General features: G+C 39.5%; 1 protein-coding gene and 1 pseudogene across 7 annotated transcripts; both read left to right on the top strand.

Annotated features, from left to right (window-relative positions):
* The first annotated feature begins 296 nt into the window (after positions 1-296).
* FCRL2 (Fc receptor like 2) lies at positions 297-35,602 on the top strand. Of its 7 annotated transcripts, none has more exons than XM_063624926.1 (13): positions 297-530; positions 5,836-5,856; positions 11,272-11,529; positions 11,788-12,072; positions 13,253-13,540; positions 14,444-14,722; positions 14,982-15,098; positions 20,863-20,991; positions 31,683-31,710; positions 32,389-32,474; positions 32,731-32,796; positions 34,431-34,459; positions 34,556-35,602. In XM_063624926.1, exons 1-13 carry the CDS (start codon positions 473-475, stop codon positions 34,592-34,594), a joined length of 1,683 nt encoding a protein of 560 aa, XP_063480996.1. In that variant the 5' UTR covers positions 297-472; the 3' UTR covers positions 34,595-35,602. The 7 variants fall into 7 exon arrangements, with proteins under 7 accessions (XP_063480996.1, XP_063480997.1, XP_063480999.1 ...); XM_063624928.1 differs by lacking the exon at positions 297-530 and adding an exon at positions 4,503-4,592; XM_063624927.1 differs by lacking the exon at positions 5,836-5,856 and having other exon boundaries at positions 384-530.
* Positions 35,603-48,465: 12,863 nt separating this feature from the next.
* LOC134734874 (voltage-dependent anion-selective channel protein 2-like) lies at positions 48,466-51,430 on the top strand (annotated as a pseudogene).
* The last annotated feature ends 9,518 nt before the right edge of the window (positions 51,431-60,948 follow it).

Genomic DNA, 60,948 nt, shown 5'->3' with positions numbered 1-60,948 from the left:
GAATGCATGGCTTCATGCATACATGAATTAATTACTGAATGAATAATGATTCTGCTTGGGAATCATATCTTTATGAACTGTGAAAAAGTTATTAGCAGAGTGTGTTAGAAGAGTGAACAACAACAACAACAAAAAGACAATTGGTAAAACAAGACAGAAAGCCATCAGTGTAATCTGGATCTTGGTTCTTGCTTTTTTCTTCTACTACAACTGATGCTCACCAGCCTGCCAGAAAGACACCCACAGGAAGCTGCTGTGGGTGATTCTACTAATGGTTGGTGTAGTTGACAACCCATGGTTCACAGCTCCCCTTGGCCTGAAAAGTCATAACCCATCCACCTTCTGGAAAACCCACACATATACAATTAAAACAGGAAGTAGAAAGCTTTGAACTGAATTTGACCTCTAGACATCCCTCCCCACCTGTTGTTCTCAGGGAACCCAGGCCACTTGCCAGGAGGTATTTTCACACATGGAGAGAAGACTGCTCCCCACCACAGATGCTGCTCTGATGTCTTCTATGAGCCTCCGTAAGTCTTTCTGCGTCTCTGCCTCCCCTCAGACACCAAGGCTGGGTTCCCCTCCACTTCCACTGTAGGAATAGTAATACCTTCTTTAGTAAGGATTTACCATAGCTTCTATTGCTACTAAAGGAACTGATAATCTTCATGATGAAGGAAAAAAATCGAACTTTGTTGAACTCCAGTTCCCTAGAAATACACTATCTAAAACTTCAACTTACTCTTGGCCTTTTCTGATTCTCTGGGCTTTCACTATCTTCATATCTTCCATGGAGGTAATGACCACTAGCTTCCAAGCATTTATACCCAGTCCGAATTCTCTTTCATGCTATTTGGTCCATGCAGATCCCGGACTTCTAGATATAATAAATTTCATTGTAAAAAATCTTCTGGGCAGAAGGGCCTGGCTCTGTCTAAATTACACTGGAGAGTGTCTGCATAGACAATATTTGGTCTAGCCAGTTCTGTCCCAGAAGTTCTTCAACAAACAACATCACCTCCATAGAACTCGGAAAGTATCTAGTTACTATCTTGGACAGGAAATTATCAGGGAAAGTGCCACTCAACAAAGACATATCATACTGCTCAAGGTAATTATAGTAATTATTAAAACTGCTGCTACCACTACTGCCATAACAATGATGATGACCATGACTATGACTACTTCCACTGCCATTTATGCAGCAATTACTATGACAAGTAATTTATATATATTACGACATTTAGTTCTCTCATAGTGACCTTGGAACCCCAAGCTCAAAAGATGATATCTAGGGATCTTGGAAGTTAACTTGTTTCATTTTTTTATTTTCCCACTCTAAGTGTCCTAGTAATCAAATTCATCAAGTAGGAGGTGTGATTTGTTTTATTCTGACATATTTTATGAAGACTCTATTTGTCTCTGTCTCAGTTCTGGCATGCCCCAACTTGGCACTGTACTTTGTATTCCATTCAAGACATTGAACATGGTTCACAGAGATGACTCTTGCTCTGCATCTGGCAGAATAGGCTTCAGTATGTTACCACCTGTGGAATCTCCATGTTAAGGGTTTACCTGGTTGATCCAAGAGGCATTTATATATATGTCTAATGCTGCTTCTTTCTGATACCTGTGACTCCATCCTGTTGGTGGCAAAATATCCTTTATCCTTGCACAAAAAGTATTGTTATCTCTCACTTTGATCAAATCTACCAACACATAATTTTATTTCTGCCACTATTGCTTTAATTTTTAAGTTACTTCCCCCGCCCCCCACCAAGTATCTATTAAGCCTCTTAATCTCTGGTCACAGTGCCTACTGTGCATTCAAGTTTAGCTATGCTTCCAGGATATGCCTATTCACGTGTAAATTACTGCCATCTGTCAAATACAGAGTAGCACCCACATGAAACATGTTAGCCATCTTAGAGGATTTGTTGCCACCTCTGTGGCCCACCCACCTCATTATTGCTGCTTTCCATCTGCACCTTTTATACCAACTGTGAATTTTACCTCATACCATTTGGTAACACCTTAAGAAATATTGATTCTTAACTGAAGAGGCCACATTTCCATAGAGGATATATAGAAATCAGTGAAAGGATACGGATTATTTTGAAAAATCTCCTTGATGTCTATGAAAAGCTTGTACCTACCACCAATCCACCACCATCTTTTTCATGATCCTCTCTGTACTCCTTTCCTTAATTCCCTCCCATCCACAAAATTTCTATAGCTTCCAGGTTGGTCAGAATGGGAAGGAATTATAGGCCACCTAGAAACCCATTCAGTAGGCAAGACTTGATGATACGATCAGTGACTAGCTTTTGTCCTGGGAAAGAGTAACTTACACTTTCAAACACATACAAACCATTTGTCTATGCAGAAAGTTAAAGTAGTATTGTTTTCAACACTTTAAGATGAGAGAGGCCATAAAACCTAGTTTTTTTAATGAATATTTAAAAAGTACATAAATAGCATATGTTTATTGTAAGAATACTAGAATACACAGATAAGCAAAATGAGGAAAATAAAAATCAGCTTTAATTAGATTTTTTGGATATAATTACAGTAACTCTGTGGTGCTAATTGTCTCAGACACTTTTTATTGGAGAGCAGGGGATGATGTGCAGCAGATAAAGTGCACTCTGTGGCCACTTTTTTCTTTTCTTTTTTTTTTCTTTTTTTTTTTGAGATGGAGTCTCGCTCTGTCACCCAGGCTGGAGTGCAGTGGCATGATCTCGGCTCACTGCAAGCTCTGCCTCCCAGGTTTGCACCATTCTGCTGCCTCAGCCTCCCGAGTAGCTGGGACTACAGACGCCTGCCACCACGCCAGGCTAATTTCTTGTATTTTTAGTAGAGATGGGGTTTCACCGTGTTAGCCAGGATGGTCTCGATCTCCTGACCTCGTGATCTGCCTGCCTCAGCCTCCCAAAGTGCTGGGATTACAGGCGTGAGCCACCACACCCGGCCCACTTTTTTCTTAATCATATATCCTAGATACCTTATCTTGCTATTAAATATTATTCCACAGAATTATTTTAACGGCTGTTTGGTTTTCCACAGCATTTGACACATAACTTATTTTTAACACACATCTCTCCTTGTGATATATTTTTAGTATTTTCTTTTTACATTATTATAAGCAAGGCTTTAATGACCATCACATATAAATATTAGCATTTCTCTAAGTAAAACTATGATAAGAGTGAGAATAAAATGTTAAGTATCCAATTGTTAAAAATTCAATGTTAAGTATTCAGGTAAATGTTAAGTACCTGAACAAGTAACATTGAGTCTATGAATATTTTCAGTCAGTCCCTCATTTATAAGCACCTGTGATTTTTTGGTTTAGAGTTTCATCCTGCGTAAGGTTCATTTATGAGACAACATCCACCGGGACTACATCTAATCAAAGTGAGCGTGATAATAGGCGTTCACATAACACATGCTTTGCTTTGTGTGAGATAACCGTATTAGGATCAGCCTGAGGTACAAAAAGCAATGCAGATTAGAAATAGGCAATGTTTTGATTACAAATTAGAAAGATGGCAATGTTTTCAGCAATATGGTGCAAGTGTTTTGAAGTTTAGTAAAATCTCGTTCTAGAAAGTCAGTGAATGACTAAGAAAAGTTTTACTTAAGAAATATGAGCTATTGAAACAATGGCCTTATTATTTTAAGAACCTTGAGAAGCAATATATCAAGATAGTAGGGCACAATGTTTAAGAGCCAGACTGTGGAACTGGGCTGCCTGGGTTTGAATCCCAGATCTGTTACTACTAGAAATTGACTAAGCTGATCTTGGTCATTTTACTGGCTGCTATGGTCTGAATGTTTGTGTCCTGGCAAAATTCTTATGTTGATACTTAATCCTCAATGCAATAGTAATAAAAGGTACCCACCTTTTATTACATGACCCTTTAGGGGTCATGAGGGTGGAACTCTTATGAAAAGGATTAGTCTCCTTGTAAAAGAGGCTTGAGGGAGCTTGTTTGCCCCTTCCATCATGTGAAGACACATAGAGGACACCATCTGTGAGAAACAGGCCCTCATCAGACACTGAATCTACTGGTGCCTTGATCTTAAACTTCCCAGCCTCTTGAACTATGAGTGATAAAGTCATGTTGTTTATAAATTTCTCAGTCTAAGGTATTCTTTATAGCAGCCCCAATGGACTGAGACACTTACCTTTGCTAGTGCCTCAATTTCCTCAATCATGTGAAAGGGGATAGTGCCTTCAGAAACTTGCTGAAGGTAATAAATAAACTGTAAGCACGAGGCACTTAGAACTGTGTCTGACTCATTGCAACTCATATGTAAATGCTAGGTATCATCATGAGTGTCAAGACACAAAATTTCTCTGGCATTGAGAGGATCAGATATAATTGTTTTAGCCCTTCCAGGACAAAGATAATGGTTAAACACTGTGGCACTATTCTACTTCCTTTTTTGCTAATTATACAAAACCTATTCTGAAAAGCACGTTTCACCGCCTGCTCAGAGGCTCCAGTTGGTGGCCAAGAGTACATCTCTTTTCAAATAGCTGGACTAGGTCCTCATGCTGCTGTGGTCATTGCTGGTCATCTTTGGTGAGTTCAATACTTTGACTGAGAAGTGAGGTGGCAGCCGAATGTGGTCTACTGCTCCCGAAAGGTCGGAGGTTTTATCGGAGCCCAGGGACTGGTGGGGATGCTCAGGTCCTGCCTGCAGCTTGGGCTTCAGAGGCAGATGCAAAGAAGTAGGCTGGGGACAGTGAATTTGCAGCACATCCATTAAGCATTAAGCACAATGCTTAACATTCAAGGTGGACCACTTTACCATTTGCTGGTCATGAATTGCTATTTTGATGTCTTAGATCTCACTGAGTAGTATAATGTTCTCATAGTAAAATGTTCATAATATTAGCATTTAGCACTGCCCTTCTCCTCCATGAACACTGATTATTCAATTGTTATCTATAAGATTTGGGTTCAGCAGATGCATTGAGACCCTTTGCTAATATTCCTCTGTTTAATTGTGGACAACGAGGGAGATGACAGCTGCTGCTAGAAAATAAGATTCCTGGGTGAGTGTGGTGGCTTATACCTGTAATTCTAGAACTTTGGGAGCCCAAGGCAGGTGGATCACCTGAGGTCAGGAGTTCGAGACCACCCCGGCCAACATGGTGAAACCTCGTCTCTACTAAAAATACAAAAATTAGCCAGGCGTGGTGGTGGGCACGAGTAATTCCAGCTACTTGGGAAGCTGAGGCAGGAGAATTGCTTGAACCCGAGAGGTGGAGGTTGTGGTGAGCCAAGATCATGCCATTGTACTCCAGCTTGGGTGAGAGAGTAAATAAGATCCCTTTCTCTATGCTGTGTAGGCACTAAATAAATATTTGTTATTGGAATAAAAGGGCTGTAATGTGAAATATGGCCATAGGAGACTGATTTATTGATTTCTTGGAACTCTCACAATGTATGTTTCCTGATGAGCCCTTTGTGATCATGTTGTCATGTCGGTCTACCACTTGAAAAGTTTGAGTGTGAGATACAGTGGTGGGGATGGTGGAAGGAAAATGAAATCAAGAAGAGTCACTAAATATCCAATGTGGGTATTTTCGACAATCCCTTTAGTCAAGCGTTGGGTTTGCAACTTGCCTTGTGACTACAATGAATGACAGTTAGATGTGTGCTCGAGGGAGATTGAATTGTTAGTAATGAGAGATTAGGGAAATAGAAAAGAAAGGAAAAATGGAAAGAAGTTTTTGAGCAATTTACCAGAGCAATATAAATTTATAAATTATGAGGGTGAATGCTGTGTACTAATTTCTGGCTTTTGATCTCCTCACAGCTGCAGTCACTGAATGGGCAGGTGAGTCCTCCTTGTCTTTGTTGTTCTTGGTCTCTGGCATATCAGTCACCCAGCTACCCCAGGATTCTATAGAGGTGTCTCTCGGAAGCCTGTGAAGATGTCTTAATATTACTGCCCTCTAGGCTGACATGTTCTGAGGTCACGCAGCCTGTTTCCAACACCGCTTGCACGTTTGGGTGACCAGGTGCCACCTAGCCTTCTCAAGACCCCACATGCTTGCCTCTTCTTTAAAAGCCTGGCTTTAAGAAGGGCAGTAACATCTGAAAGAAGGCATGCAGATTGAAGAGAAGAACAATTTGGAGAGAATTGTTTTCCTGCCCATAGGACTGCAATGCCTCATTATTGTCTGGCTGAATGCTGAATGTTTTCACAGCTCTGAAAACAGTTATTTATAGAAGAATGTATCAGAACTACAAACTTCTGCAGGGTCAGAATAAACATGTGTCCTCATTGCTTCTCTAGCTCTAGCTCAGGAGTCAGCAAGCTTTTCCTGTAAAAGGCAAGAGAGTAAATAGGCTAAGCTTTTCAGGTGTATGCCATAACTACTCAATGCCATTGCTGTGGTAGCAGGGAAACAACCAAAGACCATATGTAAATGAATGAGGATGGCTGTGTTCCAATAACATTTTATTTACCAAAACAGTGTTGGCCAGCTCACAGGCCAGAATTTGCCAACCCGCACTCTAGATTTAGTATTTAGTTTTGATTTTTTAAAAATGCATGTATTACTGTTCTAATCATAAAGAGTGAAATAAAGCTAATTTTATTTCACTCTTTCTGAGTTAAATCTGTGCTCAGTGAAGGAAGTCAATGGGAAAAATATTTTATTCTATATACAGAATCTTCACATAAGCCAAGACAAAATCTAAAGAAAGGGAGAATTGTTTCCTTGCCCATTGAATGCTGGCTACCAAGTGGAAGGGGCTCTTTGGGCTCTAAGTAACAGTGTGGGGAAAAGCAGATCCCGCTCTCACCTTGAATGGAAGAAGAGTGTCCAGGGAGACATTCAGGGGTCCTACCTGGAACTTGCTCAGGAGCAAGTCTGGTCTCTTGCATTCATTTTGTCCCACATAAGGTCCCGGAGTCCCACCCTGTGATACCCATCACTCCACCGTCTGTCTGGATGGAAATTAGAGGAAACCTCGATCAATACTCAGGAGGTTTCTGACCATTAGTGGAATCATGCCAAGACAGCAGGCTCCCTGAAGTGAATCACCTACGACCATTCAGAGAACAGGGCAACAGCCACTTCATTCTCTTTCTTTTCCTTTAGCAAGAGTTTCTCAGAAAACTGAGATGTTCTTCAGAAGTTTGAGATCTTTTCTTTTTAAAAAGAGTAAGAGAGAACTTAGTTCAGCATGATGTACTGGAAAGAACAGGACTTATATAGCCAGAAAGACCAAATTGAAATCATGGCTTTGCTATATACCTGCTATGTAGGCTGGGCAGTCACTTGGCCTCTGAACCCCAGTCTTGTCTCTGGGGAAAAGTTTCTGGCCTGTTGAGAATTACAGTCCCCTGCAAGGTTTGAAAATGCTATTCAGCAGGGCAGCTGAAAAGGTCTTTCTGTCCCCATCCATTGCCTCAACGCAGTCTTCTACCACATTTCCTCTTTTCAGCCCCACCCATACACTGCACTCACCACCTGGGACCTTGCCCTTGCAAAGCTTTGAGAAATACCATTTGCTTTTAGTTTTTGCTGTTGCTCTGGTAAAGATATTTTTCACTGAAATTCTTGTGAAAAAACATTATTCAGTCCTGTACATCTTGCCCTGAGTTAAATCTTTGTGCTTCTATTTATTTGCTTTGCCTAAGAATTTCTTGTTCACAACCTAACATTCTCCCTGCCCTCTACCACTGTCCCTCCACTGCAGTTCTCCTCTGTACTCTCTGGGGGTCAGCACGATTCTACTGGGCACCTCTGTAGGTAGAGCCACTCTCAGCCAGTTGCTGGAGGATTTGGAACGCCCTGAGGATGCAAAAGTCAGCTTTGTGACTTGTTGCCCTCCCCTTCTAGGGCCTCTGACTCCTTGCACTCTGCTAATGGTGCACACAGATTAGAACTCTTGAGGTTGCACCACAATGACAGCCAGCGTAGAGCCAGCACACTTCTGCTGAGGCCTCCGAACTGCAGGTGGTTGGCATTGGAGCCATCACAGCCATGCTAGAAGCAAGTGGATACAAACTGTCACACAAACCCATTACGACTCTTTGGGGTTCCCCGATATGAAACTATGGACTAACTTATGTCTACCCTATAGGTAGGACATCACTCTCAGAGGGTTTGACTTCAAGTCACCTTCATTTATTCAGTATTCCCGAGTCCACCCCATCTCACAGACCTGAAACCCATTATTTTGGTTGCTCTTGAAGTGCAGTTATGATGACCTCTTATTCCTCCTCAGCCATCATTAGCTTCTGCAACAAAGACATCCCCCATTAAGGCTGTGAGATTTGTGGCTCACTGAGTGGTCCATAAATGCCGGCACCATTGTGTGCTTCTCTCACAGAATCCTTAAGACAGCCGATGAGAGGCAAATGCTCTTTGTTGTTCCATTTCTCAGATGAGAAACTGTAACTGAACTCAGGTCCAGCTGCTCACTGCTTGCAAAGTCCAATTAACAAGAGAGAGATCTGGTAGAAAGAAAGTGACTTTTTAATTCCAAAACTTAGCTGAGGGGAAGTAGTACAGGCTTCCGCCTTGAGGGTACCACTTCTACTTCTGGGGCAGAAGGCAAGGCCTTTTAAAGGGGGACTTGGTGTGAACAGCATGCAGGGGAGGGAGTGAGGTGGTGCAAGTCTACATGACTTGCTTTGGATGTCATCTGTCAAGTGATTTGGCTGGCACCAGTGTGGGCAGAACTAGGTTGTAAATTGAGGCAATCTTCTGGTGAGAGAGAGTTCTAGAGGCATCTGGTTTGCTTCGAGTTTCTGTCTCTGGAACCTCTTAAGTAAACACATAGCTAGATATGCTTTCAGTGCAAGGAGTGGATGATGGAGAGAAGGTAAAAATTATAATTGCATGAAAAAGGTGAGGGATAGCATTAGGAGATACACCTAATGCTAAATGACGAGTTAATGGGTGCAGCACACCAACATGGCACATGGATACATATGTAACAAACCTGCACATTGTGCACATGTACCCTAAAACTTAAAGTACAATGAAAAAAAAAGAAAAAGGTAAAAATACTTCTTTTTTTCTTAGAAAAATAGGATACTTGGTTACAAAACCAAGGTCCAAAGAGTAAAGTGCTTTGTCCAGTATCACACAGCTAATAATAGTAGACTTGGATTCAAAACAGTGTGATCTGGCTCTTCATCGCTAGGTTAAACGTTGTGAGAACTGAAATCAATCAGTATCTCCTAGTGGTGACAATGACTCTCTCTGGCCGCATCTTCACTTCCAGGCCTCCGAGCTTTAGCGTCTCTCCAAGCAGATTCCTCTCGGAGCTGCAAGCCGGCTCCCCCTGCTGCTCCCACTTGCTGGTCTGCTGTTATGGACTCAGGATCATCCACTCCTCACTGCTCTCCATCCATGGGCTTGCTCTTGGGGCAGTCTGCCCCTTACCAAGCAGTTTGAGGATATGAATAATTCCTAACGACCAACTCAAAGTCTTACTTTGTCATTGGCAGCCAGAGCCAGCGAGGCTGCCTGTCATGCCGTTTCCAACAGTGTCTCTAATCATGACTCCTCTTCCTATCCCCAGTGGTGTTCTCTACAGGAATCTTTCCTGTTTGTGGAGGAAGACTGTATCAGTGGTTTAAAAATTGGCTTGATTCCAAGTCCCACGGTGGAGTTTCCATGAGATCTAGTATCCATTTGCAAAGGAGGCCACAAGTCTTGAATTAAGTTAATTGTTTCTCCTTATTAACTAATTAACTGTTAACTCCTAATTAAGTTAACTGTTTCTCCAACCAATCTTTTCTGCCCTTCTAATTATATATATATAAATATATATAAAAAATATTTAATTTATAAATAAATATATAAATAAAAAATAAACATATATATAATAAATCTATAAATATATATATGAAATACATATATAAAATCAGATTGTTCCCCAGTGTCCAACAAGTAATTCTGGTTCTGCTGAAATAGCCAGTAGCAAACCATACGTTTTGCCAAAAATTATACTTCCAAACGCCACAGATTTCCTGTGGCTTTTTGGCTGTAGCTCTGCAGTAGTATTTTATGAGTCATCATATCTCTTATTTCATTGACTTCTGCTTCCTTCTACTACACATCTGACAGTCATGATACAATTGAATAGTGATAGGAAAGATTTTTATTTGAGATATAACTTAATTCCTTACTTTGTGGTCAGAATCCTCTACTATAATCATAAAATATGAAGATGTCATAGACACAAAACATAGTCTGGTACCATAAATAAATGAAGTGACAGGGTCAAAATTAGAGAACCTGTGACCAATTTAAGGAAAGCAACCTCTGGGGAGGACATTTGTCTTTGGCAATAGCTTTTTTCTTTATATGATCAGTCTCTGGGAACTGAGCCTTGGATTAAAAATAATCTCTACTTCACTAAATGGATGAGAAAAATTTTCTGAAGGCATTCAAGTAGAAAATTCAAGTAGATAATTAAAGATACTGGATCTTATTCCAGTAACTGGCATATTCCCAATAATCTACGCCACTTGATGGTTTTATCTGATGAGGCAAGGAGAGGGGATGGGACCTGAATTTATAACACAGTATAGAGCTCTGAGGGCTGGATGAAGGCATGGGGGATGAAAAAATAAAGTGCCCACTAAGGACAATGGTTTCCCTGTGTGGTGTCACCGATGGAGAAAGCTGAAGATGAGGTGTTTATCAGAACACTCCTTCATGAACATTGAAAAACCATGTTTACCTTGACACCTCTGCAATAGACTGAATGTTTGTATCTCCCTCAAATTCATATGTTGAAACCCTAATCCCAATGTGATGGTATTTGTAGGTGGAGCCTTTGGGAGGTAATAAGGTCATGATGGTGGAACCCTCATGAATAGGACTAACGCTTTTATAAGAAGAGGCCAGAGAGTTAGCTGATTAGTTTTCCACCATGTGATGGTAGAGCGAAAAGTTGGCAGTCTGCAGCCTAGAAGATGGCCGTCATCACAACCTGACAATGCTGCACCCTGACCTCAGACTTTCAATCTCCAGAATTGTGAGAAATAAATCTCTGTTATTGATAAGCCACTCAGTTTATCAAATTTTGTGATAGCAGCACAAGCTAAGATATCCCCTCAGGAAACACGGGATGAAACTCTCAGTAATTAAGGCATGGAGTGGAACCTCAATCTTGTCTAAAGAAGTAGAGGCTATGCCTGAGACCACCTCACTGCCAATGGAGTCTGTCTGAGTTCTCTGCAGAAATGGCAAATCCGGTTTCCCTCCTTCTCTTGCAGATTCGCTGAAGCTTGTGGCGCCCTCTTCTGTCTTCGAAGGAGACAGCATAGTTCTGAAATGCCAGGGAGAACAGAACTGGACAATTCAGAAGATGGCTTACCACAAGGATAACAAAGAGTTATCTGTTTTCAAAAAATTCTCAGATTTCCTTATCCAAAGTGCAGTTTTAAGTGACAGTGGTAACTATTTCTGTAGTACCAAAGGACAACTGTTTTTCTGGGATGAAAGTTCAAATATAGTAAAGATAAAAGTCCAAGGTAAAACCCTCACTTCTGTGGGATGGGCTGGGTAAGAGACCATGGCAGCAAGGCAGGGTGGGTACTGGGTAGGGGAAAGCTGCTCATGGGCTAAATATAGACGGGAGTGCTTGTGGTTTGACCATCAAAGGAGCCATGATGGGTGAGAGGTGTCTAGCTCTGAATGTCCTGTTTGCTGGGGTTGCTTCTTACCAGAGGCTTTTCAGCAGGAATCTTAGCTGTCACTGCTTTGGGGACTATTGTGATCCTTCTCTCTAGAGCTCTTTCAACATCCTGTGCTGACTGCCAGCTCCTTCCAGCCCATCGAAGGGGGTCCAGTGAGCCTGAAATGTGAGACCCGGCGCTCTCCACAGAGGTTGGATGTTCAACTCCAGTTCTGCTTCTTCAGAGAAAACCAGGTCCTGGGGTCAGGCTGGAGCAGCTCTCCGGAGCTCCAGATTTCTGCCATGTGGAGCGAAGACACAGGGTCTTACTGGTGTGAGGCAGAAACGGTGACTCACAGGATCAGAAAACAGAGCCTCCAATCCCAGATTCACGTGCAGAGCAAGTATCATTGAGGCTGAGCCTGGAGAAAAAAGATAGGAGTGCTATAGCTTCAGCTTGGAGTACTAGTCTGTTTCTTTGTTCAACTCCTGTCCTTGAGGAAAGTGAAAATTAAGCTAGAAAAACCCTCGAGGTTGCGGCGGGGCACGGTGGCTCACGCCTGTAATTCCAGGACTTTGGGAGGCTGAGACGGGCGGATCATGAGGTCAGGAGATTGAGACCATCCTGGCTAACACGGTGAAATCCTGTCTCTACTAAAAATACAAAAAATTAGCCGGGCGTGGTGGTGGGTGCCTGTAGTCCCAGCTACTCGGGAGGCTGAGGCAGAAGAAAGGCGTGAACCTGGGAGGTGGAGCTTGCAGTGAGCTGAGATCACGCCACTGCACTCCAGCCTGGGCGACAGGGCGAGACTCCGTCTCAAAAAAAAAAAAAAAAAAAAAAAAGAAAAAAAAATGAAAAACCCTCCAGATTGCTCCTGGCTTCCTACTTCATAAGAATCAGAAATGCACTAAGCCCCTTATAATCTTTTTTTTGTTGTTAGTTAAGTAATATTCATTGATCAAGACTTCATTGATCACTGACTGTATGCCTTGGCATTCAGTAGTGGGTGGGACACTTCAAAAGGCAAACCACCTGCTGTCTAATGGCTCTCCAAATGTCTCCATATGATGAGATTGCAACACAAATTAACTTATTAGAAGGCAATGTAGCATCAGGAAAAGCAGATGTGAATGAACAGAGTGGTCAGAGGAGAAGTTGTATTTGGTTGAACCTTGAAATTAAGAATGATAGAGGAATTATTATTGGGACCGTTGTTAGGAATAATGACTTTTCCACTGCAAGACTGGAGATATCAGTGCCCCTCTATATTCTGTGCAAAAGGTGTCTGTCACTCATTCAAAAAATTGAACAGTTTCCTGTCTCATGGAGTGGATGATCCATCACAAATTCTTTAAATATTACTACCCATGAAATTGGCCAGGGTTAGGGCATTCGAATGTCTTTATCCACATTCCTGAATGATAATTGTTATAGATTCCCTACCTCCATAGGAATGCTTATAATGGATTATCCATACAATCTCCACACTCCCACATTTTGCATTAGAGAATGGAATCAGTCAAACCCTGTTCCCAGAGTTTCCCTTAGAGTTCTCACCTGTTATCTTATATCCATCTAGGAATCCCTGTCTCTAACGTAAGCTTGGAGATCCGGGCCCCCTGGGGACAGGTGACTGAAGGACAAAAACTGATCCTGCTCTGCTCAGTGGCTGGGGGTACAGGAAATGTCACATTCTCCTGGTACAGAGAGGCCACAGGAACCAGTATGGGAAAGAAAACCCAGCGTTCCCTGTCCGCAGAGCTGGAGATCCCAGCTGTGAAAGAGAGTGATGCCGGCAAATATTACTGTAGAGCTGACAACGGCCATGTGCCTATCCAGAGCAAGGTGGTGAATATCCCTGTGAGAAGTGAGTGACACTCTCATTCATATCTTCCAGAAAGTCCTAAACCAAGGTCATGATACACAGGAGTCCTGAGGAAATTTCAGGAGGCCCCAGGGATTAGTGCTGTGGAGAACCAAAAGCAATTTGAAAATGGGTTACCCTCGCAGGTTAGATTGCCGAACGGTTTCTTTTTGTGGAAGGAAACATAAAGAGGGCTGTAATTGATTATGAAGCATAAGCATTCTTGCAATCCTATGATAGGATAATAAAACATCTATTACATGAAACCTTTGGGCTCTGGGCCAGGCAGTGTCATGGATCTAAAAGGTTCATAGTGGTAACAGCCTGCTTCATTTTATGTCATCTCCTTCAAAGTGATTAGAGTGTTTCTAGCTTGCCGAAATTGCACCCAAAGGGAGACATTTGGAGCCATGTTATTGGTGATTTACTGGTGTGGAAAATTACCTGGTGTTGTAGCCAAGTAGCCTTTTCCGTTCTAACCCAGTCCTACAGTCCTGAACTGGGCTGAATAAACATACCTAAATATATGCTTAGAAATGCTCCTATGTATCAGTTTTCCCAGGAACAACTATAATATTATAGAAATCTTAAAATTATTTCCTAATAAAAAACTATGGGATACAAAAGAAAAAAAGAAATACGAAGGGGGCTGGATGGGCACAGGAAAACAATCAGATGAGAACAACAGATGACCGTGTCCGTAGGCAGCACCCAGAACTGATATTCCCCTCAAACGTCTAAATATATTGTTGAGAAAATTATTTCTAACTGTTCTAGTGGGAATGTGGGAATGGAAAGTATGCAACAGCCATGGGTCCAGGCCCTTTGCTGAGCCTGCAGGGTGGGAGTTTGTGAATCTATTGCAGCATCACAAATCTTTTCTGATAGCCCCTCTGTGTCTGTCAGTTCCAGTGTCTCGCCCTGTCCTCACCCTCAGGTCTCCTGGGGCCCAGGCTGTGGTGGGGGACCTGCTGGAGCTTCACTGTGAGGCCCTGAGAGGCTCTCCTCCAATCCTGTACCGATTTTATCATGAGGATGTCACCCTGGGGAACAGCTCGGCCCCCTCTGGAGGAGGGGCCTCCTTCAACCTCTCTTTGACTGCAGAACATTCTGGAAACTACTCCTGTGAGGCCAACAACGGCCTGGGGGCCCAGTGCAGTGAGGCAGTGCCGGTCTCCATCTCAGGTGGGTGGGTGTTACCTGGATACAGGGTTTGATGACAATGGCTGTGTCTCACCAGCCTGGAGATGTCTGCTGTGTGTGAAGAGGGGGAAGGTGATCTCAGTGTCCAGTTGCTTCTCTTCTCCCCACACTAACCTGAAGAGTACAGACTACACTTCAATGATCTCTTACATGAATTTGTATTTACCATCCCTATATAGCATTTATAAGAAGGGCCCAAGTCTTTCACCTCTGGGGCTGAAGCACTGCTTTCTTTCCTTAGGACCTGATGGCTATAGAAGAGACCTCATGACAGCCGGAGTTCTCTGGGGACTGTTTGGTGTCCTTGGTTTCATTGGTGTTGCTTTGCTGTTGTATGCCTTGTTCCACAAGATATCAGGTTGTATCTACTATTTGGATTCTCCATATTTTGCTATGACCTTTCCACTACTGATATAGATTGAAATTACAAAAAAAGAAGAGAGAAAAGAAAACCCTCCAAAATCCAATAATTTCTTTTTATGCTTCATAATTCTGCAAGGCTCTGTGCAATGCTCAGTGTGGTCATACTGCTAATTATACAATATGTCACTGTTCCCTGTGCATAGTCACTTGAGATTAAATTATTTACACATTCTTTCCATGCTTGACTTTTAAACTAAAAAGTCTAATTCTTAATTGCCATTTAGTAATTTTCAATAGATATAATTAGTTTATGTACAACGGAGCAAAATGTAGTAAGGAGCTAGATTTAAAGGAACACAAACAATTTTTTTTTCTTTTTGAGACAGAGTCTCACTCTGTTGCCCAGGCTGGAGTGCAGTGGCATGATCTCGGCTCACTGCAAGCTCTGCCTCCTGGGTTCACGCCATTCTCCTGCCTCAGCCTCCCGAGCAGCTGGGACTACAGGCGCCCACCACCACGCCCAGCTAATTTTTTGTATTTTTAGTAGAGACGGGATTTCACCGTGCTAGCCAGGATGGTCTTGATCTCCTGACCTCTTGATCCGCCCGTCTTGGCCTCCCAAAGTGCTGGGATTACAGGCGTGAGCCACAGCGCCTGGCCAGGAACACAAACAATTTAATGTGCTCTTTTTTCTTTTTATTTATCTATTTCTTTTTAGCCACCTTCTTTATGAAAAGAGCGATGACTCCTTGAATTCTTGGATCCATGACAGAGACCATAAGAAGCCATCTTCACCCACATGTCTGGCCGTTGATGCTGGCTATAATTTGCAGTTTCAGCTGAGAGTCAACTAGAGCACATATACGCAGCCTCTCAACATGGCCTGGATTTCCTCACAGCATGATGACCTTAAAGTAGTCAGACTTTTAACATGTTGATTCAGGCTCCAAAAAGCAAGTGTGATAATGAAGCTGCAATACATTTAATCAATGAATTTCAAAAAGTATGATGTTGTGTCACTTCTACGACAATTTTATTACGTCCTGGTGCTTCACACTTGCCTAGGTATCAGTGGAGAGGGCACAGACTTCACCTCTAAATGGGAGAACTGTCAAAGAATTTTAAGCCATATTTTTTAAATTTCCACATATAACACCATGAGTTTCAATCTGCTATGTCTCCAAACCCCACAACACTGTCAAAAGCACAAGCTTCTTGGCTGTCCTCTCCGGAATCAGCAAATGCTCCATGGAACAAGTGATTTCAGAAGTTAGGTTTTTCTCCCTGAGCCCCTCCCCATGTTTTGTTGAAGATTTTTGTGTCTATGGTCATCAGGGATATTGGCCAGTAGTTTTCTTTTTTGGTTGTATTCATGTCTGATTTTGGTATCAGGGTAATTCTATCCTTGTAGAATGGGTTAGAGAGAATTGCCTTCTCTTCAATTTTTTGGAATGGTTTGAAGAGGGTTGGTATTAATTCTTTATACATTTGGTAGAATTTGACAGTAAATCCATCCAGTCCTCGGCTTTTCTTTGTTAGGAAGCTGATTGTTAATGGTTCAATCTTGTCGCTCATTATTGGTTTATTCCGGTTTTCTATTTCTGCCTGATTCAATCTGGGTAAATTGTATGTTTCCAGGAATTTATCCATCTCCTGTAGATTTTCCTGTTTATTTGTAATAATCTCTGATGATCTTTTTTATTTGATATCAGTTGTAATGTCTGCTTTTTCATTTCTGATTATATTTATTTGGGTCTTCTTTTCTTGGTTAGTCTAGCTAGCAGTTTATCAATTTTGCTTATCTTTTCAAAGGACCAGCTTTTGTTTTATTGATCCTTTGTATTTTTTTTAGTCTCTATTTAATTTAATTGCGCTCTGACTGTTATAATTTCTTTCCTTTTGCTAATTTTTAAGTTAGTTTGCTCTTGGTTTTCTAGTTCCTTGAGGTGCTTCATTAGATTGCTCATTTAAATTCTTTCTACTTTTTTGACGTAGGTGTTTATTGCTATAAACTTTCCTCTTAGCACTACTTTTGCTGTATCCCACAGGTTTTAGTACGTTACGTTTCAATTTTCACTTGTTTCAAATATTTTTGATTTCCACCTTAATTTCTTCATTGACCCAATGGTTGTTTAGGAGCATGTTGTTTAATTTCCACTTATTTGTACAGTTTTCAAAATTTATCTTGGTATTGATTTCTTGCTTCATTTCCTTGTGGTCTGAGAAGATATTTGATATGATTTTGATTTTAATAATTTGTTGAGACTTGTTTTGTGGCCTAACATATGGTCTATTCTGGAGAATGTTCCATGTACAAGTGAGAGAAATGTGTATTCTGTAGCTGTTGAACAAAATGTTCTGTAAATGCCTGTTAAGGCTATTTGGTTTAAAGTACAGTTTAATTTCAGTGTTTCTTTGTTGATTTACTATTCAGATGATCTGTCTAATGCTGAGAGTGAAGTGTTGAATTACCCCACTATTATTGTATCAAAGTCTGTCTCTATTTTTTGTTTAAGCAATATTTACTGTATGAATTTGGGTGCTCAAGTGTGGGGTACATATATATCCTCTATATTCTCTTGCTGGATTGATCCCTTTATTTTTGTCTTTTTTTTTTTTACCGTTATTTATTTATTTATTATTTTGAGGCGGAGTCTTACTCTGTCACCAGGCTGGAGTGCAGTGGCGCAATCTCTGCTCACTGCAACCTCCGCCTCCTGGGTTCAAGTGATTCTCCTGCCTCAGCCTCCCAAGTAGCTGGGACTACAGGCGCGTGCCACCACACCCAGCTATTTTTTGCTTTTTTTTTTTTTTAGACAGAGTCTCGCACTATCGCCCAGGCTAGAGTGCAGTGGCAAGATATCGGCTCACTGCGAGTTCAGCCTCCCGAGATCACGCCATTCTCCTGCCTCAGCCTCCCGAGTAGCTGGGATTATAGGTGCCTGCCACCCTGCCCAGCTAATTTTTTGTATTTTCAGTAGAGACGGGGTTTCACCATGTTGGCCAGGATGTTCTCAGTCTCTTGACTTCCTGATCTGCCCACCTTGGCCTCCCAAAGTGCTGGGATTACAGGCATGAGCCACCGTGCCCAGCCTACTGTTTTTGACTTAGTCTGTTTTATCTGATATGAGTATAGCTACTGCTCATTTTTAGTTTCTGTTTGTGTGAACTATCTTTTTCCATCCTTTTACTTTCAGTCTATATATGTCTTTACAGGTAAAGTACGTTTCTTATAGGTAACACAGAGTTGGGTCACATTTTTAATATCCATTCAGCCAGTCTATAAATATATATTTTCTTTGTTTGTTTTTGAGATGGAGTTTTCACTCTTGTCACCCAGGCTGGAGCACAACGGTGTGTTCTCAACTCCCTGCAAATTCCACCTCTCAGGTTCAAAAGATTCTCCTGCCTCAGCCTCCTGAGTAGCTGGCATTACAGGCACCCACCCCTATGCCTGGCTAATTTATTTGTATTTTTAGTAGAGTTGGGGTTTCACCATGTTGGCCAGGCTAGTCTCGAACTCCTGACCTCATATGATCCTCCTGCCCCAGCCTCCCAAAGTGCTGGGATTACAGGCATGAGCCACGGCACCCCGTCTATATATTTTAAGTAAAGAATTTAATCAATTTACATTCAAGGTTATTATTGATATGTGAAGTTTTCTTCCTGTCATATTGTTAATTGTTGTCTGGTTGTTTTGTGTATTCCTTGTTGTTTTTTCTCTTAGTGTGTATTTTCTACATCTAACAATCTTGGGGAATTTAAGTGGTTTGCAATGCTTACTCAGCCAGTACCTGACGACCAAGCCTCAAACCTAACTTTGTTGCACCTCCTGGCTTTACCTATGCATTTTCATGATGGTAAGTATTGTCCTTTCGCTTTCAGGTTTAGGACTCCCTTGAGTATTTCTTACAGGGCTGGGATAGTGGTGACGAACTTCATCAGCTTTTGCTTATCTGGGAAAGATTTTATTTCTCCTTATTTATGAAGGATATTTTGCTGGATTTAATTTCCTTCACTGGCACTTTATTTATTTTAGCACTTTGAATATTTCATATCGTTCTCTCTTGGCCTGGAAGGTTGGAGTGTATTCTTTGTTTTGTTTTGTTTTGTTTTGTTTTTCTTTATAGGTGACTAGAGGCTTTTCCCTTGCCATTGAAAAAATTCTGTCTTTGTATTTGACTTTAGACTGTTTTATTATAATGTGCCATGGAAAAGACCTTTTTGCATTGTATGTGCTTGGGGATCTCAGAGGTTTTCTATCTGGATGTCCAAATCTCTTGCTAGACTTTGGAAGTTTTCATCTATTATTTTATTAAATAAGTTTTCTAACCTTTTCATTCTGTCTTTGCCATCTGGGACCCCAATAATTTGAATACTTTTCCAAAAGTATTCAAAAATGTGGCAATTCTTGGTCCTCCAAGTGACTTAATCACATACCCGAAGTGGCTATGCTGGGCCAGGCAGGTGAAAGGGTTCTCAGGCCCCTGGGCAGCCAGCATGGTTTGGGCAATGGCAGTGGCTGTGGCAGGTCCACCCTCTGAGTCCCAAACAGTGGATACTGGTGTTGGTAGTGGCTGTGATAGGCTGGGCAGGTCAGACTCCAGACCTGCAGATGGTGCATGCGGGTAGGTATCAGTTGTGGTGATAGTGGCAGAATTGGTAAGCCCAACCTCAGGTCCCCTGGAGGAGTGTTAGGTGCCATCATGGTGGACTGGGCTGGGCAAGTCCCTGGCCCCCAGGCTGTGTGCTCTGGCATGGTCAGGGGAAGGGCAAAACCAGGCTGGGTGGGCTTATCCTCACGCTCTCTGATCCTCTCTACTCTCTTTTCTCAGCAGTTCTTCACTATCTTATTACCACTTCAATGTTTATAAACAGACTTTAAAACTCTTTTGCCCAGCCTTTCTAGTTGTCCTTAGTAGAAGATGGTTCAAATGCATTCGTTAACCATTACTGGAAGTTTGAAGGCATCTACCTTTTACAACCAACATATTCCTTAAGCTGCCGTGTCTTTTGGCATTTTCAGCATGACTATATGTTTTTGTAACATATTATTTCTAATTTGTCAAGAATTTAGACAAATCAGAGTGATTTGTCATACTGAGCCCTATTAATATTTCACAAGTCAAAAAAAATTACCAATGACCCAATTATTGTGTCAACCACATATGGCAGGTTTACATATATTATCTGTAATTATCAAAAGTTATTTTTAAGTGTGCCTTTTTGGGGAGACAAGGTCTTGTAAAATGCTTTCTTACGCTTATCTACTACAACAGGTGAAATAAATTTTGGAACTCATTAATTTTCTTCCACATAGTAAACATTTAAGCCAGTATTTTATTTTTTACTTCCAACGTTTATTTTAGGTTCAAGAGGTACATGTGCAGGTTTGTTACATAGGTAAATTGGTTGTCTTGCAGGTTTGGTGTACAGATAATTTTGTCACCCAGGTAATCAGCATGATACCAAATAGGCAGCCCTTTCTTTCTTCCTTCCCTCCTTCCTTCCTTCATTCCTTCCTTGCTTCCTTCTTTCTTTCCTTCTTTCTTTCTTTCTTTCTTTCTTTCTCTCTCTCTCTCTCTTTCTTTCTTATTGATGAAGTCTCTGTCTCCCAGGTTGGAGTGCAGTGAACAATCTTGGCTCACTGCACCCGCCACCTCCTGGGTTCAAGCGATTTTCTTGCCTCAGCCTCCTGGGTACCTGAGGTTACAGGTACCTGCCATGATGCCCAGCTAATTTTTGTATTTTTCTCCTAGAAGAGATAGCCTTTCACCATGTTGACCAGGCTAGTCTTGAACTCCTGGCCTCAAGTAATCCACCCACCTCGGCCTCGCAAAGTGCTGGCATTACAGGAGTGAGTGAGCCACCACGCCTGGCCCCAATAGGTAGCTTTTCAATATTCACTCTCTTCCCTCCCTCCACCCTCAAATAGGTCCCAGTGTCTGTTGTACTCTTCTTTGTTTCATATGTACTCAACGTTTAGCTCTCACATGTCAGCAAGAACATGTGATATTTGGTTTTCTGTTCCTGTGTTAATTCACTTAGGATAATGGTCTCCAGCTCCATCCATGTTGCTGCAAAGGACGTAATCTCATTTTTTATAGCTGCATAGTATTCCATAGTGTATATGTAACACATTTTCTTTATCTGGTATACTGTTGATGGGCATCTAGGTTGATTCCATGTCTTTACTATTGTGAATAGTGCTTCAATGAACATATGCATGCATGTGTCTTTACAGTAGAACGATTTATATTCCTTTGGGAATATACCCAGTAATGGACCCCTTGCTTGGCCAAATGGTAGTTTTATTTTAAGTTCTTTGAGAAATCTCCAGACTGTTTTCCACAGAGGCAGAACTAATTTACATTGCCACCAACAATGTGTTAAGTGTTCCCTTTTCTCTGCAACCTCACCAGAATCTCATTTTTTGACTTTTCAATAGCCATTCAGACTGGTGTGAGATGGTATCTCATTGGGGTTTTGATTTACAATTTCCCTAATGATTAGTGATAATGAACATTTTTTCATATGATTTTTGGCTGCATATATGTCTTTTTTGGAGAAGTGTCTGTTCATGTCCTTTACCCATTTTTAAATAGGGTTGTTTGGTTTTCGCTTATTGATTTGTTTGAGTTCCTAGTAGATTCTAGGTATTAAACATTTGTTGGATGCACAGTTTGCAAATATTTTGTTCCATTCTATAGATTGTTATTTACTTTGTTAGTTTCTTTTGTTGTGAAGAAGCTCTTTAGTTTAATTAGGTCCCATTTGTCAATTTTTTTGTTTTTATTGCAATTGTTTTTGGAGCTTTCATCATGAAGTCTTTTCTTTGGCCAATATCCAGAATGGTATTTCCTAGATTTTCTTTTAGAGTTTTGTATTAGTCTGTTCTCACAATGCTATAAAGAAATACCCAAGACTGGGTAATTTACAAAGGAAAGAGGTTTAATTGACTCACAGTTCCATATGACTGGGAAGGCCTCAGGAAACTTACAATCATGACAGAAGAGGAAGCAAACATGTCCTTCTTCACAGGGTAGCAGGAGAGAGAAGTGCCAAGGAAAGGGGGTAAAAAACATCAGATCTTATGAGAACTAACTAACTATCACAAGAACAGCATGGGAGTAACCAGCCCCATGATTCAATTACCTCCCACCGGGTCCCTCCTGCAACACGTTGGGATTATGGGAACTACAATTCAAGATGAGATTTGGGTGGGGACACAACCAAACCATATCAGATCTTTATAGTTTTAGGTTTTACATTTAAGAATTTGATCCATCTTGAGTTGATTTTTGTATATGGTGAAAGGTAGTGGTCCAGTTTCAATATTCTGCATGTGGTTAGTCAGTTATCCCATCAGCATTTATTAAATAGGGAGTCCTTTCCCCATTGCTTGTGTTTATCAGCTTTGTAGAAGATCAGATGGTTGTAGATATATGGCTTTATTTTTGTGTTCTCTAATCCATTTCATTGGTCTGCATGTCAGTTTTTGTAGCAGTACCATGCCATTTTAGTTACTGTAGTCTTGTGATACAGTTTAAAGTTGTTTAGTGTTATCCCTCTAGCTTTTTTATTTTTATTTTTTGCTTGGGACTGTTTTGGCTATTTGGGCTCTTTTTTGGTTCCAAATGAATTTTAGATTTTTTTTTCTAATTTTGTAAACAATGTCATTGGTAGTTTTCTAGGAATAGCCTTGAATCTGTAAATAGCTTTGAAGAGTGTGGCCATTTTAACAACATTGATTCTTCCTATCCATGAGCATGGAATGTTTTTTCATTTGTTTGTGTCATCTCTGATTTCTTTCAGCAGTGTTTTGTAATTCTTGCTATGGAGTTCTTTCACCTTGTTGGTTCGTTGTATTCCTAGGTGTTTTTTCCCTTTTGTGCAAGCCAGTATTCTCAAGTTCAATGGAAGTTTTATTTTTTAAACAGATGATCTAAGTAAGTCTTGTATTACACTTCTTCACCCCTCTCTGCTACTTTATTCCCAAAATATCTTTCCCAGTTCCTCATTCTTTTATAGAGCCTCCTGACTCATCACTGCTCTATCAGGGGTGAAATGGCCACCCTCTGTTTGGGTAACCAACTCTGCTCTGTTTCCTCACCTACAAAACGAGAAAGTTACCTCAGATCTACGCCATGATACACGAAGCCCATCTTCAACTGTTTTATACTTACAAAAGACAATAGTTGTTCTTTCCCGTGAAGACAGTGTAGGGTGTCTGTGTTGGTCTTCTTGAGATAGCACAACAAAATGCCACAGATTGGGTGGCTTAAAGAACAAAAACTAATTTTTTTTTTTTTGAGACGCAGTCTCACTCTGTCATCCAGGCTAGAGTGCAGTGGCACCATCTAGGCTCACTGCAAGCTCTGCCTCCTGGGTTCACGCCATACTCCTGCCTCAGCCTCCCCAGTAGCTGGGACTACAGGCATCCGCCACCACGCCTGGCTAATTTTTTGTGTTTTTAGTAGAGATGGGGTTTCACCGTGTTAGTTAGGATGGTCTCGATCTCCTGACCTCGTGATTCACCTGCCTTGGCTTCCCAAAGTGCTGGGATTACAGGTGTGAGCCACTGCACCCGGCCCCCAAAATTAATTTTCTTACAATTCTAAAGGCTGGGAAGTGTAAGGTTAAGATGCCAGCAAGATAAGTTTCATTCTGAGGCCTCTTCTCTTAGCTTGCAGGCAGCTACCGTCTTGCTATGTGCTCACACGAATTATTCTTGTGTACATGCAGAGAGAAAGAGCAAATTCTCTGTTGTTCCTTCTTTTTTTTTTAATTATACTTTAAGTTCTGGGGTACATGTGCAGAACATGCAGGTTTGTTACATATGTATACACGTTCCATGGTGGTTTGCTGTACCCTTAAACCCATCCCTTCTTATAAAAACACTAATCCTATTGTATCAGGGCTCACTCTTATGATCTCACTTAAAATTAATTACTTCTATAAAGGTTCCATTTCCAACTATAATCACATTTGGCATTAGTACTTCAATATGTGGAATTTGGGCAGGACACAAACATTCAGTTTATAAATGTGCCCAAGCAAGGACAAGTACTAATATAAGCCTCCTAATTTGTCACTGTTGTTATTGATCAAAAAGTCCCATTGATCAAAAAGTAAGTCATATGGTCATAACCAAATGCAAGTGGTAGAGAGATAGTGTCTACCTCTTTGCTGACAAATGACAGAGTCACATTGCAAGACAATGCATACAAGAAGATAGGAACAAATTGGGAGCCTTTACTGCATGGATCTACCACATGGTTTTTGACCTGCACTTCCACTCTTGTAACTTTAAAAAAATTTAATTGATTTTTAATTGACAGATAAAAATTGCATGTATTTATGTACAGTATGATGTTTTCAAATAAGTATACATTGTGGAATTGCTAGATTGAACTAATTAACATATGTATTGCCTCACATACTATCTTCCTATTACTTTTTAGTTTACAAGCACACAACCACACAAAATTATTTTTTACTAAATTTGTTTCCAAAATTAGGCTGCTTCAGAAGTTTTCAATCTCAGGTCATGGCTTTGACCTTCAGATATCCAATCTTTTTTTTTTTTTTTTCAGACAAAGTGTCACTCTGCTACTCAGGCCAGAGTGCAGTGGTATGATCATGGCTCACTGCAGCCTTGATGTCCCAAGCTCAGGTGATCCTCTTGCCTCAATTTCCCAAGTAGATGGGACCACAGGCATGCATCACCATGCCTTGCTAACTTTTTAATTACTTCTGGAGATGACTTTATATGTTGCCGAGGCTAGTCTTGAACTCCTGGGCTCAAGCGTGATGCATGCCTGTGGTATTACATGCCTCAAGCACTGGTATTACAGGCATGAGTCACCATGCCTGGCCAGATATCCCAAACTGGCAATTTATTTCATGGTGAGTTTCACTTAAGACAATTCTTTCTTTCAAGTAGATGACTTAATTGGGACCACCTCAATTTATCAAAAGATGATCTAATAACTAAAGAAAGTCAGCGTCTTGATCCCTTTCCTTCCATGAAGGTCCTCAGACCCCTACATAAATTAACCATACCCTAAATCATTCACTTTTGAGCTTTGCACAGCATAGAAATATAAGGGCAAGGCAGTGGCTGTTGCCTAATGAAAGCAATGCTTTCTTTCATTGGCTAATCTCTTATCATGAGGACCACGATACCTCTATGTCAACCTAAAATAAACTATTAACATAGTCCCTTTCAGAGTGGCCCAATATCTTTTATTTTTTCTTTAAAATAAATAACTGAATAAATATGTTACAAATACATCTGGTAAAACATTCAAACAATATCAAAGAATATGACAGTAAAAAGTAATCCTTTCTCTCACACCTGTTCCTGGACCTCTTGGTTCCCTTCCTCAGAGGCTCCCACTCTTAGCAATATCTCATTTATTTTTCCAGAGATATTTTAGACTTACATGATGTCATTGTATACATACATATTCTTTATTTTCACACAAATAATAACATACTGTGTGCTACACTTCACTTTTCTATGAATATTATTTGAGAACTGTTTGATATAAATATGTATAGAACTGTAACATCTTTTTAATGGAGGCAAAGCATTCTATTCATGGATTTGCAATAGTTATCTTAATGTTAATGATTACCTATTGATGGAGATTTAGATGATCTCAAGTTGTTTTCCATGACACACAATGCTACAATAATTTTTCTTTTAGATGTCATTTCTTACATGTACAGTATGCCTGTGGAATTAATTCTTATAAATAAAATTTCTATATTCAAATTAGATACCTTTCTAATTTGATAGATATTGTCAGGGTTACTCATAGTTGTACAGAATTATACTCCCGTAAGGACATGTCATACACATGCTTGTTTATGACACACCAGCCACACAAAGTATTGTAAGTTTTGATTTTTTTGCCTGTTTCTCAATTGAGAAACATTACTGCCCTGTAGTTTTGATTTATGTTTCTGTTTATGGTGAGCTCTTTGTTCACATAGTTTCATCGTTTTACGTTGGGTTTTTTGTCTCATTCTTAGTGATTTGTAGATGATCTGTTTATACTAAATATATTAGCTCTTTGTCTGAGGTATGAATAGTGAAAAGGGTCCCCAATCTGCAGTTTGCATTGCCTTTCATATTGAAATTCTTACTATAAAAATAATTATTTTTATGTGGTCTAACTTATCAGTATCTTCTTTTATGGGTTCTAGGTTTGGTAACCTATTTTGGAAGGTCTTCCCCATTCTTAGATGATAAAAATGTTCTTCTTTTTTTTCTTTCTTTTTTTTTTTTTTTTTTCGGGACAGGTTCTCGCTCTGTCACCTAGGCTAGAGTGCAGTGGTACAATCTCGGATCACTGCAACCTCAACCTGCTGGACTCAAGTGATACTCCTACCTCAGCCTCCTGAGTAGCTGAGACCACAGGCATGCACCACCTTGACTGGCTAGTTTTTGTATTTTTTATATATATGGGATTTCTCCATGTTGCCCAGGCTGGTCTCGCACTCTTGAGCTCAAGTGATCTACCAGTCTTGGCCTCTCTAATTACTGGGATTACAGGTGTGAGCTACTGTGCCAGGCCCATATTTTCTTCTAGAATTGTATTACTTTATATTTATGCTTAAATTTTTGATCCATCTGTTACCGGAAAGGGGTCTGAATCCAGACCCCAAGAGAGGGTTCTTGAATCCCAAGTAAGAAAGAATTCAGGGCGAGTCCATACAGTACAGTGAAAGCAAGTTTATTAAGAAAGTAAAGGAATGAAAGAACGGCTATTCCATAGGCAGAGTAGCACCAAGAGTTGCTTGTTGCCCATTTTTGTGGTTATTTCTTGATGATATGCTAAACAAAGGGTGGATTATTCATGCCTCCCCTTTTTAGACCATATTGGATAACTTCCTGATATTGCCATGGCATTTGTAAACCATCATGCCACTGGTGGGAGTGTAGCAGTGAGGGCATCTAGAGGTCACTCTTGTTTCTATCTTGGTTTTGGTGGGTTTCTGCTGGCTTCTTTACTGCAACCAATTTGATCAGCAAGGTCTTTATGAACTGTATCTTGTGCCGACCTCCTATTTCATCCTGTGACTTAGAATGCCTAACTGTCTGGGAATGGGGCCCAGTAGGTTTCAGCCTCATTTTACCCAACTCCTACTCAAGATGGAGTTGCTCTGGTTCAACTACCTGTGACACATCCAGAAATCTTTTTGAATAGGTACTGAACTAGAATCTAATCTTTTTTTTCAGATAGCTATTTCATTATTTCTATGTGCTTTATTTAATTATCTTTTTAAAGTACAGTGATGCCTTTATAATATCCTATGGCATTGTGATATAAGAAGAAATTATTTAATATATTTGGTCTTTGTCCCTAGTTCCTGACCCCTGAGCTCCCAAAACTCTAAGAATTCCTTGAGTGTTGAGTGTCTTTGGTATGCTAATGAGATGACTCTCAACAGAGGGGCTCCTGGATAGCTTCAATATGAGAGCTGGTTTTCAGAAACACCAACCTTTTGATTAGAGGGTTGGAACTTCGAACCCCACCCCTGGACCTCTGAGGACAGGAGAGGGACTGAAGATTCATCTAACCATCAATTGCCAATGATTTAATCAATCATACCTATGTAATGGGACTGCTATAAAAATCCTAAACAATGGGATTTGGCGAGCTTGCCAGTTGGTGAATACATCAATGTACTGGGAGGGTAGAGCACCCCATTCCCTTGGGAACAGAAACTCCAGTGTTCAGTACACTTCCAGACATTGTCTTACCTAAACTTTTTCATTTGGTTGTATATTTGTATCTTTTATAACATCCTTTGTAATAACCCAGTAAGAGTAACTGAAGTGTTTCTTCAAGTTCTATATAGCAAATTATTGAAACTGAGGAAAGAGTCCTGGGAATCCCCAATTTATAGTCATTTGCTCAGAAGGATATGAGGCCCATGACATATTATTGGCATCTGGAGTTGGGGGCAGTTTTGCAGGACACACTCCTTTACCTGTGGGGTCTGCACTAACTCTGAGTAGTGTCAGAACTGAGTTTAATTGTAATTAGTGTCCTAAGAGTTGGAAAATTGACTGGTATGGGGAAGAAAAACCCCACACACACATGGCGACAGAAATGTTATGGATAAAAGCAGTTCAGCTATACTAAATATCTGATACTATTCAGATCTATCTTTGATGCCTTATGCTGTTTGTGTGTATGTCAGTATGTGCATACGTGTGTTTGTGTGTGTGACTTGTATGCCTTTGCTTTATAACAATACTTTTTTTCTTCCATCAAGATTGTTCCCATCATGACTATGTTATTCTTACAGAACTTTTCTGGATATTATTGCTTATTTATTTTCCCCACAAACAATATAACCAGTGTCTCTCAAGAAAGTATTTTTGTTAGGTTTCTCTTAAATTTTGAGATTAATTACGGAAGAATTGACAGCTTTATAATGAGAAATGTTTCTATCCAAGAGTATGTCTACTTTTGGTAAATTTTGAGTCATAGTATTTTAGAGTTTTACTTATATAGGCTTTCACCATTTCTTGCTAAGTTTACTCCTGAGATATTGATTAATTTTTGCTATGATAACTGATTTATTGAACAAGGGTACTCTTAGAGTGCAACCATAAAATTTAATTTTTTATCTTCCTCTTCCTACTGCCCATTCACACTCAGTCTTAGAGGATCGTATTTTCCCTGACTCTGGCTGAAATCGCAGGCAGGCCCATAGTCTATCCACTTACTCCTTGTATTAGTCGGTTGCTAATAAAGACATACCTGAGAAAGGGCAGGTTACAAAAGAAAGAGGTTTAATTGGACTTATAGTTGCACATGGCTAGGGAAACCTCACAGTCATGGCAGAAAACCAGGAGGAGCAAGTCACATCTTATGTGGATGGCGGCAGGCAAAGAGATAAGCTTGTGCAGGGAAACTGCTCTTTTTAAAACCGTCAGCTCTTGTGAGTCTTATTCACTATCACGAGAACAGCACGGGAAGGACTTGCTCCCATGATTCAGTTACCTCCCACTGGGTACTTCCCACAACATGTGGGAATTCCAGATGAGATTTGGGTTGGGACACAGCCACACCATATCACTCCTATATAATTTTAGGCAAACAACAACAAAAACATAGTTTCTCCAAAGAGTGCTTGTTCATTAAGCAGCTTTCTGAATCTCAAAGTTAAAGCACTCACCTCCCACCCACTCAGCTTAGACCCTCTTCAGGCCAGCCTTCCGCAATATGGAAACGGTTCTGGCCAGATGTTTCTCTTTCCTTGACTTGCTTCTGTTTTTGAAGCCTGCATGGTTGGCATTGATTTCCTCTGGCTCCAAAAAAGCTGACTCTCCAGGTTTGCTGGGTTGAGAAAATCGGCTCCTATTTTGGGGGTGTGTTTCTGGATTCTCCAGAGCCCCCAACTATGAACACTACCTACCTCCATCTTGTGATGCAGGTGTTTTGTTTTTCTCCAGCTGAGCACTTAACATCTCTCTTCGGTTTCTAAGAATCTAAAGCCTTCTTCCTCTTCCCCTCCACCCTTATTTTGGAACCCTATACCTCTTCAGGAAGTCCCCTTGGCCAGATTTTTAAATGGCTTCAAGCTATGCCTCTCTTTCACAGGGCTCAGATCCATCCACAAGAAACACTTGCACACCATTGCACCCACCTGTAAATATGCAGCTCTTGCCTCAGACAGATGACCATATCTCCCCTGAAATGAATGTTCCTTTATCTGCTTTTCAAGGCTCCATAAGATTCCTCAGGCATGTGTCCACACAGGGCACTCCTCCCCACACCAAGCTGGCCTTAATATTGTCCTCCGATTGACTATAGGTTCCTCGTCTCCCTTTTCTTAGAGCACTTACTTTAGAAAACTTGCAATTGTAAATTCTTTCTCTGCCTCTTTGAGATATAAATCTTCTCTTAGCCTCTTGCCAGTTTTACAACCCAGAAATGTCTATCTCTAAGACTTGGGAGCCATCCCTTTGAAATGTAATCATCTAGGAAGATAGTGCCTGTATCTCCTGTATGGTAAAACTCTTAGAATTTATTATTTGATCTACCAATATTTCTTTCTAATTCTAGAATTCTGTTTTTATCTTTGTTAGTTATTGCCTTCTATTTTTGTTAGTTTTATTCTTTTGAACAAATTGGATATTTAGTCTTCCTTTTTTTTCTATATTGTATATGTATTCAGTTGCTTAAGACTTGCTTCCTTTAAATTGACAAATTATAGACATATGTCAATTTTTTCATAGTTTTGTTATGAATTACCAGTTCCATTATGATCAAGGAATATTATTTGTACCATGTCGATTTTTGGAATATTTTGGAGGTTTTCTTTGTGAACCAATGTATCATCAGATTTTGTTATTATTCAAAAGTGCTTAGATAGTAGAACTATTTTTGAAGTCCATTTTAAAATAATTTCTTTAAGAAGGAATTGTTGGAAACATATACACTAATTTAATACATGTTTGAATATGACCGACTGCCCCAGACTTACGCTTTAATGACAGTTTGGCTTGGTAGACAATTCTGAGGTCATTCCTTTCCTTGAAGACTAAACAAGCTAATTATAAAGAAGTTTTACCTTCTCCTTGGCAAACTAAATCAAAGTTAATTTTCTAGCACTGTTTTCTGTAAAGCCTAACAAAGTTGAAATATTGGCTGAGCTACTAGCAGTATTTTCCATGATTGGCAAACTGCACCTAAACTGGGAGGACTTTGACCACGATTATATAAGCCTGATGGGAAGCACAACTGGGGTATCCCCAAGTGCAATGTAACTAGAAATTTAGCATGTCTCTTGCAGTGGTGACCTCTGGAAGCTACACGCACACACTTATGGGTGTTACAAGCGATACTGATTTCTACGAAGCATGAAGCTTTTGAGCTGGGGTGGCCTCTATATACATCTATGTGGCATTGTTTCTTGAGGTATTAATGGAGGACTAGAAAATATCTCCTGGATCACTATGAGGATTCTCTTTAAAGACACAGCTGATACATCTATGCTAATATGCTGCGTTTCTTGTTTTACATCTCTCCACAAAGCAAAATGGTGCAAGAGATGGCCTAGTTTGCCTTACGAATGTCAATATCCAGCTTAGCCCCAAGATCACTCCTAAAGACTAAGTGTTGCAAATATCAAACATTTAAAAATTAAGAATGGCTGCATAAAATCTAATACAGAGGAGCAATAAAATAAAATTAGTCATCAATGGTTAAAATATGTTATGTATTAGGATAGTTAAAACAACATTGTACAGGTACATGAATAGACAGAGACAATAGAACAGAATAGAAAATCAAGAAACAGTTACCAGTGCATGAAGGGTTTGCCATTTGAAGTGGCATTTTAAATCAGTGGGGAAAAAAAGAATGAATTATTTTACTAACAACTAGTTGTGTTGGAATAAATAAGTAGCCATTTAGATGAAATACAATTGGATTACTCTTCTATATCCTATGTCTTACCAGCTGAGTATATGTAGTTAAATCATGTCAAAATTTTAAGAGATAAAGCTTCCTTCTCTGAAATGAATTTTGTTTTATTTGCATTTCAGGAGAAAGTTCTGCCACAAATGAACCCAGGTGAGAACTCTTCCTAGTAAAAATTTTAATTCTAGAGGTCTCCTTCATTCAGTTTTAAATACCTACTGTACTCTGCTTGTACGCTGAGACTGAGGCTATGTAATTAACATGGTATCTTTCTGTAATACTCTTGTCTCTACTGCATTACATTTATGCCACCAGGGCACTGTCTTAAGGTGGTCCACATGATCCTTGGTGTTATCTTGTATAGGATTACATACATTTAAATTAATATATAAATTCATATACTCAAGATTATTGAATACCTATAATGTATAAGTAAGTTTTTGTTAGATATTTAGAGGAATGAACATACACACAAAATGCATATTTCCTCCAGGGACATACTGTGCTATAGGTATGTAGTATATGTCCAGAAGGAGTGAGAGAGATAAAGTAATGAGAAAAAGGCAGGCAAAGTTTTATGACAGTTTATAAGAAAAAAATGATTCTGGAGCAGTATCATTGTCTTATTTATAACTTTTGAAAAAGCCAAAGATAAGGAACAGAAGTTTTGGCCATATCAAAGTAGATAGTCTATACAAAGGGCCATAAAATCACCCAAGCAGAGAGCCATGGCTGCAGAGCTTCTACCTGCTCTCTCCTCAGCCAGTCTCCCCCCTGTTTTCACTCACTGCCCTGGGGACTCTATCATGCAGTTAATTCACTTTCTCACAGAGGGGCTTCCAGGCAAAATCCTCAAGAGCTCACCTATTCAAGCCCAACCCCAGACATGGAGGAGCTGCAGCCAGTGTATGTCAATGGTGAGTGTCTCCACTGGGAGGGGCTCTGAGGCTGAGGCAGAAAAGAAAGAGGAGACAGGAGCAGAGACCATTATGTGGGTGGTGTAGCCACCCCAACCCCTGAGACCCAGCCATTCCCCATAAATAAATGACTCTCTTGGAATCATGTTGGGGTTGAGAGGAAGGATATAATCATTAAGCCAGGAACTGGGAAGATGTGTATGAAGTGTGAACCCTTGGCCACCAACATCTGTGAACTCTTGTCTTCTCCCTGCAGTGGGCTCTGTAGATGTGGATGTGGTTTATTCTCCGGTCTGGAGCATCCAGCAGCCAGAAGGCTCAGGTGAGAAACTGCAAAGTGGTTCTTGTCAGATGCATATTCACAGGAAAGTGATGCATTGTATGCAATAGGGGCTTTATTTATTTATTTATTTATTTATCTATTTTTGAGAAGGAGTCTTGCTCTGTTGCCCAGGCTGGAGTGCAGTGGTGCAATGTCAGCTCACTGCAATCTCTGCCTGTGAGCTGAGACAGGAAAATTGCTTGATTTTCCTCTCTCAGACTCCTGAGTAGCTGGGATGACAGGCATGCGCCACCATGCCCAGCTAATTTTTGTATTTTTAGTAGAGACAGGGTTTCACCATGTTGGCCAGGCTGGATTCAAACTTTGACCTCAAGTGATCCATCCACCTCAGCCTCCCAAAGTGCTGGGATTACAGGTGTGAGCCACTGCATCCGGCCAGCAATAGAGGTTTTAATACATCGCTTGCCCTTGATAGGAAATCTGTTGATCCAGAAGGAAGCAAGAGACACCTGGAGGTAGGCTCTTGTGAAGAAAGCAAACTTAAAAAAAAAAAATAGGGAGATGGTCTAATGAGTCTTCATTTGAATGGGGTAAGATAGTCAGGGAGAATCTAAGATTCAAGGCAAAAGAAGGAAATCAGGCAAGAGTGAGCAGTCTAAAGTCCAAGAGGAATTCTCTCAGGTGAACAGGGTCCTTAAAGTGTCTCTTTTGAAGGATCTGTAGTCTTCATATGGGATGGGAGGAATAACTGAATAAATCAACATGACCTAGAGAATTTTCACCTCGACATGTAGCTTTGCAGGAACTGCTGAGTTCTGCAGCAGTGCAGAGGAGTGTCCTTTAAACTTCTGCTTCAGTGCCCTTAAAACTACAACCCTTATACCAACAACCCTAAAAGCTGTCCTTTGTTCTGTGCTCCTGGTTGCCTCTGATGGAGCCAGTGGCTGTTGACAGCTTGGCTGATTTCCTGGTCAGTGGTCATCTAGCTACTCTCCTCTGAGCCTCTGAAGGTGGGTCCTCTGTCTGCCTTGCTTAGATTTGCCACTTCAACTTCCTATAGAGAGTTGATTACCCTATCATTCTCTTTCTCTATCTGACCAGCCTAGCAGAATCAAAAAGTGCAGTCATTTTCCAAACCTTCCAGTTGTAAATCTTCAAGGGAAGGAAAGGGATGTTATCTCACTATGCATACCTGGAAAAAGGGGAAAAGAAGCAGACATCACTAAGCAGCTCCTGCAACCAGATTCAAAATACTATGTGATTCAGAGTCTGTCTTCTGTTATCTATGCTTCTACTCCAATTTCCTTCTATGTAGTGAGGTGAACCACACATGGTTGGTTGTCTCAGGAACATAGAGAAAGAACAGGAAACAGCCCTGACAGAATGCTGTAACAGAGAATCAAGAGGAAAAAATTATAAAGACAATGACCTATGGGAAGTTGCATTAGAGAAAGGAAGCGCTTTGTTAGTAAGTGCTGGTGGAGGGCTTGGAAGATGGATAGAGTCTTAGAAGGACTTCAGTATTAACAACTTTAAGAATGGATTTTACAGAACAGGAGAAAATGGGATTCCACATACTAAGCATAGTAGTTCTATACCCTGGGGCATAAAGTCTGGGAGTGTGGCCTAAGTAAGAACGCAACAGTTCAGAACTATTACTTTTTCCTTAACAGCAAACATCAGGACACTTCTGGAGAACAAGGTGAGCTAGACTCTTTGGAAGTTCTTCATCTTTCCTTCCTCCCTGCTATTTATTTTCTTGATCACTTTGGTCTTTATTCCTGTATGTCTCTCCCAGGACTCCCAAGTCATCTACTCTCCTGTGAAGAAATCATAACACAGAGGAATCAGAAGGGAAGATCAACAACAAGGATGGGGCATCATTAAGACTTGCCATAAAACCTTATGAAAATGCTTGAGGCTTATCACCTGCCACAGCCAGAATGTGCTTCAGGAGGCACCTCCTGTCATCATTTTTGTTCTGATCATGTTTCTTCTCCAATATCTTCTTTTACCTATTAATATTCATTGAACTGCTACTACATCCAGACACTGTGCAAAGAAATTATTGCTGCTACCTTCTCTTAAGCCATCAGTGTGTAAAGATTTGAGGGAAGAATGAATAAGAGATACAAGGTCTCACCTTCATCTACTGTGAGGTGATGAGAACAGGACTTGATAGTGGTGTATTAACTTATTTATATGCTGCTGGATACAGTTTGCTAATATTTCATTGAGAATTTTTGCAAATATGTTCATTGGGAATATTGGCCTGAAATTTTCTTTTCCACTGTGTCTCTGCCAGAATATTTGTATCAGGCTGGTGCTGGCTTCATAGAATGAGTTAGGCAGGAGCCCTTCCTCCTTGATTTTTTGGCATAGTTTCAGCAGGATTGGTACCAGTTATTCTTTGTACATCTGGTAGAATTCAGCTGTGAATCCATCTGGTCTAGGGCTTTCGTGTTGGTAGGTAAGTTTTTTATTACTAATTCAACTTCAGTGCTTGATATTGGTCTACAAGGGTTTCTTTCTCTTCCTGGTTCAATCGTGGGAGATTGTGTGTTTCCAGGAATTTAGCCATTTCCTCCAGATTTTCTTCTTTATGTGCATAGAGTTGAGTGTAAACATAACTTACATGCACTGGGAAACCAAAAAATCTGTGTGACTTGCTTTATTGCAGCATTTGCTTGATTTTGGTGGTCTGGAACTGCACCTGCAATATCACCAAAGTATGCATATAGTTGCAAAAATGTGATTTTTGACACAGTAAATATGAGTATTTGCAATAAATTATGATATTACTTTTGTAAGTATATAGAATAAAATATAAATATGGATTTGATACTATCATATTTTCTTTATTCTGTGAATGCACATTTTCCTTTTTTTTCTTTCTTGTAACTTATATTTTAGGTTCAGGGGGTACATGTGTGGGTGTGTTATATGGGTAAATTGCATGTCACAGGGGTTTGGTGTACAGATTATTTTGTTACCAAGGTAATTAGCATAGTACTCAATAGGGAATTTTTCTCTTTCTTTCTTTCTTTTTTTCTTTTTTTCTTTCTCTCTTTCTTTTTTTTGACAGAGTCTCGCTCTGTCACCCAGGCTGGAGCTCAGTGGCATGATCTTGGCTCACTGCAAGCTCGCCTTCTGGTTTCACACCATTCTCCTGCCTTAGCCTCCTGAGTAGCTGGGACTACAGGCGCCCACCATCATGCCCGGCTAATTTTTTGTATCTTTAGTAGAGATGGATTTTAACCATGTTAGCCAAGTTGGTCTCGATCTCCTGACCTCATGATCTACCCACCTTGGCCTCCCAAAGTGCTGGGATTACAAGCGTGAGCCAATGCGCCCACCCCTCAATAGGTTAATTTTTAAATCCTCACTCTCTCCTCACCCTCCACCCTCCAGTAGTGTCCCTGGGAAAGACCTTCTAGGCCCCAGCATCTATTGTTCTCTTCTTTTTCAAAGAAAAATTTTAAATTTTTGTGGGTATGTAGTAAGTGTATATATTTATGGGGTACATGAGATACATAGTAAGTATATACATTTATGGGGTACATGAAATGTTTTGATACAGGCTTGCAATGTGTAATAATCACGCCATGAAGAATGGGGTATCCATCCTCCCAAGCATTTATCCTTTGCATTTAAAACAATCCAGTTACATTATTAGTTATTATAAAATATAAAATTAAGTTATTACAGATTATAATTGTGCTATTAACAAATAGGTCTTATTCATTCTTTTTATTTTTTTTGTACCCATTAACCATCCCCACCTTGCCCCCTATTGTTCCCTTCACAGTATGCATGTGATTTTTTTTTAATTTTATGGCTGTGAATGCACATTTTCATTGGTATTTTTTCATTCAAAATTTTAGGTGCAATGTAATTCATCTTTATTTCTGAAAATATTTTACTGATCACTTTCATTTAAAAAAATTTCTGTGAGCATAAGGCTCTGTGTTAAAACATTTCTTCTGCATTGAATTATCTTTAGAATTATTATAGGTACAAAACTGATCAAAACTATGGGAATAAATTACATATTTTTTCAAAAATTATTAAACATAAAAAGGTAAATTTTATTAAAATCCACCTCTTAATGACTCAATGGAGTACTTTTTAACATTTTAGAATTGAAACATGTATCCATGAATAAATTTAGTCAACTGATTCACCAGACGTTTATTGAAAATCTACAAGAACCAAGTGTTAGGGATATAGAATGTAAGTTTGCAAAAATCTCAACCCTTGATTCTATTTTAATTTTCTTTTTTACAGATGTCAGCACTGAGAAACCTTCACGTGAATAGATAGATTGGAATAAAAGGACTTTTTATTTTTAAAAAATAGAAATTCTACACAATTTTTTAAAGACTTGTCTAAGGATCATTAATGTGTCTTTATCACTTAAAAACACCTTGTTGAACCCAAATACACATGAAACATTGAGAAAAACAAGAATACCCCAACCTGCTTGACTGTCCTCCTTAGAAGCACATTTAAACAGGGATCTCCTTTAACTGGCCATTGGTCCTGTCCAGTGATGGCTCTAGGTAGGCACCATGGCCATGCCTTCAGTATTCTGAGAGCTGCTGGCTCCAGGGTTAATTGTAGGGATAAGGTTATCCCATTTTGTGATAACCCCATGGGACATCCCAACTTTCAGTCCCGGATGCTCAGAGATGAGAAATTAGGTGGTGGATATTTAGGGTGCTTAATTCCTATGACGGTCTTTCCCAGGGACACTCAAAGGTATTTCCATTTATTTGGTTCTATCTACATGAAATCTTATCAAAATTTCTGTTTTACATGTGTCATTGTGCTTACACACATTTCTCCTAATTTTTGTTTCTTTGGTCATTTTAATGGTAATATGAAAAGAAATTCAGCATGAAAATAAAAATAATAATGAGGATGATAACAATCTTGAAGCAAATATCTCTCTTCTTTATGATACTTTCTTTACTGCTTTTTTATTTATTAATTTTTTTCGAGGCAGGGTTTTGCTCTGTCACCCACGCTGGAGTGCAGTGGCATGATCATAGCTTACTGTTTTGACCTCCTGGGCTGAAGTGGTCCTCCTGCCACAGCCTTACAAATAGCTGGAACTACAGGCACATGCCACCATGCTCAGATAATTTTTAAAATATTTTTGTAGAGATGAGGGTCTCACAATGTTGCCCAGTCCAGTCTTGAACTCCTGGCCTCAAGTGATCCTCCAGCCTTGGCCTCCCAAAGTGCTGAGATTATAGACATGAGCCAGTGTTCATGGTCATAATTTGTTAAATTTACATAAATATCACTTTTTTTCTCATCTTCACTGTCTATTCTGAACTGTAATTCTGTTCCATTATTTTGGTCTATCCATTCTTGGCAGCTATCATGCCAATTTTATTTTTAGAGTTTAAGATGTATTATTATATTATAGCTGATATTTCCTCGTTAGCCATTGTTAAAAATAATAGCTAGTAAAGTGAGTTTTGAGAGAAATTACTAAAGTGGGAGAAATTATTCTTCCTGATGTTAAGGATTATTATATAGCTACAGTAATAATGACAGGATGTTACTGGTGGAAAGATAGACACATAGGTGAGTGGAACAGAACACAGGACTCCCAAACAGACCTACACAAATATGCTCAAATGATTTTTGACAGTCTATAAAGCAATTGAAAGGAGGAAGGGTAATCTTTTCAATAAATAGTACTCAAGAAATTGGACATCCATAAGCAAAGGAAATGAACCTTAAGTCTCACATCTTATACAAAAATTAATTCAAAATGGATCACATACTTAAGTGTAACATGTAAAAATGTAACATGTAAAAAGTGTAACATTTAAAAATAATCTTTGGGATGACATAAGAATAGGTAAAGAGGTCTTAGAGTTGACACTAAAACAAAGAATAGAAAACATTTATCAAAGAAAAAGTCACTGAATTGGATCTCTTCAAAATTAAAAATCTTACTCTGTAAGAGAACCTGTTAATAGAATGAAAAAGCAATTTAAAGATTTAGTTAAAATATTTGTATCCAACATCCATCAAATGACTTGTATATAGACATTATCAAGAGCTATCAAATGCAACAGTAAAAATAAACAATCCAATTTAAAAATGGACAAAACGTGAACACTCTCCAAAGAGGATTTAAATACAGAAAATACATAATAAGCACATGAAAAGTTATTCAACATTAGCCATTAGAGAAATATAAATCAAAATAACAATGAGAGATCATTACACATCTATCAGAATGGCTAAAATGAAAAATGGTAATCATGTCACCCTACAAGGAGATATGACATTCTCTAAGCATCCAGGACTGAAAGTTGGGATGTCCCATGGGATTATCAAAAAAACGGAGTAACCTCATCCCTACAATTAATCCTAGAGCCAGTAGCTATGAGAACACTGAAGGCATGGCCATGGTGCCTACCTAGAGCCATCACTGGACAGGACCAATGGCCAGTTAAAGGAGATCACTGTTTAAATGAGCTTCTAAGGAGGACAGTCAAGCAGGTTGGGGTATTCTTAGTTTTCTCAATGTTTCCTGATACTTGGATTAAACAAGGTGTCTTTAAGTGATAAAGATACATTAATGATCCTTAGACAAATCTTAGAAAAATTGTGTAAAATTTTTATTTTTTTAAGTAAAAAGTCATTTTATTCCAATCTACTTATTCTCGTGAATAAGGTTTCTCAGTGCTGGCATACAAGGGATACTGGCAAGGAGACAAAGAACCTGGATCATTCATTCATTTCTGGTGAGAATGTAAAATGGTAACCACTCTGGAAAACAATTGGCATTTCCTTTTTAAACATGTATATACCATAAGAACCAATCACACTCGTGAGCATTTATCCCAGAGAAAATGAAAACTTATGTTCATAAAATATCTGTATATGTGTGTTTATAGAAGCTTTACTCATAATAACTAAAACCTAGAAACAACCTCAAAGTCCTTCACTGAATGAATAAACAAGTTTTGGTACATTGATACTATGGAATATTAGCAATAGAAAGGAACAAATTATTGATATACACAAAAATGGTTCTCAAGGAATATACTGAGTGAAAAAATCTACCTAAAAAGATTGCTTTCCACTTATTTCCATACTTCCATTAATATAACATTTTTAAATAACACAATTATATGGATGGAGAAGAGATCAGTGGTTGAAACCAGAGATTAAGAGTGGAGGAAGGCCAGCGTGACTGTGAACATGTAGCAAAAGAGAGTAGTCCTCTGGTGATGACAGTTATTTCTCCTGATCATTATGGTGGTCATTACATAAAGCTACACATGGGATAAAATTGCATAAAACTACACACACACACACACACACGCAAACTTACACACACACACACGAGTTTTAAAATCGTTTAAAATTTGAAGAAAATTTGTGGATGGTAGCAATACAATTTTTTGGTTTTGATAGAGCTGTACTGTTATTCAAGATGTTCTCATAGAAAGATGCTGAGTTAAGCTTACACAGGGCCTCTCTGTACATTATTTTGCAATTTCCTATGTGTATAGAATCATTTCAATATAAAAATTTGAATATTTACAATAATTATAACCATTCTAGATTATTTATTTTTTTCTGATGAAATTTAAAGTTATTCTATGTAGTTCGTACAGCATATGAAATAATTTTTGGGCAAATTAAATATAAAACCCAAGCCCACAGTCACCTGTGTCATTACCATTGGTGAACTATCTTTGTCAGGGGAGGGAATTATACAATGGTTAAGCAAAGAGGCATTGTGGTTAAAATTCTGATCGCTGTCTCTGAAAGTTATTTGATTAGAGATCCTCATTTCTCAGCTTTTTGAAACTTCTTATACTGAATTTGAAGTATGAGTAATAATTGTGCATATTTTATGTAATAACCACTTATATTGTGCTACTTACATGCCAGAGGCTAGGCAATTTACAAATATTTATTAAATCTCTATAATTATTCTATTGGTTATTCCCCCATTTATAGTTGAGGAAACTGAGAGATAGGGACATTAAGTAGTTTGCTCAAGAATATGCAATTGGGTTTTTGGACAAGATTCTCAGACTCAGCCAAGAAGCACCACTACCACTGAGAGAGGACAAATTATTGAGTAAATCAGCATAATTTGGTCAGATCTATGGAGAGAAAATGTCAAGAGTGGATAAAGAGGTGACACTGAAGCAGATGCTGAAGGAGGAAGCTGGGAACCCTGTGTGAGGTATCTGAACACCAGAGTTAGCTCCTGGCCCCAGTGGCTCCTGGGAAATGGATGAGCAGGAGAACTGAGAGATGGCTCACTCTCACCGTGGACCTCTGGGTCACTAGTTACAGGGGGCCTTGTGTCCCCCATTTACACGTGAACTGTCAGGGGGATCTCCCCAGGGAGCAGAGACAGACTTCAGATGATACAAAGCCTGGGAGCAGCTTTTGTGCATTGGGCAGCTCCAGCAGAGCAAAGCCATAGGCTCCAATCCCTCTGGGCTCCCCATCACCCTCCAGCAGGCAATGGCCTCAGCTGATGGCTGAGCCAGGGAGAGAGTAAGACCAGTGACCCTGTGGGACCAGGGTCTGTTTGTTCTGCAAGCCCTTCTGCCCAGTGGCTCCTTCCAGGGGCCATGCCCTGCTAGCCACCTCACAGTAGTGGGTGTATGCTGCAGCTTCTATAGCCCGGCCTGAGTGTTCTGCTCCACCTGAGTAATTTTCCAGTGACCTGGGAGCACATTGGATTCTCCAGTGCAGCTGAAGCCTGACCCTGAGCTGCAGGATGTCCTGGCATCCCCAGGGCTGTGGTGCACAGCTCAGGAGTACCAAGCGAAGATCTCTGGCTGGAACTGAAGCAGGGAAGGAGTCCCCACTCTCAGTGCACTGACAGGGGCAAGATGGATGAGTCCCTGGGCTGAGTCAGGAATGAGGCATGCCTCTCTTCACAGGGCTGGTTCAGAAAAGGTATAGCCTATCTTCCTGTCAGGGCCTCTGCCCAAAAGAGCACACACAGCCTGGAACACTTAACAAAAGAAATGTCACATGGTGCCAGTGACCAGAGGGGTCTCCCCCAAAGCCCAGGAATGTACTTAGTGAGCGAGCAATCTCCCCCCACCTCCCACTGCAGAGCATGTCTGCGAATATGAGAAAGTACCAAAGAGCCCTGTGGCTGGTTATTATCCTAGCTACCAGCCATTACTCTCTGTGTCATCTACTGAATTGCAGCTCAAATGACAAGACCAAAAATTACCCTGCTTATATATACACTTGTGAAGCCAAGTGCAAGACTTTACCACGCATAAAGATCCTATACAGAGCCCTGCCCCCATGAAAGCACCCAGAAATGAAGCCAACTGACTATATCCAACTTACACCACAGTTAAGGAAACACCAACCTTCCCAGATTAGAAAGAAATAGCACAAGAACTCTGTCAATTCTAAAAGCCAGAATATTCCCTGATATGGTTTGGCTGTGTCCCCACCCAAATTTCTTCTCGAGTTGTAGCTCCCATAATTCTCATGTGTTGTGGGAGGGACCTGATGGTAGGTAATTGAATCATGGAGGCAGGTCTTTCCTGTGCTGTTCTTGTCATAGCGAATAAGTCTCATGAGACCTGATGGTTTTATAAAAAAGTGTTCTCTGCACATGTTCTCTTTGCTTCCTGCTACGTAAGACATGACTTCGCTCCTCATTCACCTTCTGCCATGATAGTGGGGCCTCTCCAGCCACGTGGAACTGTCAGTTAATTAAACCTCTCTCCTTTATAAATTGCCTGGTCTCAGGTATGTCTTTATTAGCCAGGTGAGAACAGACTAATACATCTCCTCACCTCCAAATTAGTCCACTCATTTGGAGCTTCCCCACAATGGTTCTTAACCAATCTGAAATAATTGAAATGACAGACATAGAATTCAGAATCTGAATGGCAAAAAAGCTCATCAAGATTCAGGAATGAGTTGAAATCCAATCCAAGAAATCCAAGGAATCCAGTAAAACGATCCAAGGGCTGAAAGAAGAAATAGTAACTTTAAGAAAGAGCCAAACTGAACTTCTAGAGCTGAAAATTCACTGCTAGAATTTTGTAATACAATTGGAAGTATTTACAGCAGAATAGAACGTGCTGAGGAAAGAATCTCAGAGCTCAAAGCTCAATTCATCGAACCAACTCAGTCAGACAAAAAGAAAAAAGAATTTATAAAAATGAACAAAACCTCTGAGAAATACGAGATTATGTAAAGATACCAAAATCTATGACTCATTGGCATACCTGATAGAGAAGGAGAGAGAATAAGCAACTTGAAAAATATATTTGAGGATATAGTTCATGAAAATTTCGCTAATCTTGCTAAAGAGATTGATGTGCAAATCCAAGAAATACAGAGAACCTTGACTAGACATTATACAAGATGACCATCCCCAAGGCACATAGTCATCAGATTCACCGAGGTCAATGCAAAAGAAAAAAATCTTTTTTTTAAATTATACTTTAAGTTCCAGGGTACACTTGCAGAACGTGAAGGTTTGTTACATAGGTATACACGTGCCATGGTGGTTTGCTGCACCCACCAACCCGTCATCTAATTTAGGTATTTCTTCTAATGCTATCCCTCCCCTAGACCCCCACCCCCCGACAGGCCCCAGTGTGTGATGTTCCCCTCCCTGTGCCCATGTGCTCTCATTGTTCAACTCCCACTTATGAGTGAGAACATGTGGTGTTTGGTTTTCTGTTCTTGTGTTAATTTGCTGAGAATGATGATTTCCAGCTTCATCCATGTCCCTGCAAAGGACATGAACTCATCCTTTTTTATGGCTGCATAGTATTCCATGGTGTATATGTGCCACATTTTCTTTATCCAGTCTATCATTGATGGGCATTTGGATTGGTTCCAAGTCTTTTCTATTGTGAACAGTGCTGCAATAAACATGCATGTGCATGTGTCTTTATAGTAGAATGATTTGTAATCTGCTGCTATAAACATACATGTGTATATGTCTTTTTCACATAATGACTTATTTTCCTTTGGGTAGATACCCAGTAGTGGGAATGCTGAAATTAAAGGTAGATCTACTTTTAGTTCTTTTTTTTTTATTATTATACTGTAAGTTTTAGGGTACATGTGCACAACGTGCAGGTTTGTTACATCTGTATACATGTGCCATGTTGGTGTGCTGCACACATTAACTCGTAATTTACATCAGGTATATCTCCTAATGCTATCTCTCTCCTGCCCGCCACCCCACAACAGTCCCCGGTGTGTGATGTTTGCCTTCCTGTGTCCATGTGTTCTTATTGTTCAATTCCCACCTATGAGTGAGAACATGCGGTTTTTTGTTCTTGCGATAGTTTGCTGAGAATGATGGTTTCCAGCTTCATCCGTGTCCCTACAAAGGACGTGAACTCATCATTTTTTATAGCTGCATAGTATTCCATGGTGTATATGTGCCACATTTTCTTAATCCAGTCTATCATTGTTGGACATTTGGGTTGGTTCCAACTCTTTGCTATTGTGAATAGTGCCACAATAAACATACGTGTGCATGTGTCTTTATAGCAGCATGATTTATAATCCTTTGGGTATATACCCAGTAATGTGATGGCTGAGTCAAATGGTATTTCTAGTTCTAGATCCCTGGGGAATCGCCACACCAACTTCCACAATGTTTGAACTAGTTTACAGTCCCACCAACAGTGTAAAAGTATTCCTATTTCTCCACATCCTCTCCAGCACCTGTTGTTTCCTGACTTAGCACTTTTAGTTCTTTAAGAAATCTCCATACTGTTTTCCATAGAGGTTGTACTAATTTACATTCTCCCCAGCAGTGTATAAGTGTTCCTTTTTCACCACATCCATGCCAACATCTATTATTTTTTGACTTTTTAATAATGGCCATTCTTGCAAAAGTAAAGTGGCATCTCATTGTGGTTTTAATTTGCATTTTCCTGATGATTAGTGATGTTGATCATTGTTTCATATATTTTTTGGCCTTTTGCATATCTTCTTTTGAGAAATGTCTATACATGTCATTTGCTCAATTTTGATGAGATTATTTGTTTTTTTTTCTTGCTGAATTGTCTGAGTTCCTTGTAGTTCTAAATATTAGTCCTTTGTCAGATGGATAGTTTGCAAATATTTTCTCCCAGTCTGTGGGTTGTCTGCTTGCTCTGATGATTATTGCTTTTGCTGTGCAGAAGCTTTTTTAGTTTAATTAGGTCCCATTTATTTATCCTTGTTTTTGTTGCATTTGCTTTTGAGGTCTTAATTATAAATTCTTTGCCTAGGTCAATGTCCAGAAGAGTTTTTCCAAGGTTATCTTCTAGAATTTTTATGGTTTCAGGTCTTAGATTAAGTCTTTGACTCATCCTGAGTTGATTTTTGTATAAGGTGAGAGACAGGAATCCAGTTTTATTCTTCTACACGTGGCTAGCCAGTTTTCCCAGCACCATTTATTAAATAGGGTGTCCTCTCTCCAATTTATGTTTTTGTATGTTTTGTTGAACATCAGTTCATTGTAAGCATTTGGCTTTATTTCTGGATTTTCTGTTCTGTTCCATTGGTTATGACGTGCCTACTTTTATACCAGTGCCCATGCTGTTTTAGTAACTATAGCTTTGTAGTATAAATTCAAGTCTTGTAATACCTCCAGATTTGTTCTTTTTGCTTAGAATTGCTTCGGCTATTAGGGCTTCTGTTTGTTGTTCCATATGAATTTTAAGATTTTTTTAATTCTGTGAAAAATGGTGATGGTATTTTGATATAATTTGTATGAAATCTGTAGGTGACTTCGGGCAATCACAAAATTGTGAAAATAACCATTCTTCCAATCCATGAGCATGGGATGTATTTCCATCTATATGTGCCATCTGTGATTTCTTTCAGCAGTATTTTGTAGTTCTTCTTGCAGAAATCTTCCACCTCCTTGGTTAAGTATATTACTAGGGTTTGTCATTATTGTTGCTGTTTGTTTGTTTTTACAGCTATTATAAAAGGGATTCCATTTTTTATTTGATTCTTAGCTTGGTTGTTGTTGGTGTATAGCAGTGCTATGAATTTATGCCATTGATTTTGTAACCTGAGACTCTATGTCTTAAATTATACTAGTGCCCTGAAGATGTGGAAGCTGCAGTGAAAGTAATAAATACTGGAGATGCTGAACATCTGAAAAATGCAGAGCTCTAGGTAGTGCGCAATGCATATATTAGAAAGTTCCTTGTGAGCATAAAATAAAGCATGGGTTATAGTGTTGTTGGGAAAGGTGTGGCTTTTGGGGATATATTAAATATGGGAGAAGGAATTTGAAAAAAAACAGGGAAGTAGGGTATGGACGGTTGCCAAAAAACCCTCAGAATTACAGAGTGAAAAAAGATGACGTACTGCTCTGTGCTCACTTTTCATTCTTCTCTCTCTTGCAGCTTCATTCAGTGGACAATTTGCTATGTTTCCCTGCTGGTCCTTCCTCATAGATTTTCAGTAACACTGTCCTTCCGACCATCTCAGGAGGCATATGGATGCTGTCTCAGACATGTGAGGCTGAGAACTCTCAGATATGCAAATGTTCGGTGGTTTCCTCAGGCCCTGATTGTTCTGCTTTCACATACACCTGCTCTGAAAATACACAGTTTTTCTGGTTAGGCAGACACTGTCTGGTCTTTTAAAGCCCTCTAATCGGCCAGGCGCAGTGACTCAAGCCTGTAATCCCAGCACTTTGGGAGGCCGAGGCAGGCGGATCATGAGGTCAGGATATCAAGACCATCTTGGCTAACACAGTGAAACCCCGTCTCTACTAAAAATACAAAAAAATTAGCCAGGTGTGGTGGGGGGTGCCTGTAGTCCCAGCTACTCAGGAGGCTGAGGCAAAAGAATGGCATAAACCCGGGGAGGCAGAGCTTGCAGTGATAGAGCGAGACTCCGTCTCAAAAAAAATAAAATAAAATAAAATAAAAATGAAAGTAAAAAAGCCATCTAATCTTGTTTCAGCCCACAGATTTATTTTGTTTTACTTGCACTTTTTTTGCATTAACAAACTTATATTTGTTGACAAGATGGCTTCAGGCTCTTACTATTAAACTGTACCTTGGAAATACCAAATAAACAAGAGACAAACTTTCGCCTATCAAAAAAATTGTAAAACTGTCATAAATACATAAGGAAACAAATACAGGGAAGCAGAAGCTGCTTAGAGAGGAAGAGGCAAATTAGAGGTAAGGGAATGCTTTCTGAATGAGATCTTTTCTGTCCCCCAGATTTTTCCGAGCTGATCATTTCCTATCCCAGCAGGGCAATTATTCTACCAACCAGTGGTAATGGAATAATTACTAGGGCAGTATTAGAACCCAGCCACTGTGGGAAGCAGATAGCAATAGGCACAAGTGTACTGCTCCCAAGAGTTCCTGTCTCACCACCATACACAGCGGGGTGAGCAACTAGGGAATGACTGTGTCCAGCTAGAGCTCTAGAAGTTTTCTGCCTGAGACTAATCCTCAACACTCCCTCAACACACCAAATCATGACAAGTTAAATAACAGCCAATGAGAGATAATAAATATGAAAATTATAATTGTCAAAATAAGTACCTGACAGGTGAATTGATTAGCATACAGAATAATACTAAAGAAAAAAACAGTGAGCTGGAAGGCCAGGAAAAACTCTCCTAAAAATACCAAGAAAAGGTACAGAGAAGGAGAGTATACAAGTTAAGAAATATGAATGATGGCGTAGGAAGTGTCAATATCTGTATGATTCATGTACTGCATACAGGTACAAATAAGAGAAGAAAACTTATGGAAAAAATAATAACCCCAAATTTTACAAAATCAGAGAAAGACTAAAGATTTCACAATGAAAAGTATCAGAATTTGCTAACTGAATTTATTTTATTTTTTATTTTTTTATTTTTATTTTTTTATTATACTTTAGGGTTTTAGGGTACATGTGCACAATGTGCAGGTTTGTTACATATGTATCCATGTGCCATGTTGATTTCCTGCACCCATTAACTCATCATTTAGCATTAGGTGTATCTCCTACTGAATTGATTTTAAAAACCTAAATATTAAAGTAAAATTTGGGAATATCAATGACCAAGGAAAAATTTTGAAATACTAAAGAACATAAAGCATTATCTATAAGTCACAGGAATGAGAATAGCCTAAGACTTCTTAACAATAACATTAAATTTAAGAAGTCAATGGAAAATGTTTTCAAAGTGTTCAAAAAAAAAGGCAAACCTATTATTTTATATCTATCTAGACTTTAATTGTGAGGGTGAATGATAATTTTTTCTTTGGTATTACAGCCCTCAAAATCTTAACACACAAACGTGCATGCACACACACACACACACATGCAAACCACTAAAAACACTTTTAGAGGAAGTGCTACAGCAAGATGAAAAATAAATGCAGAAATAGGCCACAAGATAGGGAAAGTGAGTTTGAATAAATAAAATAATAAAATTTTATTGTTTAAACAATGAAAAACACACATGGAAAGAAGAAGTAAAATAAAATTCTATTATTTAAACTCAAGAATGATAATGTGATTGAAGAGTGGGGAGGAAGTTATTTTGAAGACATGTAAATTAATGTTGTTATTCATCTTAGTAAGTGAGTAATTACCACCAGAAATAAGAATAGAATGACCTTCAAAGCAGCATAGGAAAATCCACCCCCTTACCCTGTTGAGCCTCCTGTGGCTGTCACTGAGCAGAATATGGCTGTCCCTCCCATGTACACTGATCTTGACAAATGTACCAGGGATGTCTTCACCAAGCGGTATGGATTAGGATTAATAAAGCTTCATTTGAAAACAAAATCTGGGAATAGACTGGATGTTACAAGCTCAGGCTCAGCCAATCCTGAGGCCACCAAAATGACAGGTAGTCTGGAAACCAAGAACAGATGGGTCAAATATGGCCTGACATTTACAGAGAAGTGGAATACTGACAAGACACTAGGTGCAGAGTTACTGGAGAAGATGAGCATTTTATATGGACTAAAGCTGACCTGTGATTCAGCCTCCTCACCTAACACTGGGGGCAAAATGTTAAAATCAAGACAGGGTGCAAGTGAGAGTACATCAGCCTGGGCTGCAATGTGGATTTTGACATCTCCAGTCCTTTCATCCAAGGTGCTCTCATGCTGAGTTACAAGGACTGGCTGGCTGGATACCAAATACATTTTGAGATCAAAGAGTCCCAGGTGACCTAGAACGACTTTTTGTGGTTGGCTTCAAGACTGATGAATTCCAGCATTACACTAATATAAATGACAGTGTTCGGCAGCTCCACTTACCAGAAGGTGAGCAAGACTTTGGAGACCACTGTCAATCATGCATGGACAGCAAGAAACAATAACACTTGCTTTGGAACAGCAGCCAAGTAGCACATAGATCCTGACAGCTTCTTCTCAGCTAAAGTGAACAACTCCCGTGAGAGGTTTAAGATACATTCAGACTCCAAAGCAGTTATCAAACTAATTCTGCGAGTCCTGAGAGATGACAAAAACATCAATGCTGGTCTAAAACGAGCTTGGTTTAAGACTGGATTTTTTTATTTTTTTTTGAGATGGAGTCTGGCTTTGTTGCCCAGGCTGGAGTGCAGTGACACTATCTCGGTTCACTACAACCTCCCCCTCCTGGGTTCAAGCGATTATTGTGCCTCAGCCTCCTGAGTAGTTGGGATTACAGGCATGCACCACCATGCCCAGCTAATTTTTGTATTTTCAGTAGAGATGGGGTTTCACCATGTTGGTCAGGCTGGTCTTGAACTCCTGACCTCAGGTGATCTGCCACCTGGGCCTCCCAAAGTGCTGAGATTACAGGCATGAGCCACCACACCAGCCTAAGACTGGAATTTTAAGCGTAAATCAATACTGTATAATTATTTAATTTTAAAGTATTGTGCAGCATAGCTACCTTCAAAATTTAATGTACCCTCTTATGTTGTATGTCTAGGATTCAAGTAGTGCTAGGTATCATGATAAATCTCTAGGTTAAAGATACTTGATCTTTAAGATGTTACCTTTTCAGAGGTATAGAAGGAATCTGATTCCCAAAAGGTCCTTTCAGTTAGCAATTTGGGAGGAATTGGTGGTCCCTCTAGAGATGTCTGTTTTTTTTTTTCCATTTAGAAACAGCTGCAAGTGGAAACTGATAACATGTAGGCACTTTGTAAAATCATATTGAGTAAATGAACCTGTGACTTCTTGAGAAATGAACTTTGGTTTCCTATCCTAATAAGAGACTCATTGCTTGAAGTTGTGTACAAATATATCTGAGGGACACTTTTTTAGATGTATATTCATGGTCTATTTCCACTCTACTCTATCACCTCTTTTATACCAAAAGTAGTTTTCAGGGTGTGGTAAGTTATTTCCTTTGTGCCATTTGTGGGTAGCAAGGGTGATGAAGCCAATTATTCCAGACTGATACGATTTAGATCTGTGTCCCCACAAAATCTCATGTCGGATTGTAATCCCTAGTGTTGGAGGTGGGGCCTAATGGGAGGTGATTGGATAATGGGATGAAATGCTTATGAATGGTTTAGTAATATCCCCTTTGCATTATATAGTGAGTGAGTTCTCATGAGATATGGTTGTTTAAAAGTGGTGGCACCTTCCCTGCCTCTTTTTCTTGTTCCTGCTCTGGCCACGTACGAAATGCCTGCTTTCCCTTCACCTTCCTCCATGACTGAAAGTTTCCTGAGACCTCCCCAGAAGCAGAAGCTGCTATGCTTCCTGTACAGCCTGCAGAACCATGAGCCAATTAAATCTCTTTTCTTTATAAATTACTCAGTATCAAGTATTTCTTTATAGCAATGCAAGAATGGACTAATACAGAAAATTGGTACCAAGAAGTGGGGCATTGCTGTAAAGATACCTGGAAATTTGGAAGCAGCTAATGGTAACTGACAGAGTTTAGAAGAGTGTGGAGGGCTCAAAAGAAGACTGAAAGATGAGGGAAAGTTCAGAACTTCTTAGAGCCTTGTTAAATTGTTGTGACCAAAATGCTAATAGTGATATGGACAATGAAGTCCAGGCTGAGGAGGTCTCAGATGGAGATAAGAAACTTATTGGGAACTGGAGAAAAGGTCACTTTTGCTATGCATTAGCAAAGAACCTGGAGGCATTGTGCCCCTGCCCTAGGGATCTGTGGAACTTTGAACTTGAGAGTGATGATTTAGGGTATCCAGCAGAAGAAATTTCTAAGAAGGAAAGTATTCAAAATGTGGTCTGGCTGCTTCTAACAGCCTAATGTAAAACTGGGACTTATATTTAAAAGGGAAGCAGAACATGAAGGTTTGGAAAATTTGCAGCCTGGCCATGTGGTAGAAAAGAAAAGCCCATTTTCAGGGGAGGAATTCAAGCAGGCTGCAGACATTTGCATAAGTATAAAGGAGTCAAGTGCTGATAGCCAAGACAATGGGCAAAAAGCCTCCAAGACATTTCAGAGACCTTCTTGACAACCCCACCCATCACAGGCCCAGAGGCCTAGAAGGACTAAATGGTTTTGTGACCTAGGGTCCAGACCCTGCTGCGCTGTGCAGCCTTGGGACATTGCTGTCTGCATCCCAGCCACTCCAGCTTCAGCCATGGCTCAAAGGGCCCCAGATACTGCTTGGGCCACTGCCTCAGAAGGTGCAAACCATGAGACTACGCAGCTTCCACATGGTGTTTAGCCTGTGGGTACATTCTTCCAGAGTGCAAGAGTTGAGTCATGGGTGCCTCCACCTAGATTTCAGAGGATCTTTGGAAAATCCTGGTGTTCAGGCAGAAGCCTGCTGTAGGGGTGGAGTGCTCATGGAGAGATTTTACTAGGGAAATGTGGAGGAGAAATGTGGGGTTGGAGCCTCCACACAGGGTCCCCACTAGGGCACTGCCTAGTGGAGCTGTGAGAAGACAGCCACCATCCTCCAGACTCTAGAATGGTAGATCCACTGACAGCTTACACCATGCTGCAGGTAAATCTGCAGGCACTCAATGCCAGTCCATAGAGTAGCTGTGGGGACTGAACACTGAAAAGCCACAGGGGTAGAGCTGTCCAAGGCTTTGGGAGCACATTCCTTGCACCAGCATGCCCTGAAGGTGAGGCATGCAGTCAAAATAGATTGTTTTGGAGCTTTAACATTTAATGACTTCCCTGATGGCTATAGCCCCTTTCTTTTGGCTAATTTATCCCTCTTGGAATGGCAGTATTTACCCAATGCCTATACCTCCCATTGTATCTTGAAAGTAACTAACTTGTTTCTTCTCTTACAGTCTCATAGGTGGAAGGGACTAGGCTTGTCTGAGATGATAATTTGGACTTTGTACTTTTGAGTTAATGTGGGAATGAGTTATAACTTTGGGGGTCTGTTGGGAAGGTATGATTGTATTTGACAATGTGAGAAGGACATGAGATTTGGGAGGGACCAGGGGTGGAATTATACAGTTTTAATCTGTGTCTCGACCAAATCTCATGTTGAAATGTAATCCTCAATGCTGGAGGTGGGGCCTCGTGGGAGGCAGTTGGATCATGGCAAAGGTTTCTAACGGCTTAGTGGTTTAGCATCACCCCCCTAGTGTTGTTCTCGTGATTGAGTTCTCAGGATATCTGGTTGTTTAAAAGTGTGTAGTACCTCCCCTGTCTCTCTCTTCCTTCTGCTCTAACCATCTGAAACATCTCGCTCCCCCTTTGCTGTCCATTATAATTGAAAGCCTCTTGAGGCCTCCCCAGAAGCAGAAGCCATTATGCTTCCTGCAGAACTGTGAGCCAATGAAAGCTCTTTTCTTTATTAATTAGCCAGTCTTGGGTATTTCTTTATAGCAATGTACAAACAGACTATTACAAAGACTTAATTTCCTCTCAAGTTGTAGTTTTATTGTCCTTGCATCAGAGAATGAAATAGCTTCCAAAAACACTAAATGCAAGCCTGGAAGAGTCTCTGTGGCTGTAATCACACTTAAAATCTAAAGTGGACTTCTGCTACATTCTTACTAACTTATATTCTTAACAGTTTAATGAGTATGGTTTAGAGTCTTCCATTTTGTGTGGAATTAGATTCTCCCCTTCAAATGCTATAATTAATGTCAATTAAATAAAATTTAAATAAAATATTAAAAATTCAAAGTCTATAATAAAAACTGGCAGGCATAAGTAGACATTTTTAAATAGGTAAACAGAAATGACCAAATAAAGCAGCAGAAATTAGGTCCCATTAGCCTAGTAATTACAATACTGTAAATGAGTTAAACTTAACAATAATAAAGCATAGACTCTTAGATTGTATTTTCAGAAATCCAACAATACATTGAGAAACATATCTATAACAACACTAAACAAACAAATAATATCAATTTAGTTTGACATAATTCAATTGAAATAATACTATTTGGGGTACTATTTCTAATTGAAGCTATTTTTGCCTCTCGTTTTACCATAAAAATGAATGTCGTGGTAATAAAATTCTCTTTCTCCCAGAAATTTAAGCAGGTTCCATGGTTTTTCTTAGGTAATAAGTAAGATAAATATTTAACTCTCAATTGGCTAATTAGGACATTAAGTTCAAGTCATTAACCAAAATTTGAAACTTCCTTTTCTCTCAGCCTAAGTTTATTTTATGCCAAAAACCTACAGTAAAAACAGAGTATGAAATGTGCTTAATTTCAGCTCTTTTCTCCATTTTGCCCCTCTAGCTGGCATCAACAACTTTTGGCATAGGAAGGCAGGATTAGAAAAGCTCAGGTTTCTGATGACATGACATAGGCATACAGGTATTTAAAACTGTTGTCTTTCCTTTTTTTGGAGGCTCTAACTGGTAGAAAGCTCTCTCCCAGGCCCATCATCAAAACATTTAATCTGCCCTTTCTTTCCCTTTAGATTTCTCAGCAAGGAGTCAGATAAGAGTCCACTGTGCTCTTCTGACTACAAGAAACACATTTCAACTCTAAAGAGTATCAGACCCAAGGCAAGGGAAGTATCACCCCAAACCAGTCCTCTTGTAGTGGGGATAAGGGAAAGAACTCCAGTACAAAAACTCTGCCCAAGGAAGTACATTTAACAATCTCTTTTTTCTCTCTCCAAACCCTTTTATATTCCTTAAGCAGATGAGGAGTTTAGGAGTCATGGAACATATCAGAATATAATTTAAAAGTCACATATGGATATTTGCCATCTTATTGTGAAAATTAACAACTATTGAATCATGATATCTAATCAAAACTTTTATTTTAACCACTTGTTATACATTTAAAACACCCAGAAAAGTTGAATAAAAAATATAAAGTACCAATATTCAAAGTAAATATTGGTCCAAAAAACATCATATATCATGCTTATATACTCATGTAACAATATAGTCTCCAAACATACAGTAACAAGTCAGAACTACAGGAGAAGAAAATTTAAATCAACAATTGTCGTTGAAGATTTTAATGTAACCCTTCTGGAAACCAATAGATAAAATAAAGCTAAACAAAAGTATAGATATGAGTAATAAATTCAAATATAGATAAATTTATGTGGAACCAAAAATTCACTTTGTTTAGGAGTACACGTGGAGCATTCAAAGAGTCAATTATAAATTCAATAAAAAGCTAACAATATATGTTTTTAAACCATAATGCAATAAATTCAAAATTGATTAAAGAAGATAGTAAAAATAGTCTTATATGGACACAGGAAGGGGAACATCACGCTCCGGGGACTGTTGTGGGGTGGGGGGAGGGGGGAGGGACAGCATTAGGAGATACACCTAATGCTAAATGACGAGTTAATGGGTGCAGGAAATCAACATGGCACATGGATACATATGTAACAAACCTGCACATTGTGCACATGTACCCTAAAACCCTAAAGTATAATAAAAAAAAAAAAAAAAAAAAGATTTAAAAAAAAAAAGTCTTATATCTGCAAAAGGAAAAAAATTACTCAAAATTATACTTTAATTAAAGAGGAAATCATAAAGAATATTATAAAATACAAGAGAATGATAATAAAAGTGTGATGTGAAAAAATATAGAATACAGCTAGAGCAAGACTTAGAGGAAATTTTATTGAATTAATTCACAATTATTTATTGAATTAATAAAAAAGAAAAATTAAAGTCAAGAGACCTACCATTGAACTCAAAAAGCTTGTAAATGGAACTACAGAATTCTTCCCTCCAAAAAGGGATGGAATAGTAAAGAAATAACAAAAAATAATAGAATACTAAAAAAGAGCTCAAAAGGAGAACCAGCAAAACCAGTAGCTGTTTCTATAAAAAGACGAATGAAATTAACAAACACTTAGCAAGACTAATTAAGAGAAAAGAAAAAGAAAAAATGCAGGTAAAAAATTACCCTTTAATAAAATATTGGAAATTTAATATTTAAAAATTAAAATTTTTAAAATGTAAAATGTAATATTAATATTAAAAATTACCCTTTAATAATATTAAAGGTTAGCTAGCTACAACATATAAAGATTTAACAAAAGATATAATAAATAATTGCATGTCAATAAATTTGAAAATTTTACTGTTGAATATATTAGGAAGTACCCCTGGAGAGGTCCTGAATTCCAGGCATGATCTTGTCCATCCCCACTGTGTTGGCAGCCCTACTTACCTTCATAAAAATAATAAGTAATGTTTGCCAACATAGTGTATAGTTAATTTTAGATGTCAACTTGACTGGATTAAGGAACAATTAGAGGACTGGGAAGCACCATTTTGGGGTGTGTCTGTGAGGGTATTTTCAGAGGAGATTGCCATGTGTGTCTGAGTGGACCAAGTGGGGAAGATCTGACCTCAATGAGGATATACACCATCCAATCAGCTAGGGGCCCAGACAGCACCGAAAGGCAGAAGAAATGACTTCCTCTCCTCCTGGAAGTGGGACACACTCTTCTCCTCCTGTCCTTGGACATCGGGACCCCAGGCTGTCTGGCCTTGGGCCTCCGGAACCTAAACCAGTGCCCTCCCACCCTTAGTTTCTCAGGCCTTCACCTTAGGCTAAGAATTATCCCATCAGCTTCCCTGGTTCTGAAGCTTCCACACTTTGACTGAGCCACAGTACTGGCAACCCAGGGTCTCCAGCTTGTAGACAGCCTGTTGTGGGACTTATCAGTCTCCATAGTCATCTCAGCCAATTCCCTAACACATTCCTCTATCTATCTATCTATCTATCTATCTATCTATCTATCATCTATCTAATGTCATCTATCTATTATGTTTCTATCCATCTAATCTATCTATCTCTATATAGATATATCCTCTTGGTTCTGTCTTTCTGGACAATCCTGAATAATTTTTTGCCTGTTGGTCTATTGACATGAAGAGCCTCAAACTGAGGTCACAGTCTCAGTTTGCAGAGCAATGGAATTGTATCCTTCAGTGGAAGCATGCTTTCTTCCAAGGTTTCTAAGCAGAATCCAAAGTCATAGGTATGGGAAGAAAATGTTGGCAGTGGGTCATAAAAAAGACATATCATAAGTTGTGTCCCACTTCCACTCCTTAGTTCTCAAATCTAAGTATTCTGACTATGGGAGAAACAATAACATATATTGGCATAGATAAAATAACGCTGGTCTGTGTCTTAAAACATAATAATAAGTTCCCATGTAAACCTAGAAAGGAGAAATCTGAGTAAAAGAAAAACAAATCCACAACACCACAGTGGCCCAGCACTCTTACCAACAGTGCCTGGAGGCCCTTTCATTGCAGAAAGACAGGAAAAAAAATAAAAAAATATAAAAATTAAGCAAGAAGTAAAAGAACAAGTATTATTCACAAATAATATGAATGCAAATGTAGCAAATCCAAAAGAATACATAGACAAATTGTTGGAATTAACACAAAAGTTTAGAAAAATTGCTGAATAAAAACAATTAGTATATAAAAATCAGTAAGTTTATCACATCAACAAAAATGAAATGCACTATATATATATTATTTTTGATAGCATGCCTAAGAATAAAGAAAAGAAAGGACATTTTAGGCTTCTACAAAGGTAATTATAAAAGGATTAGAAAAAATTAAAGGAGACCTAGAAAATAGAGAAATATATCATATTTAGCAGTTAAAGTTTTTAATATGATAATAGCAGTTAAAGGTTGAATATGATAATAACCTCAATTTTTCCCAAATTGCTGTATTAATTTAATGAAATCTCAATCTTAATCCTAAAAAGATTTTATTTTTGTTTATCTTTTATGGAATTTAACAGTTGATTTTAAAATTGGTATGCATATACAAATGCAAAGGGCAAAGAATAGCAAAACATTTTTGAAAAGAAAGAGAAAGACAAAAGATTTCAGATTAAAATATATTTTGAAGCTATAAAAACGGTGATACAGCCACAATGATAAATGAATCAATGTAATCATAGATAATTCAGAAACTGATCCATATATGTGCATAAGCTTCAGTTATAATAAACATAGTACAGAAGGAGGCAGAGGAAGATGAGCAAATAGAAACCTTCACCAATCATCCCTCCCGCAAATTTCAACAACTACACATGAACAAAAAATCAGGTGAGCAATCACAGTACCTAATTTTAGCTTTATATTACTGAAAGAGGCACTGAAGAGAGTAGGAAAGACAGTTTTGAATTGCCGACACCACCCCTCCCTGATTCCTTGGCAGCAGCTGGATGATACGTAGAATTTGTGCAGTTGGAAGAGGGAAAGCACGGTGACTAGGGAACTTGGCAGTAAACTCAGTGTGGCCCTGTCATAACACTGAGAGAAAAGCCATGCTGGGTTCAGCCAGTGCCCACCCATGGAGGGAACAGAATAGTCCATCCCAGTGGTCAGAACCTGAGTTTCTCAGCAAACCTTGTCACTGTGGGCTAAAGTGCTCTCGGGTTCTAGATAAGCCTGAAACACAGTCTAGGACACAAGGACTGCAATTCCTAGGCAAGTCCTAGTGCTGGGCTGGGCTTAGAGCCACTGAACTAGGGTAGCATGTGACCCAGAGAGACACCAGCCCAGTGGGCTAAGGGAGTGCTTGTGCCACCCCTTTCAAAACCCCAGGCAGAGCAGCTTGTAGCAAAGAAATTGACTCCTTTCTTCTGCTTGAGAGGAGAGCAAAGACTAAAGAGGACTTTGTCTTGAAGCTCAGACACAGTAGGGTAGGGCATTGGGCAGAGTTGTAAGTCCCCCATTCCAAGCCTTAGCTCTCAGATGACATTTCTAGACACATCCTGGCCCAGAAGGGAATCTGCTGCCTTGAAGAGAAGGACCCAGTCCAGGCAAGATTCATCACCTGCTGAATAAAGAGCCGTTGGGCCCTCAATAACCAGCAGCAATACCCAGGTAGTACACCATGGGCTTTTGGTGAGACTCTGAGACATCCTGGCTTCAAGTGAGACCCAGTACACTCCCAGTTGTGGAGGCCATGGTGAAAGACTCCTTCTGCTTGAGAAAAGCAAAGAGAAAAGTAAAGGGGACTTTGTCTTATACCCTAGGTACCAGCTCGGCCACAGTTGGGTAGATCACCAAGTGGGCTCCTGGGGACCCTAAGTCCAGGCCTGGGCTCTTAAACAGCATTTCTGAACCTGCCCTGGGCCAGAGGGAAGCCCACTGCCATGAAGGGTGAGTCCCAGGCCTGGCAGATTTCACCACCCAGGCCTGGCTAAGTGAAGATCCCTTGGGCCTTAAGTGAATATTGGCAGTGGCCTGACAGAGTTACCCATGGGCCAGTGGTGGTGGTGGCCACTGAGAAAGGCTCCTCTGACTATGGAAAGGGCAGGGAAGAGCGGAAAGGACTTTGTCTTGTGGACCAAGGAACAGCTTAGCTTCAATAGAATAAAATACCAGGTACATTTCGAAGATTTTTGACTCCAATCCCTGGCTCTCAGACCGCATCTCTGGGCCTGACCGGGGCAAGAAAGGCACAAACCTGGCTGGCTTCCCAATTTGCTAACTGTAGAGCCCTAGGGCCTTAAGTGAACATAAGCAGTAGCCAGGTAGTGGTTACAGTGGGCCCTGAGTGAGACCCAATGCTGTGCTGGCTTCAGATCTGACCCAGCACAGTCAGTGGTGGTGGCCCCAGGGGTGCTTGCATCACGCCACCCCCAGCTGCAGGCGGCACAGCACAAAGAGAGACTCCGTTTATTTGGGAGAACAGTCTCTGCCTGGTAATCCAGGGAAGCCTTCTGGAACTTATCCAAGACCACTAAGGCAGTACCTCTATGAGTCTGCAGGAACCACAGCATTACTGGGGTTGGGTCTCAAGTTCCTTTGAATACCTGAAAGACCTTCCCAAGAAAGACAGGCACAAACAAGGCCAGAATGCAAAGAACCACAGTAAATACTTAACTCTTCAATGCCTAGACACTAAGGAAGATCTATGAATATCAAGACCATCTCTGAAAACATGATCTCACCAAATGAACTGAATAAGCCACCTGGGACCAATACTGGAGAAGCAGAGATATGTTACCTTTCAGACAGATAATGCAAAATAGCAATTTTGAAAAAACGCAAAGAAATTCAAGATAACAAAGAGAAAGAATTCAGAATTCTATCAGGTAAACTTAACATAGGGATTGAAATAATAAAAGAAAATCAAGCAGAAATTCTGGTGTTGAAAAATGCAATCAACAATGGAAGAATGCATCAGCATCTTTTAATAACAGAATAGATCAAACAGAGGTAAGAATGAGTGAGCTTTATAGGCAACTAATGCCAAAATGGACAAATTGGATCACATCAAATTAAAAAGCGTCTGCACAGGAAAGGAAATAATTCACAAAGTGAAGAGACTACCCATGGAATGGGAGAAAATATTTGCAAACTCCCATTCTGACAAGGTATTAACAACCAGAATATATAAGAAGCTCAGACAACTCTGTAGAAAATAATCTAATAATCTAATCAAAAATAGGCAAGAGATCTGAATAGATATTTCTCAAAAGAAGACATATAAATGGCAAACAGGCATATGATCATCAGAGGCATGCAAATCAAAACTACAATGAGTTATCATCTCACCCCAGTTAAAATAGCTTATGTCCAACAGACAGGCAATAACAAATGCTAGTGAAGATGTGGAGAAAAGGGAACCCTCACACACTGTTGGTAAAATGTAAATTAGTAGTAGCACTATGGGGAACAGTTTGGAGGCTCATCAGAAAACTAAACATAGAGCTACCATATGGTCCAGCAATCCCACTGCCGGGTATATACCACCCCCAAAAGGAAATCAGTTTATTAAAGAGCTATCTACATTCCTATGTTTGTTGCAGCACTGTTCACAATTGCCAAGATTTGGAAGCAACCTAAGTATTCATCACAGAGGAATGGATGAAGAAAATGTGATACATGTATGCGATGGAGTAGTATTCAGCCATAAAAATGAATGAGATCCTGTCATTTGCAACAACATGGATGGAACTGGAAATCATTATGTTAAGTGAAATAAGCCAGGCACAGAAAGACAAATACATGTTTTCACTTATTTGTGGGAGCTAAAAATCAAAACAATTGAACTCATGAAGATAGGGTAGAAAGATGGTTAGCAGAGGCTGGGAAGGATAGTAGAGGAATGAGGGGGTGCTAGGGATGGTTACTGGGTACAAAAAAATAGAAGAATAAATAAGACCTAGTATTTGATAGCACAACAAGGTGACTAGTCAATAATAATTTAATTCTATATTTTTAAATAACTAAAATAGTATTATTGGGTTGTTTGTAACAGAAAGGATAAATGCTTAAAGTGATGGATACCCTACTTACCATGATGTGGTTATTACACTTTGTATGTCTATATCAAAGTATCTCAGGTATCTCACAAAAATATACACTTACTATGTACCCACAGCAAATAAAAATTGAAAATTAAAAAAAAAATGTAGTTCAGAGAACAGAAGAAGTTTCTATGATTGACCCTGGGATAACTAGACATCAAGATAGAGTAAAATAAATTGTAATCTCTTCATTATTACATATGCAAGCAATACAAAATAATCTCAAGCGAACTATAAAACTAAATGAGAAAAGAGAAACAGGTTTTTAAAAGATAACTTAGTACTATATCTTTATAAGTTAGAGTAGAGAAAATTTCTTAAACAAAACACCAAAGATAAAAGAAAAGATTGGTAAGTTTGACTACATTGAAATTAAGAACTTCTGTGTATCCATGTATCCAAAGACACAAGGAAGAAAGTGCAAAGCAGGGCCTCAGGGTGAGAGAAAATATTTACATTACATAAACCCAACAAAGGGTTT

This window comes from Symphalangus syndactylus, chromosome 12, assembly GCF_028878055.3.
Source record: "Symphalangus syndactylus isolate Jambi chromosome 12, NHGRI_mSymSyn1-v2.1_pri, whole genome shotgun sequence".
Lineage (NCBI taxonomy): Eukaryota > Metazoa > Chordata > Mammalia > Primates > Hylobatidae > Symphalangus > Symphalangus syndactylus.
This window is presented reverse-complemented; position numbering and strand designations above follow the sequence as displayed.

Bases quoted from the DNA above. Each gene is read 5' to 3' on its own strand.
- FCRL2 (XM_063624926.1), top strand. From the start codon at position 473: ATGGAGAGAAGACTGCTCCCCACCACAGATGCTGCTCTGATGTCTTCT. The intron at 11,530-11,787 runs GTAAAACCCTCA...CCTTCTCTCTAG, and splicing joins AGTAAAGATAAAAGTCCAAG to AGCTCTTTCAACATCCTGTG. The intron at 32,475-32,730 runs GTGAGTGTCTCC...TTCTCCCTGCAG, and splicing joins GCAGCCAGTGTATGTCAATG to TGGGCTCTGTAGATGTGGAT.